The sequence below is a fragment of the Dysidea avara genome, chromosome 6 (assembly GCF_963678975.1).
Source record: "Dysidea avara chromosome 6, odDysAvar1.4, whole genome shotgun sequence".
Lineage (NCBI taxonomy): Eukaryota > Metazoa > Porifera > Demospongiae > Dictyoceratida > Dysideidae > Dysidea > Dysidea avara.
Window position 1 is genome coordinate 18216594 of NC_089277.1, and position 72089 is coordinate 18288682.

The 72089-nt window shown below is 38.6% G+C and overlaps 5 protein-coding genes and 2 non-coding genes across 10 annotated transcripts; 1 reads left to right on the top strand and 6 right to left on the bottom strand.

The window, feature by feature from the left end:
* Window positions 1-1512: 1512 nt before the first annotated feature.
* LOC136257602 (uncharacterized) lies at window positions 1513-15729 on the bottom strand. The gene is made up of 18 exons (XM_066050842.1): window positions 15618-15729; window positions 13359-15199; window positions 10401-10480; window positions 9605-9688; window positions 9506-9548; window positions 6825-7201; window positions 6598-6663; window positions 5863-5940; window positions 4645-4804; window positions 4380-4501; window positions 4236-4322; window positions 3991-4128; window positions 3763-3876; window positions 3309-3416; window positions 2864-3016; window positions 2573-2732; window positions 2240-2397; window positions 1513-2057 (listed from the first exon to the last, which is right to left on the bottom strand). The coding sequence occupies exons 2-18, from the start codon at window positions 15151-15153 to the stop codon at window positions 1686-1688; spliced, it is 4095 nt and encodes a 1364-aa protein (XP_065906914.1). The 5' UTR covers window positions 15154-15199; window positions 15618-15729; the 3' UTR covers window positions 1513-1685.
* Window positions 15730-15927: 198 nt separating this feature from the next.
* LOC136257607 (ADP-ribosylation factor-like protein 13B) lies at window positions 15928-21787 on the bottom strand. Its single transcript, XM_066050856.1, has 13 exons — window positions 21411-21787; window positions 21285-21355; window positions 21047-21180; window positions 20774-20889; window positions 20465-20570; window positions 20349-20409; window positions 20209-20288; window positions 19584-19654; window positions 19426-19525; window positions 18370-18807; window positions 17138-17453; window positions 16187-16230; window positions 15928-16131 (listed from the first exon to the last, which is right to left on the bottom strand). The coding sequence occupies exons 1-13, from the start codon at window positions 21449-21451 to the stop codon at window positions 16102-16104; spliced, it is 1608 nt and encodes a 535-aa protein (XP_065906928.1). The 5' UTR covers window positions 21452-21787; the 3' UTR covers window positions 15928-16101.
* Trnal-uaa (transfer RNA leucine (anticodon UAA)) lies at window positions 21698-21780 on the bottom strand. Its single transcript has one exon. It is a non-coding gene; the product is annotated as a tRNA-Leu (tRNA).
* A 746-nt stretch (window positions 21788-22533) lies between the features above and the next one.
* Window positions 22534-22616, bottom strand: Trnal-uaa (transfer RNA leucine (anticodon UAA)). Its single transcript has one exon. It is a non-coding gene; the product is annotated as a tRNA-Leu (tRNA).
* Window positions 22617-22642: 26 nt separating this feature from the next.
* Window positions 22643-29475, bottom strand: LOC136257608 (germ cell-less protein-like 1). Its single transcript, XM_066050857.1, has 17 exons — window positions 29305-29475; window positions 29174-29259; window positions 29079-29116; window positions 28871-28967; window positions 28449-28546; window positions 28104-28150; window positions 27795-27860; window positions 27662-27727; window positions 27520-27604; window positions 25647-25731; window positions 23887-24027; window positions 23764-23833; window positions 23507-23582; window positions 23323-23396; window positions 23005-23091; window positions 22864-22951; window positions 22643-22810 (listed from the first exon to the last, which is right to left on the bottom strand). The coding sequence occupies exons 1-17, from the start codon at window positions 29421-29423 to the stop codon at window positions 22718-22720; spliced, it is 1416 nt and encodes a 471-aa protein (XP_065906929.1). The 5' UTR covers window positions 29424-29475; the 3' UTR covers window positions 22643-22717.
* A 21-nt stretch (window positions 29476-29496) lies between these two features.
* Window positions 29497-31828, bottom strand: LOC136257609 (O-methyltransferase SfmM3-like). Its single transcript, XM_066050858.1, has 4 exons — window positions 30858-31828; window positions 30728-30811; window positions 30060-30213; window positions 29497-29752 (listed from the first exon to the last, which is right to left on the bottom strand). Exons 1-4 carry the CDS (start codon window positions 31742-31744, stop codon window positions 29576-29578), a joined length of 1302 nt encoding a protein of 433 aa, XP_065906930.1. The 5' UTR covers window positions 31745-31828; the 3' UTR covers window positions 29497-29575.
* Window positions 31829-31844: 16 nt separating this feature from the next.
* LOC136257603 (uncharacterized) lies at window positions 31845-40944 on the top strand. Of its 4 annotated transcripts, none has more exons than XM_066050843.1 (9): window positions 31845-31968; window positions 33335-33471; window positions 33749-34047; window positions 34452-34680; window positions 35031-36067; window positions 36146-36694; window positions 37528-39208; window positions 39263-39308; window positions 40791-40944. In XM_066050843.1, the coding sequence occupies exons 2-9, from the start codon at window positions 33351-33353 to the stop codon at window positions 40846-40848; spliced, it is 4020 nt and encodes a 1339-aa protein (XP_065906915.1). In that variant the 5' UTR covers window positions 31845-31968; window positions 33335-33350; the 3' UTR covers window positions 40849-40944. The 4 variants fall into 4 exon arrangements, with proteins under 4 accessions (XP_065906915.1, XP_065906919.1, XP_065906917.1 ...); XM_066050847.1 differs by lacking the exon at window positions 40791-40944 and adding an exon at window positions 39954-40108; XM_066050845.1 differs by having other exon boundaries at window positions 31846-31968; window positions 33338-33471.
* The last annotated feature ends 31145 nt before the right edge of the window (window positions 40945-72089 follow it).

Consider the following 72089-nt stretch of genomic DNA (forward strand, 5'->3'; position numbering starts at 1 on the left):
GCATAATTTTAGAATTATCGGACGACCATGGGAATATAATAATCGGTGGAATTAGGGGTCGTGTCTCTTCTTGATTATAGAAGAAAGAGTTAAGCTACTACAAATGATAAAGATCGATATACTCTAATAGAACGCTCAAATACTCTAATAGAGCAGTCAGATCGTTTCATGTTAACAATCTGCAGACAGCATCAGGGATTTAACTGCATGATTATCTGCAATTCTGAAACTTGTACATCTTATACCAGTGTATCTTCTTCAAGTCTTTGAGCATTATTATCTACCTAACTTAGAAGCTATAAAGTAGTTACAGCATATTATTATAATATACTAATAATTAAATGCACTTGAATTATTACTGTAGATAGCTATTCTAAGTCTGCTGTAACTATTATGGATAGAAAAATGATGTGTAAGGTGGAATGCTTCATATATGGCTATTAATAATTCGGACAAAACTACTTATAGCAGACAAAACTACTTATAGCAGCATCTTGAAAACTAAGCGACTAGACACAGATATATACTGAATGAGAATAATTATGGAATAATAGGCTGGATACAAGAATAACAAAAAGAGTAATTGGAGAATTTTTTGGGAAATTCTGTAAAGAATAATAGGTAAAATTTTGAGCATAATAGGCTCAGGCCTATAATTGTGCATGTGGAACAAGTGTTACAGACATGTTAAGAAAATATAGTGTGACCACTATTGACACCGATCGGCAAAACTTAGATAAAAAAGAAAAACAAAAATTGCGCTAAAGGAGATCTCCAACCCATGGCTGCTACCTATGGGCTGTAGCCCACCATGTTAACCATCTTGTAAGGACACTGTACATTTAACCCCAATGCAAAGGACAGTTTTAAGGTCCCCAGCTAGATAGATCTCCTTCTGCTACTGCAAATTAACCTCCTTATAACAGTAAAATTTCATCAAAGTCAGTTGGTCCCAAAGTATGTTTAATAGAGGTTTCACTGTAATGTGATTTATGTGCTAGTAGTATAGTGCAGGACAATTATGGCATGCTGAGTATAATATTTTGTAAATTATGTGCCCTTAGGAAATGTTTAGCTCACATGGTTAATCTCTGATGATCTCATAATATGCATTTTCCCATGTGGACAGTGAGATGATAAACAATCACATCTAATAATATGGACTTTTGCAAGTCTCTATAATGGAATTAATTTATCATGAAATGTGATCAGATTTAAGACAATTACTTCTAAAAACTAAGTCAAGAGTTTACTATGACTGGCCAAGGATGTGGAAAATCAATCTTAATACACAGTGACAGAAAATATTAAGCACCTCTAGCTCTTAAATTCATAGATAAATATATAAGCCGCTTTGAAGTACTGACTAGTGGCACAATCTCATGCAAAACATAGAACTAAATTACATTTAAAATTCTTGACATTCACACTAAGAGTATTATCAAGAGTTTATAATGTGTTGTTGTTATGTATTACGATGGGGGAAGGTTAGCCTAATGTTTGTCATTGTCAGTTCCAAGATATTAATATAATAGTAATAATATCAAAGGGAATACTAACTACATACACCATACAACAGACATGTACACTACTGAACAATAAAGAAAAAAATGATATAAAAATCAAAACATGTATATAATAAGAATTATCCACGATAATAATAATATAATAAATATCACAATTCATTAAATGGCTGTTTCAATACTAACTACACTAGCACGTTTATCAACTCCTTCCATTTCTTTGTGCATTTGGAACACCAGTGAATTGTTATCGCTGCTGCTGATGCTTTGTGCATCTGAAGGAGTACCCTGTGATGGTGAGCTGTTCCCTTGTGGAGCAGACTGATCATCTTCACGAGGTGCTCCCATATCCTTTGGTTTCTTTCCTCTTTTCAGTGTCACCATTCCAGACATCTCGCCAGTTAATGAGGCTGATTCTCCCAATCTTTTGTGAGCCAACTTAGGGGAGTCTTCCACTAGGTCATCTTCTAACACAAACAATGGAGCAGCTTTAGTGGAAAATGTTGGCCACTGTTCTTCATCGAAACCACCAACCTGTACAAATAAACAGCAAAATGAAAATTACACCAGATTTGACATTTATTGCTACTACGTACATAGTACTGCTGACCACACACAACAACTACATTTTGTACACTACCACACTACGCTACACTACACACGGAATTCAATAATCAGTGACTGAAAATTCTCTAGTTTACCTACACTTCACTTACTTGAGTAGAAATATTTCCTTGTTTCCAAGCATTCTTGAAGGCCTCCTTTAGTACAGAACGTTGTGGTCTAGCCTGCCTAGCCTTGTTGTTAGTAGTACCAACTGGTCCAGTTATCACTGGCCCCGTGATCACATGACTGTCCGTCTGATCAACACTCGCTACAATAGTTAAATCACAATTGAAAACTTATATTCTATAAACTTTGTATGTTTGTACGTACGTACATTAATAAAAAACTAGGTATTCTGATCTAGATGACCATTTTAACTATTATTAACTAATTAGAAGTTGGTCAGCATTTTGGAAGATAGGTGTTCTTCACAATATACATACCTTGTGAACTTCTTGCCAAGGCAGGTGATCTGCTACCAACTTGTATGTTAACATTACTCTTCTCTTCTCTGCTCCTCTTGGACTGGAATCTCATACTGACTGATCCAAACTTGGACTTGGTCTTGTTCACCTCTGCAACTTTCTGTACTATATCACTTCTCTACAATAGAGCAATGACAGACACTGATGATATACTCTAATACAACAGTCATTACCATGGGAACATATAAAAATACTGAATTTAACTGCCCACATTTTATTAGCAACAAATGTTTTATTGACAGTACTCACCAATGCTTTCAGTTCATCTTCAGTGGCAGCGCTGAGGTCAGTAGGTGACGTTTCTTTCTTAACTTGCTCGTTCGAAAGATCTTCATTCTCCAGTAACATCCATGGACACTTCTCCTTTGTCGTCTCATAGTCAGTAACTAACTGCTTGCCAAACTAAATACAACAAAACACAACATACAAGTAACAACATCACATACTACAGGTTACAGCTGTGTCTCATGAGCAGCAAAAAATAAGAGGTATAATAATTGAAGGCCAAACTTTTCTTGAACTACGCATCGTAAAATGCATGTGATATCTATAAAACATTTCCCAGCAGTATTTGATGTACAGTAAACATTAAAATGTATATTGCAACTTAAAAAGTACAATCAGAAACTGGGACATTAGAGTTTACATCTCCACACCACACACCACACACCACACATTCACAAACACTCAGTACCTTAGCTATTCTTATCCCAGTAGTCCATACATCATAGTCATGTTTAGTACCAGTGGGAAGACAGAAATGTTTGATCTTGTGATACACCTTGTCAATCGGTCCCATAGGCTATGTGGAACAAAAATACAGTGACCATAATATGTGTACATACAAGACTCTCATCTCAGGGTTCAGATACGTGAATGATAATTGAAGACCATTCATCTTCAGATATATGTAGAGCTACATCTGAATGTTCTAATAGAACATACACGTATGCAAACAAAATACTCCTTTGCATACGAAACATTCTCTAATGGAACTTACAGTCATTTTCAATTTTATTGGATAAACAAAGAGTCTTGTGCGTTCGTGTATATGGACATGTATGTGATTGTGTACTTCACATACCACATAAACCGTCAAGATATAGCACAACACTTGCATACATACACACAGACTAGCACACACTTACAACTAAAGAAAAGCAGAAGACACCAGGAGCTTTGTAACGTTTCTTGAAATCCTTTGTACCAGTGAACACATACACCTCCTTCCATGTAGCAACCCTCTGGACATCCTTTGATGACTACATGTATAAATTAACACACATGACAACGAATCCTAAAATTATAATAAAATTGTATACAACTAATATTTCTACATATAATTTTGTAATTGTAAACATTCAAGGGTCTCTCACCATAGTTTTCCCTGACTTGGACATATAGAAGCCAGAAGATCTAATGCCAAACAAGTGCTTCTTCCAGCCGGCCCTTTTGCCATCCTTGAAGTAAAGTTCTCCCTCTACCTTTGGTATGTTGCCATCTTTGAAAATTTCCTTTGCAAAGCAAACAAGAGAGATTGAATAATAAAATTATATTGACTTGTTCATGTACTTGCACATATATGTAATTTCAAATAAGGCAGCTTGCTGAATAGACTTACATTTAAGATCATATTTTTCTTTTTCTCTTCACTAAAATAGGCGGCAGCTTTTGCGGCCGACAATGAATGGGAATCAGGTATCAACATCTACCAACACATCATCATCACATCACGGGTACATGTGGAGATCATGTGCACACATACCTGGGGTCTGGTTAGGAGTAGGTATTTGTTTGGATTGTTCCTGAAATGTGTTGTGTTACGATGTACCTTTGGCCAGTGGGCCAACGCATCTATCACTTTCTCGTGATCCTCAAGAACACGTTCTGCAAACAAAAAAAAGTGACATTATTGTATCAAGACCCAACAGAAACCAGGCCCCAGGCAAGAAAACACCGTCCATATACATGCATCCATAATCCACAAGTACATACGTACATATCTACAAAAATTAAACTACGCTTCTCACCAAGTTCTAAGTCTTCTAATCGTTCTACTAGAGTCCAGTTGGGTCCAAAGTTTTGATGGTTCTTCTCAGCTAGTATTATACAAACATCACGAGCGTCCATCTGTTCATCAACCACTGCCATCTTGGAGGAACCATCTACACTGATAGCCTTCACCACCACCTGTGGGTTATGTCAGACATCATGAAATGTATGTGTGTCTAATTGTATACAACTGTACGTGTGGTGTGTGTGTGTGCGTGTGTGTGTGTGTATTTACATACACATAGTACGAGTGGTCAAATACCTAATTGCTCCTGTTGTTAATCTACACTCAAATATAAGATTTTATTCTTGCTCTTGAATTGTGTGCTAGGAAGGGATTTGGTGCTAAGGGCTGGAACACTAAATAATGTAACAAAATACTCTCAAATTTCTAAGGGTGCTTTCTGCTGTGCTATGTAATTTCTTATTAACTCAAAGGACCTTCTACTTCTGAGCTAAGCACAAGTTGTTATACAACCATATTACACAGCGTTTACAGAGACACACTTCACCCATGTCTAGAAAAAGCCACTTCACAACTACACATCAACAGTCTAACATATAATCCATCTCACATATCAACAGTCTGTAAAAATTTTACACCCATGTGGGTGCAGAATGAGATACCTACACCTACACGAGTTTCGCAAAGCAATCACAAGAAATGAGGTGCAAGCCCACACCTAGACATCAGAACCATATACAAGCAATGAAAATGCCCTAACATAATAAAACTGCAACAGTTTCACGCATATGGTTTGAAAAAAAACAACATATGTGGTAGCATAGAGTACGATAGTATTATGCAGTATGATAGTACTGTATGGTGGGGACGACGAAGGTGTGGGCATGGCTTGTGATAAAATATCACCCTAAAACCTGCCTCAATTTTCCCTCATGACAACATGACAGTATTGGTTGGGTAAAATCTCGCTCAAAAGCTTAGGTGAAATTATTGAACCAAATATGTCCACATTTTAATGTATTGTTAAAGGCATCTTATGGCGGTAAACTTTTTGTCAACATCATTGAATCAGTATTGACATCACTTGTGTCTTACTACACAATGTGATTGTTTGAATTATGATAAAAGTATTGAATGTAGTTTCAACATTACTAGTACACAATTCAACACAACAAATCACAATTGTGATATAAACATGTTATAGGTCAGTGATGATGTCATGGTGTCATACCTTCTTTATCCTGGCTTCTTTCAGTTTGTTCATGGCAATCCTTATCTTCTCAGCTTGTAATTTCCTTTCCTTTTCAGCCTACAAAAACATGTATGTATTCACAGCAGGTTACGTACTATATTTGGTGACTGAAACCTCTGATGGTCATTGGTGCCAAAAATTATACAACAAGGATATTGATTATTAAGGTAGTATATAGTAAAAAGGAAAAAGTTTTACTGGTGCCACAAAGAGTATAAAGGAAACATCGTTGAATGACATACGTACATACAGACTGGGTCTGGGAAAACCGGTCTTATCACCCATGACAGCAAGATTAATTTTTCACTACAAACTCTGTGGTGCTGGATAAAGACCTGTGCTGTTAATTTCATTTTGCCAATTTGAGCCCATGTGCTCCTCTTTTGTTTTGAAAGCAGCTCTTTGCCATCCCTTGGTGAACTTTCCCACCGATACGCAAAACACCTGGGAAACCTAGAAATTTAGCTGTTGGTTACTTGCAGAGTGTGTACTCTGGTAAGGTATAAAACTTGCCTTAACCACTGTAGAGCTACAACTCTTAAAAAGTAGTGTTTCTCAATACTTGATAAGACTGCTTTTCCCAGACAAATTAAAGCAACCTTAACAAAGTACCACATGTGCATACTAGCCACACACTCACTATTCACATGTATTACACACACAAACACACGCGTATGTGAGCACTACATACATGTTACACAGACACACACTTACAGGAGTTAGTGACTCGTCAAGTTCAAGCTGCTGAGCAAACAATTCCAACTGTTGCTGTACTTGCTCCTACAGAAAATGATAACACTGAGAACTAGCCGCAACAAAGTTCTTAAGAATTGCACTGTAAAGACTGTTACATAGAGTACAATAGGTTCTAAGGTAAAAACACCAAGACTAATACCCTTACATAAACTATCTAGGTACATCCATACACAGTTGCCACTTACATGAGAGGGTGAGAGAGGAGTACTGACAGATGGTCGCTGCACATCTAAATGTCCACTGTGTTGTATTGGCGGAGGTCTGTTAGCTTTATCCTTTCGGGTTGTGGCTGTTGTCGTCACTTCTGATTTCAATGATGTCTGACTAGGCTGATTACTTAACTTGACAGTATCATATATAGCCAATGAGATGGGATCATGGATAATGTTCTTGCTCTGTTGTAGACTCTGCATAAAGCTGGCAAACTCTTCTCCAGACATTTGTTCCTCGTTGCCTGTAACTGTGGGTGGTTTGGTATCACTAACAGCTGCAGCAGCTGCTGTTTCTTCTTCAAGTTTGCAAAGATCAGCCAGCAAGCTGTCAAGGTCAGGATCACCAGCCTCTGTTATAGTAAAGAAATACAATTGTAATGAAACACCAAATGCACGCCTGCACGCACACACAAGAACACATAATGCCACTCACAAATGCACAGTGGGTATGCATGTGTACGTACACAAACACACACACACACACACACACACACACACACACACACACACACACACACACACACACACACACACACACACACACACACACACACACACACACACACACCTACAATACAAACTGAATCCCCTTAGACTTCAAGTATACCAAGAGTTCATAATATAAAAAGAGAGGAGAGTGTCCTACTACAGTATAGCCTGTATAAATGCATATCTCAAAGTAATGTAGTAAAACTTTGATTTCTTTAGGATATCATGTCAACACGTAAAGTGTTAAGGAGTGTTGACAATGCCATCAGTGAACTACCTATTGAAGCTGGTTATTGAAACTTAATGCTGAGTGCATGCCTGACCAACTAACACATTGAAAGTGACTATAGGTATTGCATCATAACTTCGAGATACAGTTTATACAGGCTATAGTAGGACACTCTCCTCTCTTTTTATATTATGAACTCTTGGTATAACATATTAATTTTAATGAAATGTGTGTGTACACGAAAAGTTGTACTTTATCACAAAGTTCAAGCACATTTACTTCCAATTTCTTCATCTCTTATGGCTAGGGTCAACGTATATACACTTCTTACCTTGACAAAAATGAAAGTCAGGACTATTACAAGAATATGTCAACTATTATTAGGGAGACTAGATATACCCAACAAGCACATGTAGTGTGTACTTTCAAGTTGAAGAAGGCATCTACACACAATACAACTCCCTTGTAAAGGTCATCAAATGTCTTATAAACATGTCCATTTCTCCTGGGAGACAGTTAACCTACATTCATAGCTTACTACTTGATAGTTCAGTGTTTTGTAAACCATTAATTTCTGTTGTCTGTATCACACATATTTATTGGTGTGACCAAAGGCATGAATAATTTTTGAAATTCAGTAATACTTTCCAATAAACGTGTGTGATAATGTTTCACGATTCCTTACTGTAGTATACCTTCTGTATAATACTCCATGGCAACTGGCAACTTAGTACATACTACTGAACTACAACATGTGTGAGTATGTGTACATGGGTTGTGACACAGACACATGACATGACACTACATACAAAGACACACACATGCACACAGGCAACACTATATATATACACCCACACAACGTTGTCACACATGTTACACACACTACTAGCAGACCAACAGGGCAGTTCGTACACAAAACAACACCCAATAACACTGACTAGCTTAATTACCCTAACACTACAAGAATTGCTCTAATAGGCCAGCCAAATAACCTGTCCACATCTATACAGACATTACAATCACTTTGGGTTCACTACATACAGTATAGAAACCTTTATATATACATATATGTGCAGTAATTTCACCATATATGTACATACATAGTTACAGCAATGTCTACTGTATGTATATAGTCAATATGAAGTGCTAAACCACCAAACTGGTCTCCCTACTATCACATAAAACTAGTTGTGATCAATAAATGTAATGACTCCCTCTGACTCCCACGATGATAGCCCATTAAATGGTCATGTTATTGTGTTACCCACAAACAGGAAACATATTGTAAATAAAGCATAGAGTTTGTAGTGTACAATACTGTGTGCGTGTGTGTGTGTGTGTGTGTGTGTGTGTGTGTGTGAGTGTGTGTGTGTGTGTGTGTGTGTAGTGTGTGCGCATGAGTTCAAGCGAGAATAGTATGTATGCACGTGTGATCGTACATTTCTATACATGTAGAACCTGTCTTTGTGGTCACCTATATAAAAGGCATAAAGGAGTCATACTTACTCATGACCTCCTCACTAACACATGTAGTATTGCCCACATGGTGACAGCTGTGTTGATCAAATTAACTTGTTTGCTAACACTAAACTTGGTAAGTGAGCATGAAGTCAAGAGAGAGCCAAAATGTCTAACTAACACTGTAGTACAGGAATAAAGGATGTTGCCTTACTGCTTTCAGATGCACACTTAGTGGTATACTCACATAAATAGTCTATAGACAAAGGTACACAATTTATACATACCCCCCCCCCCCCCCCCCCCCCCCCCCCCCACACACACACAGAGTCACATACACATACATGTATGCATAGACATGGACACACGTGCACGCACCCACACACACACACACACACACACACACACACACACACACACACACACACACACACACACACACACACACACGTGCATGCAGACACTACAGTATTCATACCTGCAAAAGCAGCAATAGACATTCTCCAACTGGCATACTTGCTCTACAATAAAAGACACAAGATAAAACACCATTAAGAATCATCACAGAATTACTTACCGCAAGTTTGGCGGATGATGATGTTCTTGACCTAATAGAACTAACAGTGCTAACTGTACTTTGTCTCTCACTTCTCAACATTGACTGTAAGGTACAAGAATAAATGGATCACTCAAGCATGTACACCTTCAATGATTCTTTAATTCTACATTTCTACAACTTCAAATTATTAACTAAATGTTTTATTCAACCCAAACAAAACTACAGTTATTACTAAATAGCAAGGTATAGAAATTTTCAAATATGAATCATCAGAAGTGAACGAAATACTTAGCAATTATCAGTCAATGGGTCATAATCACCCATTGAGTCAATAGTATCACCATACTACCAGACCTGTGTGTGTGCTGTGCTACTAAAATTATATCACTGTACTAAATGAAATGTTCTGTTATGACCCAATGGCAGAATACACACACAGATACTTCCGTAATCAGTTTCAGTTATCATTAGGGTGGCTTCGAATAGAGGAAACAGAAGATACAAACATGCAGCCCACTCTGATAGTACATACTTGTAATACACCATTTTTCAAACGTGTATGCAATCGTTTGTATACGTAAAATATGTAGTATTTATCCTTCATTAATTGTCTAAATCTAAAACCAAGGTGTGCTTAGAACACATGCACTTAAACTAGTGAGGCCGTACTGTATTTTGAGGTCATCAGGTCACTATATTATCGAGGCCATATTTTTTTGTCTGAAGATGGCCTAGGTTTCAACAGTGTAATCAACAGATTTCACAACAGCTGGTGTAGTGTGCACACACAAACATTGACAACATAACCACTTACTTGCTGACTGTTAGAACTGGTGATGCTGTTGAGATCGTTCAACCAGTCATCCAGTAAATCATCGTCCCCTTTAGTACCAGCTACACCAACACACCACATCATGATAAGTACTTTGATAACAGACATATAATAATAATATGGGTCTATATGTATTGTGTGTATAATACTGTATGTACAAGTGTTCTGTACGTAGCTACCTATACAACTAACTCTACGAGTAGACATTTACACGCTCACACTGACATGAACACACGTGCACACGCACACACTACACTAAAACAACTACACAACACACATACCATACACATCTGTTTTAACATGACATTTTCAAATTGCAGGCAAACTACATAATTACACAACTAATTCAAAGCTGGATAAACACAATTACTAATCAAATCAACTAGGAATACACACATCTGGCCAAGCACATGCTCCACTAATAATGACAGCCATTAATTACAGTACTAGTGGGGGTGATTCCTTATCATAACCACATCATCATATATAACCCACACACTACGCCACATCAATGTTCTCCACACTGACACACTGCAATTATCATATAACTGATCACAGCTCTGTTATGCACAACAAATGTTCAGGTGACAGTGTAAGCTGACACCAGAGTGGCTCGTAAGGGGGATAAATGCTACCCACACCAAATCTGTACTAGTAATAATAAACACAGTACACATCCACACATACATGAGAAATAGCTTTGTCCCTAGCACAAATGAAGAATTCTTTCACATTCGGTAAAACTTTCAATTAGTGTTTGGTATGTTCATTAACTCTCTCAGTTTGCTATTTATCATTTTAGTCTAACATAACGATCCCTTTACTGAGGGTATTTATTATCAAACCATGAAATGATCCTCAGTTGCTTGAGGCTGCTTTCCCTAAAAATCTCAGCCATGCAAACTTATGAGCTCTCCAAATAAGTGGTTTCTTTTTGCATAAAATGCTCACACAAAAGCAGACATGGTCTGCATGGACACAAACATATACACGCACGTATCCACACACACACAACACACACACAAAGCAAAGCCTATGGCAGTCGTACGAAACACACATTACCGCCCAGTGAACCAGCACTGGGATGCCTGTGCACCATTCAGGTGCTTGAGCATTGGCAGGCAAATCCTCCTGGGGCAAGGCTAGTAACCCGCAGGAGGACTGTACAGGTCTCACAGAGAGAGGTTGCAGAACCAGAAGTTCCACAACAACCCCAACATCACTAAATGAGATGAGGACAGTTGGGCATATGCTTCCTCAGTAAACACCAGGTACCCATTGATGTTACAACTGTTCCCCCAGATGAGCCCACCCAACATCCACACACACACAGACAGACAGACAGACAGAGACACACGTAAAAGTCAATACACATGATCCTGCTGTTGTAAAAAATTCTATTGCTTGAACAAAAAGGTAGGAGTGCAAATGTAAAATTAATATATATGCAATACAACTTTTAACATTTATAATTAGGTTGAATCATTTCTCGGACTAAACAGGATGATTTCTTTAAGTTTGCAAACAATTTAAAAACTAAATTCCACTGTTCACTTCTAGGTATGACCTAAAATCAACCCTAGCCATTGAGCAGTTTTTCAGATGGCTGGTTACTGAACAGTTAGCACAGGATGCTTCACAACACACAACACACATGCTCATGAGCATGAGGAATGTATGTATTGTATCCTTACTTCAGAAACACAAGTATGCACACACAATATTTGCATGAATTTCCTGGTCAAAATTGTCAAGTTGTAGCACCATCATTACGACCAACAGACCATCGTATCATGAATTGCACCTTTTTAGTACTGGCCGTTTCAACATTTAGTTGTTACCAGCTTGTCAAAATCACAAGCTCGCAATGAGAGATCTCACATCTAAAGCATCATCAGTGCTTGTTATCAGATGCCGTATGATAAGCAATTTAAAGCTGATCAGCTGTGGAATGATAATACAAGCCTATTGTAACACAACACCAGCACACTGGCTTATGGGATTTACCTGAGTAGACAGAGTTAACTAGCAGCCATAACAAATCTATTTGAGCCAAACACGTATCAATAACTGTATAGTACATTACTAGACAGAAGATATGACTGTGACTTGTCGGATCAAATAATATTTGTTTAAAATTTGAATACAGCAGTGCCAGCAATTTTTCATTAACTATTTACGTATATTGTCAGTTGCTAAGTATCTACAAGATGCGTAAGCGATCTGACATCAAACTATGAATATTAAAACCTATTCATTAAGCTCACATTTTGACTACAAGCTGGATATTTATATAGTGTATTAAACACCTGAGAGATTTGGACATTTTGACTAGCTGAAATGCTTACTATATATAATATGCAACAAATTTATACCATATACAGGCTTAAAATTATCATACACACCCTCATACGGACACCAATGAATACACAAGAGACTATAGAGTGAACGATGAATGATATTATAAGTGTCTGAGAATGAACAATGGTCACTTGATTACTATAATGGGCTGGTAAATGGCCAGGGAACATGTGAGAGTTACAAGCAATAGTGAAGACAGTGAAATGATTTAGTCTGATGGTCGCATGTAATTGAGTTACAACAAAAATATGTACAACATTGGGTATACAAATGTTGTGAGGCTAAATTTGATAAATTAAAATTCTTGTACAGGGTTTGCTGCATCAGTGATATATATCCCATTAATAGGGCCACCTTTGGGATAAAAAATGGCATTAAAATAAGATGGTCTCATAAAAGAGGTCATTTTAGGACGACTCAACAAGGTCACTATGAATGAGGTAGCCTTATTAAAAGATAGGTGTTCACTGCTTCTACCAATATGCACTAAGCTTGGGCTATTTGTATACTTAATACCATTACGTGGTCTGTGTATTGTACTTGTTATTTATCTATGTAACATGGAGAACACAAATATACCTTCTTCATCATCATCTTCTCCAGATGGCAGGTCCCACTTTCCTTCCTCTGAGCTACTCTTGTCCTCGCTGGCTCCCATGTTACTCAGTACATTATCTAGGGCACTGAATCCATCAAGATCACCTTGTCCTCTGGTAGTGTCTTCCTCTGGAGCGTCATCACCAACAAGTTGCCCGAGTACATCTAGCTCAGGTAACATAGAACTGTCTGTGGTCTCTTGTCCACTTTTACGATCTTTAATAACAATAGTGTCATAGTTAGTACTAGGTACTCTTGGTGCTGGTGGAAGAACATCGTAGTCTTCGTCAGGGGCAGTTGCAGCTGGTTGTGCTGACATCTTGGGTGGTAACACATCATAAATATCACCTTCGTCAGGGGCAGTTGCAGCTGGTTGTGCTGACATCTTGGGTGGTAACACATCATAAATATCACCTTCGTCAGCTGATTCTTTTGGCGGCAGAGAGTCATAAATTTGGTCATCTTCCACAACTGTTTGTGCAACTGGCGGTGGTGGAGGAGGACGTTGTTGAGATGCTGGAGGTTTTGGTGGAAGCAAATCATAATCTTCATCTTCGACTGGGGGTGGGGGTGGCACAGAGGCTACTGGTTTTGGTGGCAACTCATCGTAATCTTGATCAGGCACGAATGACTCAGCTGGAGCCACAGTAGGAGGAGGAGGGGGAGGAGCTGGAGCCACAGGAGGGGGCGGAGCTGGAGACAGCTCATCATAGTCTTGATCAGGAACAAATGTTTGAGTTACCGGTGGAGGGGGTGGAGCTACAGGGGCTGCAACAGGCGGCTGAGGTGCTAACTCATCATAATCCATATCAGCATGATCAACCACTGCTGCTTGTATATATTGTGTTGCTTGTTGAGTTACAGTTTCAGTATCATCATACAATGCCTCCTCGTAGCCGGCTATTGGTGGTGGGGGTGGCGGTTGAGGTACTACTGCAGTTAGTGAGTCATTCTTAACCATTGACTGTCTGTACTGTTGAGCTTGTTGATTTACATTCATTGTATCATCATACACTTCATCAGTTATAGCCATAGTGTCTTCATATACATCATCAATTAGTTCTTGGTCTCCAACACTGGGATGAAAACTTGCCCGTGCTAAATGCTCGTCCTGTTGCAATTCATCACTTATCACAGCAGACACACGCCGGATTGCATCCCTCTCCGCTTTTGTAATTGGTACATCATTACTCTGCACAGACAAAGTACTTGAGGATCGCTTTGGTTTTGGTTTCACAGGCGGTGCAGGGATATAATCATATAGTGATTCTTCTGTTTGGTCGTCACTTTGTTGGTTAAGCGTTGACGGCGGAGGAGGCGGTTGGTACTGCCCTGATGCCACCAGTTCATCCACAGACTCGTATACTACTTCATTTAATGGTGGTGGTGGTGGTGGTGTTGGCACCATGGTTGGTGATGAACCTTCAGTTAAAGGAGGACTCTCAGATAATTGAGTACTTGAACTTCGTTTTGGCAACACAGGTGGCCCTGATGCTGAACTTGATGGACGACTGGAATAAGAATTCACACTTGGTGGTCTATCATCTTGACTGGAGCGACGTCGTTTTGGTTTTGGTGCCGTTTCCGGGCCACTAATCGACCCTCTATTCATCAACTGTGTGCCAGGATCTCGGGAAGGCAGAGAGGGTGGCCCTTTCTTTACTGAACCTTTCTTTGTAGGACCACTACTCTGTTTAACCGGTGTCTTGCTTGGTTGAGCAATGTACTGAGGAATGGGTGGTGGTGGCGGAGGAGGAGGCGGTGGTGGTGGTGGCATTTTGATAAATTATATCAATATTGTATACTTAGTCGGTAGGAAAAACCTGATGAGAACACAACACAAAAATCATACACAAAGAGTTTGGTCTATTGCATATCACAGCCCATTGCATACAACCACAGTGATTTTCCGGTGGTTGAAATACAAATATAAACAATGCTCACTGGCTAAAACTGCTTCTCTTTGCCTGATCAATATTAAAGTGTTGATCAAAGCGACACCACCCCTAACTAAAGGCCCAAGTTATAATCACCTCACCGTGTTAAATTCAATGGACACTTTAAGCGTGTGTAGCTACCTCTAACACACGACTATTCGTTTAATAACAGTAAAACGCTACACGTTAAACACACAAGTCAAACGTTTTGCCACGGTGTTTTCTTAAGTTAATTGTAAATAGCAATCGAAACACACACATAATGCAGACATATTACAGTTTAGTAACTTAACGTATAACTTACTGAAATGCAGAACGATCTCGCCTTGGCGAAGAAACTAATGACACACATATACGCCGTACAATTATATCAAATTGAATTTCCAAATGGCTCCGGAAGGTCTAGCAATGCAACATAACCGGAGAATTACGTAAATCCGCGATAACAAAAACTTATTAACTACCGGTTGAGTTACGTCAAATTACATCCAATAATTGCAAGCACTAGACACGATCAAATACCATATACATAAAACTTGGTATCATTCAACTCCTTATGAATTGCTCTATCCGATTCTAGCCAAACAAAATTCGTAATTGCCATGATAATGGCGTGATGTTTGAAATGTCATTATAAAATTCTCATTTGTTATACAAAAGAATAGATACACCTTGATGAATGTAACTGGTGCTATTTCAACACCAGAAATAAATGCATAATTATGTCTATAAATGTGCATTAAAAATGATGATTAAATCGATTAATATAATTGCCCTGCCCTCGTAGTTCAACTATCGGAAGATTCTTTTGCAAAATCCTACCAAATAACACACGTATTTAACAAACAATAAAAAGGAGTTCAAATTACTCACCTCTGGTAGAAATACTTGCTGGTTTCCAGGTAACATTGGAGAGCCTATTAAAACACAGATAGGATATGATAAAACCATTGATATCACATTATCACCATAATCAAATATGCTACAAGATAAAATCATACAAATTGACTACTTGTGGTTAGACAGGACACAATTTTAGGGGTTATATCACTGATTGATTGAGGAAACATCAAGTGCTCACATGTTAGGAGTTAAATAAGCCAAGTACAGAGACTTGCAACCTGGCTACACTCTGGTATATTGCCTCTGGTTAATTTACAGAAGCTCCACATGAAGGGAACCAATAAGGGCTCCAGCATATGTGAGGTAGCAAGTAGTTTGTAGGATTTACAAGAGGACAAAGTTAATTCTAGCACACAGAGATAAGATACGTATGTATATATCTATGCCTGTCTGATTTAGCAGTCTGTAGCTACATATAAAGTAAGGGTAAAATGCTTAATGTGCGCTGAGTGTGCAAGGATTTTTGATACATTCCAGCATATGTTTGAAAGGCTTCAACATGACATCAGATAACTGTTAACTTATCCTAGCTACCACTAAATGATTCCTGTGAATCGGTGACACAATACTTCATTGTTAAAATGTTCACTGGGAAATCACACACACAAACATACACATAACTTATTAACAGCTGTTACTTTATGCTACTTAGTTCCTCATTGAGTATAATTCTTAAGTATTTCTGCTAGAGCAAGCATGGTCAACTCCATGAATCAAATATCAATACATCTTATTGTGTACGTTGCATGTGTACATTGCATGTGTGTTGTGTGTGTGCATGTGGCACGCATGTATGTAGTGTATATAGCATGCGTAGTGTATTGTACGATTCTGTATGTGTGTAGCATGACTGTGTGTCTACGTATGTACATGTGCATGTATGACCTTCACATAGAGAACTGAAATGATTCAATGTCTTACCATTCATAGGGCTCATAAACAGATTCAATGGCAATCTCGTAGCAGGCACTGATGCAATAGTATTCTTAAAAGCTTCCATACTGTCCTCAGGAGAAACCCAAGAATTTTGTGTCACAGACATTTTACTTTCTGAAGACAACACATCTTCATTTTCTTCCATAATGGGAGCAGTTCTATTATTCCTTTTTAAGAGTGAAGAAACTTTCCATCTCCGATTTGTTCCATCGTTACCCCTGGCTGGCAATGGCTGTAGACGCACACCATAGGGTCTTCTACCCTCTAAATGTCCATTTCCTAAGAAATCTTTGTTGTAAGCCTGTAAAATGACAAAGATACGGACAGTAGTACAAAAGGCAACATGGAAGCTTCTGTCAGTATAAATAGAAGCTACTATATATATATATAAAATAAACAGAAGTGTCTATGTTAGACAGGACAGGTATACACTAAATGTTTACAAACAAATCATATAACCATAAAAAAGACTGCATTGGGAGCAAGAATTCTTACATACGCTGTGATGCCATATGTTAACTACATTAAATAACCTAATCAGAAGCTGCAAATGTGAGTAAACTGTAAGTAATTGAATTTACATGCACATGTGTATACAATCAGAACGAATACCTCGGAACCATTACTTAGTATTCTTTATTTGAGAGGACTTATACTTGATATTATGGCCTGGCTGTTTATTCCTTTCAGAAGGAAGTCTATTCGTTCCATCCTTCAAATACTATTAATAGGCTGTATGGAATTGTACCCCCTGCGACTAAACGGGACCAGGTGTTAATATGGGACTGGCCTTAATTCGAGGCAATGTGGTAACTGCTTAGACCACTGAAATCTATGTACCAACAATGTGGCCATATTTCTTTTTCAGGGTTTCTAGATTGTGCAATGAGCAACGAAGCAGAGTGGAGTATATTACAGACCTATACAAATATGGTACAAGTGGGCATTACTGCACACTACATACAAGGATGAGTGTAATTTACAGACAAGAGTACAGGAGCCAAAAATATGCATTATTCAAACTTTCATGCAGCTTCTGATGTACATAGATAAGAAAGGAAATTTTAGTAACAGCTGGTCAAATATTTAAAGTGATTTCAAGCTACCCATTAGATTACAATAATTACTAGCCAAATATGAACAACACAGTTTGTTATGGTGGACCATATATGTCTGAAGATGTACCCACAATCACACTACAAGTACACACATCTCACCTCTGGGATACCATTTAGTGTAGAGGGTTGGGGATCATTAGGACTTAGTATTGTTTTCCAACTGGGTGGGCATACCCCAGAATCTCGTCTAGGCTTTTTTAGTACTGCTAGTCTTTTATGCTGTGCAATAGTCTGTGGGAGTGGTTCATCTGATCCTTGTTGTTTACCAGGATCACTTGCTTCTAATGTTGGTTCTTGTTCTTGTTGTTGTTGCTGTACATTGTCACTGGTTTCTGTTACAAGTTGATTTTGTAGCTCTTTGTTAATATTTTCTGATCCCGACTGGTTTTGGTGTTCATTATCACTATTTGTTAGTCTCTCTGATGCCTTCTTTGTACTACCATCTACATAGTCTTCTGATGGTGGACGTTCCTTGACTGCGACTATTTCAGGAATGTTGACTTGACCAATATTTCCAACTCTGCTATTTTCCAGGTCCTATAACACACCGATACTATTAACACTAAAACCACGTGCATGCATGTATACTAAAATATAAGTACCTACTTATATTCATGTAGGTTTATGTTCACATGTTCTGTGTGTGTATGTACATATACATATTATATACATGATATTCAAACTTAACATCAAAAGTATGGTAGCTAACTGAAATACAGTGTAAGATAGCTAATGTACATTTTCATAGTAACAAAATTGTAAATGCTAGTAGCATCACAAAAACAGATTATATACAGACTACTCTATTAGAACAACCAGTAAAAAATAGACCAAAAGGTGTTTTTTATGGTTGTAGGTACAAGGTATGGTAGCACAAGAAAGGCTAGAAATGTAGAGAACACAATTTGAATAATAATAATTTATTAGGATCAGTACAGGTGCCCAAGACTGTGTATACATGTATGCGAGAAGTCTAGACAGATGTTATATCAACATTGCCTACAATTGCATCTACCCATTAATTACCACAATGCGTACTTGGGGTAAGGGGGGACACCCCAATATAGTGTGAACCATACACACACACACACGCACACACATAATGTTTCTGTGGTCCCAGTTTTACATACATGCATGTGTGCAGTGGACACTCACCTGTGCTATAGTAGACACAATTCCAGAGTCACTATCATCATTGTCCTGTTCCCCTCCTGCGTCATTATCCTCTGCAGCTACAGCAGCTAGAGCTTCAGCCCTACAGTGTACAACACATATATTAACATATATATATAAATGCGTTAGTATTAACATACCGTTCTCTTTCTTCTCTTATTATTCTTACTCTTTCTGCTCTCTCTCGTCTGTCTTGCGCTTCTGCTTCCCTCTAAAAAATTGTATTACCACACTTTATAAACACGCCCTTACTAGCCCAGCCCATAACACGTATGCATTTAGTATCCTGTACAAGCATGCATGTCTCTCTATTAAAAAAATCAACCTCTTAATGTAAAAACATACACTATTGTAAAATTATGAAGGGATTTAAATTTTACAGAAAACAGTCAACAAGGCTAAATATACCACGACTACTTGAAATATTGTACAGTGCAATTTTTTGAGGGGGGATTTTTTTTTTGCGGATCACCACCATCCAGAGGGGGGCATTTATACTCCTTCAGGGTATTTATAATACTCAACAATGCCATTTTAATCAACCTGAATAAGTAGGTGAAACTTATTGCTACAATCATCAGGAAGAAATTCAACCAAACGTGGGTACATGGAGGGAAGAAACCATCTTCAAAATGCCACAGAAAGCTACACTTAACAATTCTGTAATCATATGTAGCTTCTAAGTATTAGGTCATAATATATTATTTAGTTATTTATAGCAGGTACAGACTATAGTATTACCATAAACCATTATCCTACACGTACCTGTAAGGCAACATCTGCTATAACTTTTTCGTTAATCTCATTGTACTTTTCTCTGATAGAAACCAACAACCAGTTTATACCTATACAACACATATGTATGTAAGCACACATACAATAGTATACATGGTACTGAACTGCACCTCTTCTAATAGCTGGGTCCTTCTTACCATTGTTGGCACTATACAATGCAGTACAAGGCTCCTGTGTGTAATAATTACATAAGTGTTTATGTATAGTGTATATATGAGGAGCTTACAACTCTACAACATTCTTTGCTGTCTCCGAGAGTGTTCTCAATATCAAGGAGGTTGCATACACCGATCTCATCCACAGCATTATCGTAATCTTGTTTGTTGGCAAAACTATAATATATTAATACGTGCTTCATTACACATGCATGTATATCACTATAGCTACTACGCACATACTGTAACAAACCAGCATAATATTCTATGTATGCCTTAAGGATCTGTAGATTTAAAAAGAAAAATTGTACTCTTACTCCACAATTATATACAGTACAAGTAAACAAGTGGGTGTATGTTCTGTGTGTGTCGAGACTTACATCAAAAATGGCTTTGTTTTGATTCTACTGTCTTGTAATACTTTATGTAATTCTTCTTTGCACTCTGCCATTCTTTCATTTGTGGATGAATCGACAACATATATTACACCATGTGACTACAAAAAATAGACAAACAAATACAATGGAGTAAAGAATTAAAAGTGATGGTGCAAGTTTCAACTATGTACAAAGTGCATAGATGAGCTATGTTCAATGTATGTTAGTTAAACATTAAGTAAAGTTGTAATATGTCAAACATAGCTGTATACTTACTTCAGCATAGTAATTACTCCATATTCCTCTAATACGGCTACCACCACCAAGGTCTGAAATTGTGACGTTGCACTTTTTTAGTCGTACTTGAGTACTGCTGTATCCAACCGTTGAAACTACATCCTCCTGGTTACCTGTAGTGAAGCCTCATGACACACACAGACAACAGCAAACAAACAAAACACACTAGTACTTGCTGCAAAAAAAAAACAACAACAACAAAAGAACTACAACTCACTGTTTGTAATTACTGACAAAACGGTACTTTTTCCGGCGTTGTCTAACCCGAGAGTTACCAGTGTTACCTCTCTAGCGGAGTAGAATACTAAAATCTAGCTTAAATATATAGCGCTTATAACCAAACCTCGTGGGCGCTCTATTAAACTTCGTAGAGCAGTTCCCCATAGTTCAAACTCATAGCTTTCTCATGTTTTGACTTAATATACAAACCCGCATCCGTACCTGTAACCCATAACAACACAACATAACACGAAAACAAGTGATTGTGGTTTACAGTTTATTTGAAAGTAAAAAGTTACGCACATTGCTTGTGTGATACAGAAACATCTGACGGACAAGAACAAAAACAGACGAACTGATTTTCGTGATATAAAAGGGTTGACAGCGAAAAAAAAAGGTGTCAGGGTCCCATACCAGGAATGGGGTTCGAACCCATGTGTGCATACGCACATTGGATCTTAAGTCCAACGCCTTAACCACTCGGCCACCCTGGTCACACCGACAAACGATAGACTTTAAGTGTGTTTTAAAGTGTAATTCGTTTTGTAGTACAAAAATGTGAATGATATTAAAACTACAATGATTTATAAACACCAAGTGTTCTGCAGATGCCAAGGCCATATTAATATACAATGGAAATTTAATAGGACTGTCCAACGTCAAATATTGTCTTTTCCTATGCACTTGTCAATTTTATGCCCCACCCTGGGGTGGTGGGGGAATACAGGGGATTTGACAAATCGTGGTGTCAAATTCCCCACTACTGGGGCAAAATCGGCTGTCAAATCCCCACTATGTCCCCACCCCCTAGTAGGGGATTTGACAACACCTCAAGGATAAACTCATATTTCATGCATGCGACTAATAATTAACCTGGTATACACCTGTAGCTAGTAAAATTATAGTGAGTACGATTTAATTGTTTAGAAATGCAACTACCAAAAATCGGTCAGTGAATTTGAGAACTGTCAATTGCCCCAGGGGTGGGGACAAGAAGTAATGTCAAATCCCCACTTGGGGTGTGGGGACGCCCGGGGGTGGGGCATGAAATTGACAAGTGCACTACATAAATACAACATACAAGTAAACAAATGAGAATTGTGGTTTACAGTTTATTTGAAAGTAAAAAGTTGCACACATTGCTTGTGTGATACAGAAACATCTGACAGACAAGAGCAAAAACAGACGAACTGATTTTCGTGATACAAAAGGGTTGACAGCGAAAACAAAAGGTGTTAGGGTCCCCATACCAGGAATGGGGTTCGAACCCATGTGTGCATACGCACATTGGATCTTAAGTCCAACGCCTTAACCACTCGGCCACCCTGGTCACACCGACAAATGATAGACTTTAAGTGTGCTTTAAAGTGTAATTCGTTTTGTAGTACAAAAATGTGAATGATATTAAAACTGCAATGATTTATAAACAGATTACTGCAAGTGTTCTGCAGATACCAAGGCCATATTAACACTTATATACAAAGGAAATTTAATAGGACTGTCCAACGTCAATATTGTCTTTTCCTACATAAATACAACATACAAGTAAACAAATGAGAATTGTTCATCAACAGTACCTCATCTGGGGATAAATAAAGTGACAGCGTGCCAGAATCCCAGGTCTCATCTATTTCACCATAGTCACTAAAAGATACTACACTCATTCTAAAGAGATACAAACAGTTCTAAACTATGGCAAGGCATTGTGAATGTCTTACTTTAACATGGTCAGCCTGACTGGTTGAAAACTAACTGAAGAAATACATGGTTGACTGCGTGTGTTCCTCTTCACTGACATTGTGCTACTATAATGGAGTTTATGGAACTCTACACAATTCAAAATCTCCTTGAGTGTATGTTTACACACAGAGTAACTAAGGAAAGGACTCAATACAAAGCCACCACAATAAGGGTGAAAATTTTGGTCCACACAGAGTAAAAAAGTTCTAAAACATCTGAAACTGGACAACAGGTGCACTAATGCAACTACTGTAGAAACAACATTTCAAACTACAAAGATACAACAAATATAGCACCTTTGGTTATAACCATGAGTGTAATTCACAAGGATATCAATCCCATATGAATATCCAGTCCATCTCCAACAGTACTGTGGCATGAGTTTAACAGTCACAATGTACATACACCATCACATGTACATCAGGCACATGCATATAAATATGACCAAGAGTTATACTCTTGATATGACGTACTACTTACATCACTGACATCTGTTAAAACTCGACCACACCGTAATGACAGGGCATCAAACTGTGCAGGTGACAGGGCTGCTGGCCTGAGGTGAGAAAAGTTCATCTCTAAATATATATCACTCCAGTATGTGTTTGCATATTCCAACAAACGTATTGAACACGCACGTGCCCACACACGTGTGTATGCACACACATACACATATGGCACGTACATGTGCGCACACACACAGACACAGACACAGACACAACACACACACAACCTACCCTTGATCAACACGCTGGTCTACTAGTAACATTTTCACCCACAACTTCTCATACACTGGTGACAACCAGTCTAACAAGCACAAAACACACACTCCATCAACAGTTACACCATGATGATACTACCTTTTGGTATAATTCGGTCAGTGTTCAACACAACGATGGATCCTGGATCAGTGACTACGTGAATCAGCCGTATTTGTTTGAATGCTGGAATATATTGTTGACCATCTTCAGTGTCCAAATAATCAATGTCTGTCTCCTCTCCTACATTAATAGTGCAACCAAGAGTATATAATAACTGCTATAATAATTATACTCTTGGTGCAACGTACAGGATTGTATACATATACAATAACGTATGCTTGGAAGTAGACAAAAAAAGAAAGAAAGAAAGGGAAAAAAAAAAAAGAAAAAAAAGGCACTTTGAGGCATCGAGTAGCATAATAGGTAGATTTTTCCACACTGTAATTATTGTCACATGTGAAAATTGCATGCCATGGAAAAAGATCAACATATACGTAGCTACTCCATTTATAGTCTCGGGAGCCAAAATACTATATACTTTCCTACTATCCCATTTGCATGCAAAAGAAAAGTAGTGTCCTAGCTCACAAGATTACTTATTTAACAAACATTTGGCATTAAAGCATAAAATTGTTAATTTAGGGCTCCAGCAATACGAAGTAGTGAAACAAGAAATATGAACGATGGTAGCTGGTTTATGTGGGCAAATCCTTACATTGGCATGTTACCACCATCTGTTCAATGCCAAAGTAGGGATTTTCCAATATAGACTAGCTACCACCATTCATATGTATGTCTTGTTTAGTACATTTTATCACTAAATTATTTTAAAATGGTTTATTAACTTTTTGTTCTACTGTTACATAGCATAGCTATGACATGTATGGCTGCGACTGCTTTATTAGAGTATTTTGATCTCACTGCTGAGCTGTATTATATGCAATACATTAAAGAGACAGGTTCACTCCAACAGCATACCATACCCACACACCGTACCACATTATTAACTCTTTATTGGGTTGTGCCACCACAAAAGGTTGGCTATTAAACTACCAAAGTGCTGTATCTGCATACCTTCCTACTGATTGCAACTTGGCCGTGAGGGTAGTGGTCACCCAGGTTTAATTAGGGTGTGGCAGTGTGTTCTGATAGTTTAAGGGTGTGGTCCTGTGTGATCGTTTTGTATGTGCAGCTACACATATCTATTTCCCCGTGAGCATTTCAAATAGTTTTGTGATGTCCAACTATTAAGTGTCGATATGGATATGGCTTCCTTGCATGAAGAAGATGACCATGTCATTGAGGAAGAAGGTAGACACTCATCGGGAACAGAAAAAGCACGTTCCACAAGTGAGTTAGTTATTGTAGCACGATATGGTGGCTGTGCACTGCTCTCTAGCCTTGCAACTGTTGTCCGACAAGCAGACTAATATTATTGGTGACTGTCTCTTTAAACTCAATATCTGACTATCTGTAAATGCTGTAATTGATGTAAGAGTACATACTTTTTCTATGATGGTTTGTGTTTTTTAGAGGCAGCAATATGGGTGGCGCCCATCATTTTAGGGGGCTAAATAGCATTACCGTAATGATTGATAACAGCTGCCAAATAAATAATGGCAAACTGAGCCTAACTCCACTCACAAACCAAAAAACTTATTGTTATCTAAATCACGGAATCTACGGCAAAAAGTTTGAGCATAACTATGAGCATAATACATGTACAGGATGTACAGTGTAGGTTGAATTTCAAACACTGAACACATAACAGGTAAAATTAAAAGCATAACAGGTTGTTGTCTAGTAGGGTAGGAAACAACTCAAAAAAGTGCACGCTCTCATGTACATCTACAGCTTACCTAGAAGTTTAAAGTAGTCGTCGGCATTTGCAGATAACTGATGTAAATCACCATCCCATAGTGGATGTAGTTTTAAAAACAACCACTGTAAAGACAAAATATGTTTGCATTGATAAAAATGGCACAGTTGTATGCAAGTACTAGTACTACAGTATGCATGTTACAGTATTACAATAAATGTCAATATGTACATACGTACATACATACACCTTCCTTACTACAAATACACTCCTGTATACATACATAAAACACATACATTATACATGTATATGTGCATAACACTGTATTGCCTTGAATTTCGGCCAGTCATAAACTAGTGTAAAATAATTTAAAAAATTAAAACATGGGAATAGAGATCGCTGAAAAAGTAAAGAAACAAGAGTCAAACAAGCCAGCATGTTAAACACACAGAGATCTCTATTTGGACTCAATGGACATGGTAGAAACTAAGGAAAAAACAGTAGTTTCTCAGGGCAGATGAGTACTGAGAATGCTTCTGTATAAATGTTTGTATGAGTCCAAATAGAGATCTCTGTGTGTTTAACATGCTGGCTTGTTGACTCTTGTTTCTTTACTTTTTTCAACAATTTCTATTCAAAATTATTTTTACACTAGCTTGTACTTTTTATAAATTCATTTATGGATAGCTAACATGATAATAAGAGATGCTGGTGGTGCTTGATATTACACAGTACTAAACATGTATATCAAAGTCAGTCATCATGTACAGTAGCTGTAAAGTAGTCAGTTAAAATTATCAGAGTTAGCAAACACCATGCAGTGTATTGTTTCCTTACTACTGAATGTACTTTGAACTATACACCTTCGACATATCCAGCTATAGGCAGTGTATAGCATGCTGTGGTCAACAATAGTAAGGCTTCTCATTTATCATATAGGCATGCACACTTGTGATCACAGTAAGTCAAGTACACAGTGCTACACAACAACACTGTTGCTCTGGTATGAACTTAAATATACTGTGGTTAAATATAGGTAATGATATAAGGATTCCAAATGAACCTGTTAACATGAATAGATTGGATACTTATTAACACGATTAACATGTTGGTCACCCTTGCAGAAACTAAGTCAGAAGATCAATGGCAAAGTGAACCTACAAGAAGCAAATTTACTTGAGAGTGTGTTATCATTGTAATAGGCATTTAAAAATAAGTCATGGATGTGAAGAAAGACATAGGAAGGAAAGTTATGTAGTTTTTATCCCCAAAAAGTACTCACATTTTGCTCTAGCTCTGTGGAAAAAAATAATAAGATGAACAAAATGGCATATTCCAGTTATTAAAAAAACAAAACACTTTTACTGGTGCCTTTTGACTTCATATTTTCCAGTGGGCCTATACTTCTTCCAAATTAACTTCTAAGGCTTCTTTTGTGGTTGGGGGAGTTTCCTAAGGTGGTGTTTAGGTGTGTGTTCTATTAGGATTTTGGCAAAAACCATAGGTTCAAAAAAAACATCTCTATTATGAACCATTACCGTGGTTCATGATTCCTGGTCCGATGGGGGTATAGAGCCTTACAGCAGAAATAAACGTTGCGTCAATTATGAATAAATGCTGGGCCACCTAGTGCAGCAATAATTTTTACCAACTCTGTGCATTATATATAGTTAAAGCACTGTCGCACGTGTGTATGGAAATACAGCACCCAGGGTGTGTCAAGAGGCTAATACAGCATGGGGCAAAGCTGAGTGCTGTATAAGCCTTGAGACACCTACCTAGGTCCTGTATTTACAGGTCATACATACATACATACATACATACATACATACATACATACATACATACATACATACATACATACATACATACATACATACGTACGTACATACATGAACTATATGTGTACTGACTTTCTTTGCTAGAGAATATGCATCCATTTCCACCTGCATCATAAACAGGTCTGGTGATCCCAGCAATTCAGCAAACAAATCGCAACTGTATGCACACAGAAGATCATAAACTATTGTTCATAAATGTGATTTCGAAAAGAACCTCAAATCCTTTAACAATGTCGTGGTAGCTGATACTAATAGATTCATCTTCAACCACTGGTTACAACTACGTACATGTGAACATTATAAAAAAAACTATATGTATCCTTGTACATAAGCACAAAACAACTGACCGACTGAAAATCTCCACCATTCCATACATGGAGGATGTTATACGAAAGTGCACAACTGAGTCAGCGCTGTGTAGGAAGCAAAAGTAGGATAAGCTTGCTAAGTCTTTTATCACCATTGATCAGTGCAAGCTAATTGTGTACACTGTGTATCTACAATAGATATTTCTATGGATTAAAGTTTTTATGTAAATGCTTTTGTGGTAATATGTAATCACTTGAAATAAAACTCCTATTAATGGCAATGGGTTCTCTTGTGAAAGTGTATCCATGCATGTATACTCCAAAGTTTCAAATATGTACTTAACGTACCACAGGTTCTCCTTCATGTACACTACACAATGCTGCATCAGACCATCCTAGAGCGAAGTGATTTCTGTTAGAAAAGCTACTGCATGTACATTACATACACAAATAATCCTATTAGCAAATTCCATATCATGGTGTTTATCACATTATAAAAGTATACAGATGGACACATGAATTAGTTGAAGCATGTTACATGGCAAAAACAGTATGAGGAGTACGAACCAAGTTAGCACTGTACTACGTAAGCCGTCTTGCATATTATTTCTAAATGTTACAAATACAGTACAGACATGTAATTGTACCTTATATATACTCCATACATACAGCTAGTGCACACACTACACTTACCAGTTGTAGCATGGTAGCTGCAGCTACTGTAGGACATATTCTATCCATGGTGACAGGGACAATGTCTCGATACATGGAACTGAACGCCAGATCCAGTGCTGTAATATTACAGTGTATTGTATGTAACCCACAAAATGCGTACAACGGAGCTAGTGTAGTATGGACACAATCAAAAGTGTTGTCTGGGAGTTTTTGGTGGTGCTAACTTTTGAAGCAATATCTAAAATGCTTTAGCAGAAAATTTCAAAGCATTGGAGATGTGTGGTAGATGTTTGAGTTCGTCATTGCTCAGGAGGTTAGAAACTACAAAAAAAATCCCTATACACCCTACAATCAATCAGAGTTACAGCTGCAGTAGTCTGTTCAACAGTAGGGAATCTACTATACAGTGTCATACGTGTCATAGTAATCCATACATGTACCTTCTATGTCAATGTTTGGATCTGGGATCTCTAGACTGATCACATTCTCTGATGACTCCTTCCACTGTCCACTAAACATGCTGGAAAAATACTCCGACTGAAATGCAAAAAGTAACCATAGCAACAAATATTCAACAGCAGTGTCTACAATGTTGAAAGCTTAGAGTTCACATCATCCATTATTTTTACACATCACACACAAACACACCTGTGCTAGGTACGTCTTGTGTAGTTTCCATTCTTTGTCTAAATATCATATAGCAAAAAAATCCCATCTCCTTAAAACACCATTTCACCCCTTACCTAGGGCGTGTATAACAACGTCTGAATGAGTCCCTTGTTCAAAGAATGTTTCATAAATGTAGGCTGAAGTCGTTTTAATCTTCTTTCTATGGAAAATGTTTTAAAAAAAGTGGGCGTATCGGAGACTGTACCTTCGCGGTGAAATCTCTTCTACCTCGTCTTCTAAATCTTTTTCATCTTCGTCATTATTTTCGATTACTTCTGGCTCCTCGCGAGGTCTTTTTATACTAGTACTACCCACCAAACCCATAATTCATTTCAAACCAATGGGGAATTACCCGTGAGACTGTAAACATAAAAAAGTCTACCGACGACCCACAATATTTTTGCATTGAAAGGCGGCGGAAAAATACATGTATTTGAGAAACTACAACATTATACACACACACACACGTATTATATTCATGTTTGCTTCTTGTCAGGAAAACTTTCTATGATTGAGTAGCCAGCTCTAGTGGGGTAAGTCTGTGGCTCCACAAATCCACTCTGTTCTAACAGAAAATACATTTCCTCTTCAGTACGTAGTCGTGAATGTGATGGGTTGAATGCCATCATGGTAAGGTCCATCTGTGTCTTGAACTAGTGGGATAGAAAAAGAGCATAATATATGTGCACACTGCATGATCACAGAAGTACACACATGCACACTGCATGGCCTTGCTGCTGCATGCTTGGGAAACAAGGATTTAACCTCACCAACTACACTATTTTTTCTTATAACATCTATATACCTCCTTCAGCTCAAATAACAACCACATGTGTTTGTATGCAAATTAACACTAGACACAATTCACGGCCCATAATACAGTACACACAATTGCAAAGCACTCATCCATGCAACAAGTTGGACAAACGATGACACGTGTAGACACAATCAGACACAAACCGTTTCCTCAGCAGCTCCACCAGTGTGAAGTACTCGCTCTATGATTAGTACACGATTCCCCCTGGCCACTGCAGCAAACAGATTGTTTAAGATAACGTTGGATGCCTCGTCAGACCAGTTGTTGAGGATGTCTTTCAGGATGTAGCAGTCACAGCTGATATAAAAGGATGAACACATCGGAATACATAAAGAGTGATTTAGACAACCACCTCATTATAGTGACCATGTCAAGTAGTAGGTCCCAAACATATCTAAGGTGTACTTGCATGACCTCATTAATTAGACCACCTCATTATAGTGACCATGTCAAGTAGCTATATTGCTAAAATGTACTCATAATTTAGCAATATATGCTCCCTCCCAAAAAGATCCTTTACCATAAGACATTGCCAGCTTCATGATGTACCAAAATGAAACAGCCAGACAATAGCTAGAATTACGTAGCTATGCATGTACTCTAAAAATCATCAGTTAAGTTATGCTTTCTATCAATTAAACACATTACATTGCTAGAAATTGTCATAGGACAAACAGTACATTGCTTTAAGGAATGTCAAATACCCTTGCAGCCTATGTATATACTAACTATGGGTACATCCTTGACAAAATGTATACAAAATCTCTAGAGTACTATTATAGTGCACACATCATGCCACGTAACAGCTTACCCAAACTCAGGAATGTTTTTAAAGAAATCTCCAGTGTGCAACGATATCTTCTCATGTGTGACAGATTTCTCCTCCAAAAACTTTCTAGAACACAACCGCATACAGTAAACCAACGAAAACAAAAACTAACTTGGCACCATCGATCACATCTGTCAGATCAAACACAGTTCCCTTGATGCCATAGACATAATATTCCAGCACTGAATATAGGAAGGAGCCCACTCCTCCACCAATATCACAAATGTGTTTGCATGAACCAAAAGACGGATAATCTGCAATAATCGCTGGGGCTACCAGTCTTGCATTATCTGCCATCCCTCGGTCAAAGATTTCTTGAAACGATAGATCAGACTTTAAGTGCTCCAATAATTCTTCTCTATACGTCTCCTTAAATCCTGAATTACCTGTAAATATACTTCTTGACAGTGCTGTAGCTATAATAAATGCTTCATCCCCAGCTATCATTTGAACATAGCCATTTAGACTTTTTGGGTGGGATTTCACCAGGTATTTCCCTAGTTCTGATAATTCGTATTTGTGCTCCTCAGCTTCCACAAGGAAATCAAAATGCGAAGCAGCATGAAGCACCCTGCATAAATATGGTAGGTTAACTGGTTCCACATTTCCTTCATCAATCAATGTCTTCAGCTCCTCACAAGACAGTGGCTTCCCAGCATTATGCAGATGGTCTGGTACATCCATGTAAGTTATTAAGAACAGCACACGAGACTCAAAGTGCTGTGAAGCTGATGTTAAGACTCTGAGATGATATGGCTTAACGTGCTTGCCAAATCTTTCCAATGACTGCCATATCCTAGTATTGATTCTGTATAGTGGCCAGTTGGGTAAATCCGTCGGCGGAGCAACGCAAATATACGCTAGGAATATTGAAGCGATTACAAATATCACAGCTAGGTGTAACGTCGTTATCTTGGAAGCAAGCTTCTTCGCTGTTGCTAATACAGTAGCCATGGAAAATGACTTTTTGGCAGCTGCCTTCCTTTCGTTTCCTATCATTTTAACTCTTGTCTGGTACAGAAACAATTGAATTCCTGCCTGCTTTTGTTTCTGCACTAAACAATAAAAGCATACATCACGTGATCCAGTGTAAAGGACATCACGTGATCAGCACCTTACATCATCAGTAATTTCCCTTCTGGTCGCCATTTGCCTTTCCCGTCAAGTGCGCTCCTTTCTCGCTTCTTCCTTCGTGTTCAAGAAGATCCAGATTGATAAAACAGGTTTGAAACATTGTGTTTGCAGCAAGGGTAAATTTTTAGATAGATTAAAAGTTTGCGTATGGCCAGTTCTTGGTGCATTGCTTGCACACGCAATTGTTCAGGATAAGATAGTCTTTACTTTGTGTTTACAGCGGAAAGAAATTTTAGTGATGATAATTTTGTGTACTTTTTTTTGCCACTGTGGCTAAAAACGTTGTCTTTGTGTGTGGTTTACAGAACAGGTTAGATTCAGTCAAATTGGAAAGAAACCTGGCAAAATTCTTCATAAATTCTGCAAAATGTGCGTGCTAACCTTAAGAGTACTCAGTGCAGTGTCTGGGGACACTTGTGTTTGTAAAATACTTGTGTGTACATTCAAGGGTACACCCTGTATATGTACAAACAAAATTGCTATGTTGTAAGAATAGTATGTGTGTCGTTGTATTCATGAACATGACTGCCCACAGAGCAAGTTTACAAAGTACTAGGGTGGTCAGAATACAAAATATGCTATCTTTATTCTTGGAAAAACTAAGTGCCAAGTTTCTTTTCATTTTGGCTAAACTAGTGTGGTATGGACACATCTCTGAAGGAACCACAGTGTAAAAATAAGAACATAATATATTATTTTAATTACTTGCTTACCACAAAGGTGTTTCCCCCTGGTAAGGGAAACTTTCAGTGTTACTCTCCAGATTACATTATAGTTTAAGTGCTCATTCCTTCCCTGCCAGAATTCTTTGTCAGGTCCTATATATATCATTCCTATGCGTTCACCAAATGTTGCTTTGTGTACATTGATACACATGCATAGAATAGTAACATCAGTTATTATTGCAGCTAGAGTCACCAGTCTAGAGGGACAGACAGCATGTTCACAGTTATATCCATGCACTGCTTTAAAGTAGTGACTTCTATTGATAACCAGTATTGCATGCATTTTTTCTTGAACTTGCATGGGCTAATGGTTTTATTTACATGTGCTTAAAAAGTGATTGTGATGACATTCACTGGTAGCATGCATTCAATAGACTGTTGGTTAACACATAGAATGTTTGTACACTGTACGTCCTCTTCCCATTAATGGTACTCTAAAATATACTCAGTGGTTGTTGGTCCCATATCCTTCTTTATTACTGCTTTGTACTGTATATTGACTTGGAACAAAAGGTGGAATCTGTACAGATGTGCTGTGGACAAATTACCCAACAAATTGTTACCTACAAATATCAGAAGGTGGTCTAATATATCAAATATTTACACCAGAAGGTACAAGAAACTAGGCCAGATCAACCTGAGGGGGCTAGACTTATTTGTATAACACATACTATATGATGTGTTGGTATAAGATGTATTATTAGTGTTAGTTTTATTGTTATGGATGCAGCAGACATTGGTGAGAGATGGCAGCAGCCCCTTCGGACGATGACATGCCTCAATGTCCCCTCTGCCACATGACACTCGGGTCTAAAAATGAGTTACAACTTCATTACCTGCAGTCCTGTTCTGGCTATGATAACCCAGGTGAGTCCTACATGTAGCTACCATTTGCATACGTAGGGAGTGTCACAGAGGACTACTGCAGGCTATTTAAATTTGAATTCATCATTGAAGTACTTATAAAATTAAGACATATTATATTTTTGGAGTATGTATTGTGGGTACTATAGCCCCGTACTATATGAGGAGGTTGGTCCCACTGCTTCCATTTTCAAAATTTAGTTTTGCATCTTTTTTTAGAATATCAATTCATCTACTGTGTACATGTGTGATTGTCAACTAACTATTTCCTCAATCACAGAGGCTAGTGGCCCAATGAATGTTGGCGTCCGACAAGCAGCTGGTCCACCTGTTGGCATGAGACAGAACTATGGTGGTGGTGGTGGTGGTGGTGGTGGTGGTGGTTATGATGGGAGTTCAGACAGGAGACCTGTGCCATCTAGCAGCGACGATAGATTTGATCGTAGTAGCAGGGCAGCTGTCAGTGGTGGCGATGAACCTTTTAGTGGCCTAAGTCAACATCTGGTGCGATTTGTGTGGTTCCCAAGTGATCCCTTTAAAATTAAGGAAAACAAAGTGACTCTCCTGTCTTCCTTCACTGTGAGTTGTACATTTGTACATATCATACTCTGTGTGTGTGTGTGTGTGTGTGTGTGTGTGTGTGTGTGTGTGTGTGTGTGTGTGTGTGTGTGTGTGTGTGTATGTGTGTATGTATTCCAGCGATGCAACATCTTTACAAATATAGTTCTCGATGTATATAATATTATTTGTCAGCATTTTTGGTTTTTACATTAAAGCTTTGTTTATTAAAATAAAGTTTGAGTTGAAGTTCCATAAAATCAGGAGCTTAAATATAAGCAAGCTCTTGACGAAATGTACGTATGCCTCAACTACACATGTATGTGGTGTGCATGACAGAAGTAGAGGACGGTGACTATGATTCTGACTTCACTAGAAATGGTACTTGTTCAGAGGATATTATAACATGAAATTTGTGTTTACAGGCTGGTGGAGGTACTGTGGAGCTGTTTAAAAGCAATGGCAATGATGTGAGCTCCTTTGCTTCATCCAATGTGTCGGTCAGGTTGGGGACATTCAGTGATGGTCAGATTGTGTGTGGAGATGATATTTTACAAATTGAGCAATTTGAGGTGTCTGCAGACAGTGAGGAAGTGTACCTCATCACAAAAGATAATGGCCAACCTGGCCCACCACCAGCTGCTCCCACAACAGGTATTATATAAGTGCATTAGATTTGTAGATGGTATGCATTTATTGGAGATATGGGTCAAATCCTGGGCTATTATATTTATGTATGATAGCTCTTCAGGCAAGCTTGCATCTTGGAATTTTTGAATTTTAGCCTTTCAATTTTTGTAATAGGCGTGGTCATCCATTTTAGGCTCAGCGTCATGAGACTTGATGACAAGTGGTTCATAACCTGGCGTGTTGTACACTATCTAATGCATTAATGTTTCTTCACAGTAGGACTTATTGCACTACAGTTAGTCAACATTTATACATATTTATGTATTGCTACATATGTACTTATGTGCTGTACATACTATTTCCGATGTACGTAGGAGGTGTACCCCCAACTCATGGTGATCGTAATTTTGGTGTTAACCAGTTTGGTGCTCCACCCAAGCAACCTCAATATACACCGTCACATGGTGACTACCATGGTGGCGACCATTTCTCTCCACCAATTCCCCAACAGTTTGGACGCCCAGGAGACAGAACTGCTGTAGCTGGAGCAGACACAGGAGGGTACAATTACAAACCACAATATGGCGGACGTAATGCATCCAGCTTTACTGAGGACACTGGAGCATCTGGAATACTTCAGAACTTTGACAACACACATCAGTTTAGGCAACCAGCAGCCAGCCAAATGCCAACTTCTCCACCAGTGCCCAATCTGTATAGTTCACCATCAGGGCATAGCCAGTATGTACCTCAGAGTAGTCCTGGAGTAAGTCAACGTCTTCCTGTTACCAGTGAGCCTACTATACCACCTAGTGGGGATGTCCATACATTGATGAACATGAAGAAGAGTAGTGGTTTACCATCAAGTGGTAGGAATTCTGATGAAATGGTTTTGCAGCCGGCTGTTGTTTCACAGGACTATTATCCCTCTCAGCACTCTGGTAGCTCCATAGAGCAAGTGGTCGTCCCTAGTACCACATCTCCAACATTTTCTCGTAATAATTTTGATAGATCCACACCATATTCTGGCAAGGAGACAGCTCATCCTATTTTAGATACTACTCCTTATGGGAGAGATCGTCATGTTGCAGCTGCTGCTTCTCACCAAGATGTTGGGCAAAGTTCTTCTGATGCTTATGGTGGAGCTAATGTGATAACATTTATGGGGAAGGAACGTAATATAGGAACAGCTCAAAAGCCTGGTATTGATCTGCAAAAGTTGCATGGTGTAGAAGACACTGCAACACAGGGTAAAATAAGAGAATTAGAGGAACAGCTACAAAGTAAACAGCAAGAAAAAAATGAAGTTAAACGGACTATGGAGCGTGCCAATGCAGTGTTGAATAACCGGATAAGACGTCTTGAAGATCAGCTTAAGACTATGCCTAGTTCTACTGGTGGCAGTAATGAAGTGAGTTTATTTCATTAGTACACTCATGCTTATGCACATACACTAATCTAATGCAATGTGTTTTCTTATACCCTCTAGGCTGCTATGGTTGAAGAGATACGCAAGCTAAACATGAAGATAGCTGAACTGGAGAGTGCTGAACACATGATGAAGGAGTCAACTGCTGGACAGGATGAATTAGAGAGACACCATCAACAACAGATCCAAGAACTGGAGCGGAGAAATAATGAGCTTAAACTACAAGTTGCTAACTTGGAAGAAATATGCAGAATGCAACAAGGAGAGGCCCTTGAAGATTCTAAAAAGGAAATTGAGCATAACAAGGCTGTGATTGCTCAACTTCAGAGTCAGATGCAAGAGAATGATATTCGTTACAAGCAAGTCGCTTCAAGCCTTGAAGATGCCCACCAGAAGCAAACTGATTTGCTAGAGGAGAGTAGGGCGGCCATGACAAAGTCCATGGAACTGACCGAAGAGAATGCTAAACTACATGAGCAAAATTTCAACTTGTCAGAAGATTTGAAATCACTCACTGCCAAGTTACAGCAGCAAGGAGGAGGAGGTGCCATGGCCAATGATGAGGAGGTTGCTACCTTGAAAAAAGAAAGTGCCAGGCTGAAAATACAGGTATGTAAATGATAGCTATACTGTCATATAGTATTTGTACATTTGACATATACAGGTCCGTACCCATGCATAATTCATGTTCATGCATTGGTTTACATATATGTTTACATAGTTACATACATTTATGTGACCGGATCTGCGAAAACCCGACATAATGGTGCATTTTTCAAATTCTTTGTTATTGAATATTTATAATCTACTTAGCCGAGTGTATGCTCTGGCCACGTTTCAGCCTTGTATGCCAACAACTTTTGGAATTACAGCCCTACAAAGTAGCAGCAACAGAAAGATCAATTTGTACAAGTATTGGGAAAATAAGTTACAGGTGCTTACAAAAATGACTGTAACTTACAAACGCAATGCAGTACAGAGTTGCAACTTGCACCATCTTGTTCGCCATGAATAGGGGAGTCCATGACATGGTAGGTTTTTTCTCCTACCACCTTTCTTCACTACATACAGAGACGAAATCAGTGAAGAAAAATCAGTCGTGTACGATTGCTTCGACATGACATAAACAAATGCCCATAACTCACGTGTCCTTTAGGCTACTGCGACAAAACAAAGATTTCGAACTCCTCTTGAGTAGGCAAATAAGATGATATCCATTTTTTAATCATTACTCCCTTTCTTCACAAAGAACAAAACATTAAAAAAAATTATGATTTTTTTTTTCATTTATGCAAATATTTTACCCATTGCAATCAATAGCCTATAGCAAAAATTTAGGCTTGCACCATTATGTCGGGTTTTCACCACATGTACTTGTATATTGGACACTGTTCATACTTACACATTTTGCCATTGTAAGGCATTTGTTCTGTTGTGTGTAGGCTGAAAATGCTGAAAGAGAGCAGCAGATGCTTGAGCAGAAGAACTATGCATTAGCTGCAGAATTACAACGATTGCGTGAAGTGCAAGAGTCTGGAGCAGCCACAGAAACTAATACCCAAGAGACAGAGATCCTCAGAGCTGAGAATGCCAAGTTAAACACCACTGTACAGACACTACAAATGCAACAGACTTCCTATCAAGCTACCCACCAGGAAATGACACAGAAGATTTCCTCAATTGAGGCAGAGAACTTGTCACTGCAACAGCAAGTGACTGGACTAAAGACTTCACAGTACCGTCTACAACAACAAGTAAACTCCACAGAACAGGAGAAGAAAACGTTAAACGAGCAACTAAGACAACTGCAGCTAACTGCCGGATCTGGGGCTACAAGTTCAGAAGTATCTTCTCTGCAGCAGCAACTACAACAGATCACTCAAGAAAGGGATAGTGCTAAGAGACAGATGCAAAGCATGGAGCACTTTAAGACATTACTTGAGGATGAGAACATGCGACAGAAGGAGACCATATCTAAACTGCAGTCCCAAGTGTCTACTGATAAAGGCTCAACCAGTGAAGAAACTACCATGTTACAAGTAAAACTAGCAAGTGCTGAAGAAGCATTGCAGAATGCTCTTAACCAATCTTCAACTAAGGACACCACCATTAATGATTTACATGCCAATATGTTGGAAATAAAGAACACTCGAGCTCAGCTGGAGAATGAGGTAGCTGCCATGAGGGAAGAGAAGGAAAAGTTACACATGGAGAATGCCCAACTAAGGGAAATGGCTACCCAACCTACTAAATATCAGAAAGCTATGGAGGAGAACAAACAGTTAACACGAGATAATCAAGAATTAGGAACTGCACTAGAAAGAGCACAAAAGGAGTTGCAGTTATTTAAAGAGAATAGTATGGCACTGACCGAGCAGTTGGACAAGGCCACAGATCAAGCTACATTAGATGCTATCACAGGTAAGATGACCAAATACAAGGGCGAGAGAGATGATGCTAGGGCTCAGGTGCAACAACTGCAGGAGCAGCTCCGTACACAAGGTGGAGGAGGAGGAGAATTGGCCAGTAAAGCAGCTCGCTATCGTCAAGAGAGGAATGTGTTACAGGAAGAAGTTGCCAAGTTGAACACCATCATTGCCCAGATGGCTAGTGCTAAAGCATCTCAACCTACTTTTGGTAATTACACTAGGCAGTTCAGCACTGATGATCCATCATCCCCAACTGGAGATGTTCTTGCTTCTTTATCTGATCATTCTGTTACATCTGAAGTGTCTCAATATTCTGCTACTAGCTATTCTGACATGGAAAAGGTTTCACACATTGTACCAGCTCCAACAAACCAGAACTATCAATCTCCATCTAAACTACCTAAAGGACCACAGGGACCACGGAAAATTCCAACTGCATCTTCTAGTCATACTGCATCTCCCAGTTCAGTCAAGAAGCCTACTAAACGATCTAGTAAGTCAATCATTAAGCAGGCTACTACTAGCACAAGTGGGGAAAAGACACCAGTTTGTTGTGAACCAGTCACTTCAGTTAGTAAAGGACAGAGAGTAGTGGTTGGACGATCTGGAGGTGATGAATGTGGCACTGTGAGAGTTGTAAATGTTACAATTGGCGCAAAGACAGGCTTTGTTGGAATAGAGATGGATCTTCCAAGTATGTGTGCTTATTCTATATGTATAGTCTGATTGTATGGGTATATTCTTGTAGGTGGTAGCTCAGACGGTGAAGTGAAAGGTGTGCGTCATTTTACATGGTAAGTAACCATCTGTCATATCTGAAGCTTGTACTGTTATACTGTATAGTCTGGTTGTTATTTCCAAATGTAAGCAAAATCACCTTTTGCGTTCGTGAAATACAGGCCCTCAAAAGTAAGGCTTAATTTCTTTGTTTTTTCCAGAGTCCTACTTTTTCTCCTTTTTGCACACTTTACAAAAAAACTGGATAAAACACGAAGTGAAATTTAGTATACATTAAGAACGTATTGAGGTAAATTTATGCACCAAGTCTGGGGTTAATCTGATAAATATTCATGGACTTGTGTGGACGATTTTTTTTTTTGCATAAAAGGACTGACTTTTGTCATGCCTACAAGGCAATCCACCTAAGGGAATGATTTGAAAATTGGTCTGTGTGTAGGTAACTATCACAGCTCAAATCTTTTGTGGTTTAAAGATGTTGCAGTGACAGTTATAGAGTTACAAGGAAAAAACCCAACATACCGTATTTACTCGATTTGTGCCCCAGGAGTACTATTATTTTTTTGTCTAAAAATGAGAATAAAACCCTTTGAATAGTGCCGCACTGTGGTATTATTCGAGTGTGCGCTAAACCTGCCACTGCTATCAATATGGTTTTATAAAACAATCAAAACACGTTACTACTTACTTTTTCTACACAGGACCTTTCTTTCACTCAAGTCCTTGTAGCACAACCATGTCACGCCTCATCCTATGTGGTCAATTTACTAACTAATATCCGGAATTTCGATTATGTGACAGCCGTTTAAGTTTTACCAGGACAATGTGGGATGGTGAGATTAGTACTAAAGGTATGAGAGCACTAGTAAAAGAGTAATTACAAAAGTATAATGTGGTACTATTCGAGGGTATGGTACAATTAAAATTATTTTCAGAAACCAGGATAAACACCTTCAAATAGCATCACATTGCGGTACTGTTCAAGGGTGCGGCACAAATCGAGTAAATATGGTAATGTAAAATTGCAAAATACTCTAATAGAACAGACACTGAGCAACAAAGAAAAGTGCACAACAAGTATTGACGAAAACTTGTCCAAAGCTTGAACTGATGAACTACATACCTACCTCCCAAACTCTTAACCGTTGAACCACTGTCATCAGCTGCCCAGCTCACTTCATTTTTGCCTTATAAATACAAATTCTAGTTCAAGTTAAATCTGCAGTACAATACGTATATTGTAACTTCTATCTTCTGTAACATTGTGCCTGAAGAAATTTGGTAAAAAAGAATCCCAACACCAGTTGAGTTTGTAGTACAGTATTTAAAATACAATAAGCTGGAGCTTCGTGTTCACCCACACATGCGTTTGTCAACTATACAAGAACAAGTTTGCATTTTACAAATAGTATAATGGGTGCTTAATATGCACGTGCACTTAACAACCACACTCTGCAGTATACGTTTGAAAATTTTACTAGTATCAATTACCATGCTGACTTTACTGTTCATATATATGCTAATATTTCTGGTTGCAGCAAACCAAAACACGCAGTGTTTGTTCCAGTAAAGAATCTTCACAAGATTGTGGAATAAGACACGCACTTAGGTGTAGTTCATATTTCGAGTATATGTATGAATGTGTTGTAATATGCATGTTGCATTACAAGAATTCCATTTATTTTTCTTGTATTACTGGTTGAATGTTTCACAACACCCACCCACACACACAACACACACACAGACATATTTACAGTAAGCATCAAATCTTGTTTTTTAAAAATATATGATATGCATTACCAGGAGCTTATAAGCGCCGGCGCTTATAAGCTCCTGGCATTACGTATTAATGTTAACATTGTATGGAGGAAAGTATGTACTACACATGTACGCGTGATGTGTATGTGCCATGTACTATTTAACTGTGGCATGCGAAGGATTTTTTAAAGACCCAGTTTGTTATACAGACAGCTCAAATAATCAATTGCAATACAATGACACTCTTCAATGGACACCTCAAAATCAAAAGCTTGGTTTTAAGTTATTATTTACTGCTATGCAGATGTATGTTTTCATCTTTTTGCAGGTAATAATGTATGGAGGTAGGACATGGTGTCATAACTTATACAATTTTGCATAATTAAATTGAATTGTTAAATGATGAAAAACTAACGTACCAGCTTCTTGCATCATCATCATAGATACCGAAGTTGACTGCATTTACTATTAATGCTAAAAATACAGTGAACGATAACAGGCACCTGAAAATAGAATCAGAATTTATTCTAAATAATGCTCTTTTGTAAAGTTCACCGTATTATTGCTGGAGCTCAGTAGATGAACAATTGTGAATTACTATATCTGACAGCATTAAACTTCATGATTTACTACTAGGACTGCATCCCTGTGGCAAAAATGCACATCACACAAATAATATTGTGACATCATGTCCTACCTACCCCCGACTTGTTGGTACACTAGGTACCAAAATGTTGGCAAGTTTTCAAAAAGGTTACAATTCATTGCCGGAATACTTTATCCTCACATTGTTGATCTTTGTAAAAGCAATCTGTTGAGTTGGTACTGCTGTATACCAGAAAACACAAAATTTATATTGTAATTATAATTTTAAGCTTTTATGACTTAATATCTCCATGCAAAAAGGGTCTCACATTATAGATGTATTTAGAATGTCAATCTACATAGTCTTATTATTTACCTTGAGTGGTTCACTGAAAATATAAATTTATGTGGACGACTGATCTCACAAAAATTCAAAGGATTAATTCACAAAATTAATATATAACTGGTACTATATAGAACAACTTATTATAGTATAAGTAATTTTCACTGTCCACCCGCTATGTGTTTACTCAGTAAGGCCCCTATAGCTAGTTACAAGAATTAATAAATCAAATAATATTTCTATATTGGGGGCCAAAGAGTGAGAGTGGCCAATTAACTCTGACAATGAAAGTTACACAGTGGAGTTGAACCATACAACAAATTATAGATGCCATTCATGGGGCTTCCCCCAGGAAGGAAATTTAACTAACAGTACAGGCATGGCAAGGAAGCTATAAAAGTAAAGTAAATCACAAAAGAAGACAAGTCAGACACAAAGTGTTCCAATCAGCACTATCATATGCCAAAAAATTTGTTGAGAACAACTGATGGCTTTATGAGCAGCATTATAATACTGTTTGTAGGGCCCTATGGAGTCTGACAGATAATAACCCAAGTAACTGACTTTGATAGTAGAGCAGAACCTAGGTCCTAGATGATCTAACTCTGAGATTAATAGTTGATATTCATACAGTCTTGCTGGACTTGCTGATTCATGAGCAGCATGGAGATGTTCTACAGATCAGAATTAAATGGACCAGCATATATAAGTTCCAGAAATCAGATCTATAATGCCCTTGTTCACTGTAGATTACTCAGGGCGATAAGAGGTGGCCAAGATAGATGGTGGAATGGTTGCCAGAGGAGAAACACTAGCTCTGTAATCATAAATAAAAGTGTGGGGTGGGGAATGGCCCCTGTTTCTGTCACCCATTTGTGTGTTGATTTCAGATCTTTTACTCAGCTCTACTAAAAGTGGGGACCAAATAAAATGAACATACAACTTTCCTAGGTAGAAGGTGGATTGGATAGATCATTGCAAGGAGAGACTTTTTTGACATTGCCAGAATTGACTTTGTTCTGCATGAAAGATTTCCAAATTAATAAACAAAGCCTATGGCGTGCAAGTTGGGAAAATTATGGCTTTTTTTTTTGTCAGACTGGAAACAGCAAGTATAAAATTAATGGACCATATGCTCAAGATATTCTTTAATTATAATAGCTTCCGGCTTGCAACAGCTTGGCCAACACAAAGATGAAAATCATACTCACATGTTGGTGACTAATAAGTATACATAAATCATACATCATAGATTCATGAACTTTATAGTGTCAAATTGACCGCATGTATTAGTTGTTAGCCCATGCGTATCCAGGGGGTTTCAGTTGGATTTTACACACTATAAACAGGTTATCTTTTATGTTGATGGAAATATTATGGTCATTAATTAGTCTGTGCGTTAGGCAACAGGCACGCCCCTTGCTATTCTACACCCTTATGTTTAAAATAGAACTAGTCTGTCATTTTTCACCCAAAAGGCATGAAAAGTTTGGTAATTTTGCTAAAAAGAGAACGCTTGTGGTTTTTTGATAGCAGCTTCGGGTGACAAATAGCATGGAAGTGCATGAAAAGAAAGATTGGTGGCAGTGTCAAACCGGAAGTTGGAGTATCTGATGATTGAGAAAAAATAAAAATGCACAATAATTTGTACTGTTTTGTATAGTGTATCATGAAAGTATCAAGGCTCTAGTGTGTAAACTGTAAGACTGGTTCTAGTTTAAAGGGAAATATTACAACTCGCGTTCTATAGCAAATTAGCAGTTGGGTTTGGACTAAAGTGTGCTCTAGTGTTAGCTTATATCCAGTAAGAAAGTACGGTATATTTGCCCAAACCATTTGTGAGTTAATTATAGTAATTTCATGGGAGCCGTACATGAACTGTACAGAGCACCCTTAAAACATTAAGAAATTGAAACTTTAGGTTTCAAACTCTGGGAAACCCCTGTTCAATATTCTTGCATACGTCCCTGGGCCATGGACACACCACTCTAGTATAGGAGTGTACTAGATAGCTAGTGAGGGAAAGAAAAGTCAATTGATTAATAACTATACATCAAGCATATTGCTGATATGAAATGTCAAAATCATTCCAAGTAAAGTATATGCTTCCAAGGCTAATATAATTCAACTATTGTAGCTACAAGGAGTATTCAAATATCCTGTACATCTCCATGTAGAAACTTGTGTGTATATACCAAGTTTCAGGTTCATACAGCAGCATGCATTATGCAAAAATTGGCCCAACTATTGGAAAAATATCTATTTATGGACAGCTGATTGTTGATCACACTTGAACCCAATCAACATTCCCCTTCAGATTATAGGGTCACTCATCTACTTTCTAACTTTTCAATAACATGATATATACAGATAATGTCAGATATACAGATCAAAGAAAACAGGCTTTTACTGCAATAATAGTTAGTGGACTAGGCAATTTATTATGTGGCTTGCATACATGTGATAACTGTGCACTGCAAGTTGTCAAATTATTGTTCCAGCAAATCCAGCACCTGCCATGCTAAAATATCGCAGAGTACAAATAGAACAGTCACGTAAACACTCTAATATAACAGTCTTTTGCTGTCTCTTTTATAGTAAAATTTTAGACTATGCTCTCGATGATCCTGCAGTACTTCTAATCTGCCAGGTGCTGGAACAGTAATGCGATAATTTCCTGTGGAAATTGGTTACTAATAATGTCATACTTAGATAAAATCCCCTATAATTGTTGCTCCAGTGACAGCCTGTTTTCTTTGATTTTTAAATCACTGAAAAGATGTAACTTTAAATAATTATTTAGAAAGAACACAGATAAGTGATCTTATATTGATCTGAGGAGATGGAACTATTCATTGGATGGAAAGTGTGTGGTCTGTAAACAGAGGCTGTCCACAAACAGATCATATATTCATGTCAATTTTTGGAAGGCGACAAAGGAGCGAAAGGACCTAAGTCTGAAACTCGGTACACAATTTTGCAACATTACTGAATAATACCGACATGGAATGTGTAGGATATTAATTTGCTTGGAGTTTGAGAAAATCATGCCTGGTATTGCTTATCATCCAATAATAGGCCTGTACTCTAGATCTGATCTTCGTCTTTGGTAAAACTTGAAAAATAAGACTTGACTCTTGATTTATACTAAAAATTGTGCTTGAATCTTGACTGAATATTCATTCTGAAAGTATGCAATCGTGATAAAGTCATAAATTTGCAAACCGCGCTTGCCTTCCTTCACAGAGTACAGCTAGGATGTGTAAAGGATCTATGATACATTCCCATACCACCCATGTTGATACATGGTTAATTGGATCAACCGTTTTCACTGAAGATATGACCACTAGTAGCACATCATACCAAGAAATGATCAATTTTCAGTTTCCACTGTGTTCAGAGTTTCCACTGTGTTCAGTTTTCAAGTCCAAAGATCTATAGTGACTACCAAAATCCAAGCTTAAGGGGCAGTCACTACAAAGATAACCTTGTAGAACCATCTGTGACCAGGATCAAGATTTTTGATCTAAAGCATCAGTGAGCATGGCTTGATTACACCTGAAAAAGGGATGACATTATTACAGTGTTGTAGCAAAAAATGCAAAATTCTCTTTTTGGCTAAGAAGTTCAGCAATTTCCGATTCTTCAAAAAGTACTCGATACCAAAGTATCGGACATTCTGGTATCGGTATCAATATTTTATTCAGAGTGTCTATTATACCGGTGGATGAAAGACCCACCTATCAGCTATTGACACCAATGTGGTATGTCCCAAGCATTCGACTTTAGAGCACGCGTCTAGTAGTACCCCGAGCATTCGACTTTAGGGGACCCGTCTAGTAGTTGCCCCGAGCATTCGGCTTTAGTAGATGCGAAAAGTAGTGTCAACGTTAGGGTCGGGTTCAGCTTTGGTTCCTTCTTCTTTAATATAGTACACCTTTGTGGTTTGCTACTAGTTGCATTTATAATGTAGAAAACAAAGAAAATCGGTAGCTGGCAGCGGTGGCTCAGTGGTAGGCACCGTGACCCAAGAGTGAACAACTTTGGCTCTGAACAATTTGTCAGTTCACCAACTCGACAAAGCAATACATTTGATCTTGTCTTCTCGACTTACCAAAATATTGTAGATTTTATTGTCACTCCAGGAATGTCGGATCATGGAGCTATAACACTCTGCATCAATACAGCTTGCAAATTTACACAGAATAAAACAGAGCACAAATCACCCTTGTACCATAAGGCAAACATCTTAAACATTAAAAGTGATCTAATGGAATTTCAAAACACCTTTATAACGAGTGACAATCAAGATCTGTCGAGCAGAACTGGTTGAGGTTTAATTAAAGCTACAATCAGTGAGACAGTTTCTAAACATGTACCACACAAAACTGTATGGTCACGTAATCACTTACCCTGGATAAACAGCAAATTAAGAAGGATATGAACATGAAAGTTCACAAGCGTTTATATAAAAAAGCCAAAAGAACTAATTCTAACACTGACCGGAATACCTATCGGCAAATGAAAAATCTCATCAATAATAAACTAAAAGTAGCACACAGTAACTATTTTAGTAGAATATTTGATGCATCCTTTGGTGGTAACCGTCACCAATTTTGGAAATATATCAGAGCAAAGTGCAAAGACAACAATGAAATTTCTACCTTAACAGTGAATGGTCAATGTATATCGGATGCTAAAAGTAAAGCCACTGCCCTGAATAACTACTTCAAATCAGTTTTTACCAAAGAAAACCTGACGCATATTCCTCCTATGGTCAACTCTGGAAGTTCATTACCATGTATTCTTAATATTACATTTACAGTTTCTGGTATGCAACATCTGCTGTCTACACTTGATACCAACAAAGCCAGTGGCCTGGACCATATATCTCCATATATATTAAAGCATTGTGCAGAAGAAATATCACCAGTTTTACAAATCATTTATTCTCAATCTTTTGACTTTGGATTTCTACCAACTGATTGGTTAGCTGCCAATGTATGTCCAATCCACAAAAAAGAAGTCGCACAGAGCCTTCAAACTACTGGCCTATTTCTCTAACCTCTGTCTGTTCCAAAGTAATGGAGCACATAATATATCACGCCATCATAGAACATCTAAATTCAAACAACATCTTAATTAATAATCAACACGGTTTTAGATCCCAACATTCTTCAGTTAATTGACTTGGTGGAGGACCTATCTTATGCTATGGACCATCAGAGGCAGGTTGATGTTATCCTGCTAGTCTTTTCCAAGGCATTTGACAGTGTGCCTCACCAAAGACTTCTCAAGAAACTTAAACATTATGGAATAAGCAACAACATTTGTAATTGGATAGAAACATGGCTTACTAGAAGATCTCAATGTGTAGTCCTGAATGGTATTTCCTCACATCCAGTTCCAGTTCAATCTGGTGTACCACAGGGAACTGTACTTGGTTCTTTAATGTTTCTTCTGTACATAAATGATATATATCTCCAAGAATATTCACTCACAATTACGTCTTTTTACTGATGACTGTCTTCTCTATAGAGTAATAAATACTGAACAGGATACCCTTCAACTACAACAAGACCTTGACCTATTATCCAATTGGATGGCAACTGAAATTCAACATAAACAAATGTATTATCATGATAATGCGTTTCAGTAGGTCTACATCACCACTCACATTTAATTATCAACTCAACAATCAAGTCTTATCCACTGCAGATCAACATCTTTATCTTGGTGCCGGTACTACTGGACAAGAAATTATCATGGTCACCACATATATCTTGCACTGCTCTAAACTTTCTAAAACGTATACACCTGCTCTATAGATGTAAAAGCTGCAGCTTACCTTTCAATGGCCCTTCCCTCAATGGAATATGCAGCAACGGTCTGGGATCCCCACCATACTGGGGATATCCAACATTTAGAGAAGGTACAACGTAGAGCTGCAAGATGGGCACTCAATGATATAGTTCAGTTACATCTATGTTGGAACATTTAGGATGGGACACTCTTAAAAAAAGACGCATGATAGCAAGACTACAAACACTATTTAAAATATTACACAATGACTATGCACTCGAAATCCCACATCACTATCTCCACCAAACAAGACACACCAGACAGTATCACCCCCAACACTTCATTATTCCAATTTCATCTACTGTAATGTATCAACAGAGCTTTTACTCAAGAGCAATTAGTGAATGGAACGACTTACCCACTGTAATAATTGATCATGATGATTTAAACTTATTTACTAATAACTTACTAGCATTACTATATACTCTTAAATCATTGTAGCTAGCTAATACTGAATTGTAAATCTTTGTAAATTCTTTTTTTTCCTGGGCACATCAGCAGATTGAGCTGCCTGTGCCCAGTCAGTAATACCGAATAAATATATAAATAAGTGTAGAGGGTCTGGGGGTCAGGGATTCGCTTTAACCCCAATTTTTTTGTCTTCGTTTTACAGTACTTTTTTTTGTCTAAGTTTTTTTGGTTCACTGGTGGCCTATTTTATGGCAATGGCCAATGGCCTATTTTATTACTTGTATTGCCCACCCTGACCCCTAGATCTTGTGTAGTCTCGTGTCCAGACCCCACCGACTGCGTTGTTCTCGTTGTTGAGTAGGACCATAGCCGATCCATCCCTCCTGGAGGAAGACTGAGTGTGGCCCCGACTAGACATTGGGTGACCTGCAGTTCGAATCCTGGGGTTGGAGGGATTTTTTTCCTTACTTTGGCCCCTTTTCTGTTACACCTTTCCAGCTATAAGGTAAGTCATTATTTTCCTTGCCATGCCCACTGCTGTCCACTGTTGGTCAGACATGTGGTCGCATGTTGCCCGAGGACACATAATATATAATTTGTTTGTAATCATGCATGTTTTCTCATCAATTATTAATGATGGTTCTCTCTCTAGTCTACTAAAGTCCTTGCATTAGGTTAGGTAATCCTAAGGCTGCAGCACATGTTGCTGTAGACCTTCAGTGCTGGTCACTGTAAAGTGTTAATAATAATAATAATATTCTACCCACTGATGGGTAGAATATCTATGGTAGGACTCAACGCACTGGGTGGGGTCTGGGCACGAGACTAATCCTATGTGGTTTTAATAAATTCACGCAGTAAAAACCATCTAGAGAAAGGGAAAATTTGCTCGGAGCAAATCAATCTTGGGATATTACAACTCTAACAGAGATCTGTATTTTCAATTGTGAGTTTATTGTGGCGTTATTGTAGTCTCGCGCGCCCAAGATTGGAAGCCGTTTAAGATCCGAGATCGTATTAAAGTCACCAATGAGATTCGAATTCTTCATTTGCGCCGCCATAGGTATATTATCTATCATGTGTGTCTATATAATCTATGGAAAAATGTCATAGTATATATCGCGTACACTAGCCAATCTTACAAGCGCTTTTCCTAATCCTACGAGTGCTTCTCCTAATGCACCTATCAATGTCACGCCCCACCTACCCCAGGTCGGGCAGCAGGTGGGGATTTGTCACCCAAGCTCGTCCCCAGGGTAGGGGCATTTGCAACACGAATATCCGTACTTTTCCATGCTGTTGTGATTCCCGGGATAATTAGTAGGGGATTCGTAACTCAAAGCTGTCCCCAAGGGTGGGGAATTTGTATTCTCGCATTTGCAAATCCCCACCTCTGCCCGACCTGGGGTAGGTGGGGCTTGACATTGTTAGGTGCATAATATTAGGTAGGTGCTGTATATTCCAACTGATCCAGCCATTAAGTACAGTATGTTACCATTTCGTTTTTCAAAGTGGATATAGTACCGGCATTGGTTATGAACGTGAACGGCTATTTTACCGGCACAAGTCCATCATTTACTGGACTATCAAACACACCAGTTGTATCTAGGCGAGCTAGGGTACGTCCAGTATGCCCCGAGCATTCGACTTTAGGGCACGCATCTAGTAGGTTGCCCCGAGCATTCAACTTTAGCCTACGGGAGACACATATAGTAGGTTGTCTCGAGCATTCAACTTTAGGGGACGTGAAAAGTAGTTTTAGCGTTAGGGTTAAGGTTGGGTTCAGCTTTGGTTTCTTCTTCACTCATATATATATATATATATATATTTATAAGGTAGAAACTAAGGGAGGTGGGTAGCTGTAGCACTGTTGGTAAAGTGGTTATGAGTATGGACTATGGGTACACGGACCCACGGGTTTGAACCCCAGCTCAGTAATCTTTTTTTTTTTCGCTTTCTTATGTTTTTTGTCTAAGTTTTCTTTAATGCACGTGACTGCCGGAACTATATAACCTGCCTTCGCTTTTTATTGTAATTTTGGAATTAGGAGCACTGCCTCCAGGATTAAGAACACCGCCCTCTAGGTTTAGGGTATGGATTAGATACAATATATATAGTATAGTATTTTACATTTGTAACATTTAAATACAGAAATTAACAAGAACTGGCAACTAGCACTGGTGGTACAGTGGTTAGAAATGCTCTGATGTTGGAGGTCCCTGTTTGAATTCCGCTGTTGATTTTATACCTTTTGGAGACATTTTTATAAGTTATATGGTAACATACTGTACCTAACGATACTCATGCAGGTACACCTCCACAGTGGCGTAGTCAGGAAGGAGGTTCGGATTTGAAGTGCATGAATGTCTTTGGGAAAGGCCTGGGTGCTTCCCCTGAACAATGTGCCCTTGTGCAGTTATAACATTAGGTGCTGTTTGTGCATCTTATAGAAACTACAAACCGGTTGTAATACTAACTAATGTTCACTTCCAGACAAGCCAACTTCACTGATCTTAGCACACAGGAGCCCTCCACATTTTAAAGCAATACTTCCTTCCGGCCATGCATTATTCTCGGTTGGTCCTTTTGTTGATGGTCAGACTTGGCTTGCACTCCAATATATCCGAGACAACATGTGCCTACAACATGTGACAAACCAAACATTCAGAGGAGGGCGGACAGGTTGTAAGTGCTATGTAAAACTATTGCTTTAATTGCATAATTCCATCTGGTATTTCATGTGAGCCTCAATAGATCCAATACAAATCTAGCGAATGGTGGGGTTTACTGGATAATTGAATTGTGGTTTTTTAAAAACCCTAATAGTTTACGGCAACATTAACAATGTCATGTATATCGTGCACAATTACCTCTGCCCTTTGCATGCCATATGAAGCAGCAATAAACATTGCACTGTAACTCCTGCCGTAAGCTTAGTGTTCTTCAGCATGTTATACTTGACGTTATAAATGAACCTTTTGTATAATATATTTTAGCAGCACTTAAATCGTGTCCACCCTCTTCTGCCAAACATTCATCAGGTAATACGGCAACTATTCACAGTTTGTGCTAACCTGACACATGTATAACACAACCTCTCAAGTGTATCACAGCTGCTGCCTTGTAATTTGTCTCAACCAGCAGTTCTAGTTTCATGCCCAGACCACTTTTTGTTTGTGTGTATATGTGTGTGTGTATGTGTGTGTTGGGTGGAGTGGAGAAAAAGGTCTGGTGAATCTCCAATAGACTTTTTGTGTAGCCAGATCTACAACTTTTGGGGATCGTTGATTAGTGGTGATGAATAGCAGAGTTAACGAAGTGATAATGGGAAATAGGCACCTGTGCCCTTGGATGTACTTGTCAAGCAAACACGTGCTGTTTTTTCCATTATTGTTTCATTAACAGGCCTTTACTATTCATCACCACTAATCAATGACCCCCCTAAAGTTATAGATCTGGCTGCAAAAAAATTTTTATTGGCAATCCCTATTTTTCCGCACCCACACAAAAACAAAAAAGCAGTCTGGACACAAGGCTACAGTCCTTCACCATTTTCACCATGCATCACATGCACAATTGATCACATGATGCAATACTTGATTCATATACCTTATTTTCTAATATATCTATGATTCATCGATGATTTAGATGTGACCCTCAGAGTAGTACAGAGCCGTGTCAGTGTGCAAGTAGCTACCAGAAAGCTCCAGGGCTATAAGATTTGGTGTAATTTTTACTTTTAAAAATTCTGCTTTTAAAAGAGGGGTTCTTCCGAACCATCTGAATCCCCCTGGCTATGCCGTTGCTCCAGAGTGCCATGAATAGTTTCATTCACTGCAGCATGCTGTGGAATATCCATAAAGTTGCATATAGTTGATAAGCATAGATAGTAGTTGTTTGTTTGTTTGTTTCTTTACCAGTTAAGCACTGGAAGCAAAGCCTGTACGAGGTGCTTACCACGAGCCAAGGAACCATCGTTGACAAACTGGGAAAATAGTGAAGCAATACAAAGCATAATGCTAAAAACAAAGTAAAGGATGTATACTCGGCATTATTGAGAGATGCTTTCTGTATATGGTTACGAGGATGGTTAACATTGTTGTGGCTTGTCATAATTTCATTACTTTTGTATCCACAAGTAATTTCCTGTACAAACAGTCTCGAAAGGTTAGAATAATGTATGGCCTCAGTTTGAGCACATACATTACATTATGAAAGGGGCCATTCATCTGGTTCTGTATGTATTAAAAAATACTTAAATAAAACAGTTGGCAAACCTTCCAGGGTTTGAACCTGGGTCACCAGTGAGAAACGCCAACCTGTGCTACTGCTGCTAACTCCCCATCTACCTTACTTTTCTATCTTATAAATGTGATACAATAAGTATCTAAGGAGACCGGGTGAAGAAGAAACCAAAGCTGAACCTGACCTTAAGTTTGCCTGTGAAGCATAATGCAAGCTAGGGTTGGCCCTCCAACCCTAGCTCGCCTCAAACTCACCAAAAACTTACCTTCATACAACTAGTGTGCTTGATACTAGAGCTATGATGAGTGAGTGATGGATGATTAGCCTGTATAAGTTGACATCTGGAACCGGACGAATAGCCACTATGCTACATTACAGTTACAGTAACTAAACTATGTCCTACATGATTGCTACTATGATGTTAATTTGCTGAGATAATTAGTGATGTAAACTGCTGTTTACAGATGGATAGTGATCATGGTTGTTGGATAAGTTCTAGAGGTAGCTACAGTAGCTCCATAGTCTGATTGTTCTTGGAAAATAGGAATTGCTGTGTTGGATTGTTTGAACATAAATGTGGTATTACTTTTGATTGTAACCTCTGATAAATAAGTTAACAGGAATATGGTCAGTAGGATGAGGGACTTCAATGAAGTTGTTAACAAACTTATAGAATAGGATGGTACTAGAAACTTCTACATTCAAGAGTTAAGATCCGAAAGCATGTTAGTTACACTACTGAAGTGGGAATAATCACCTGTTATAAATCTTGCACACTGTTTTTGCACTTGTTCAAGTTGTTTGATATCTTTACGGGTATGAGGTGACCAGACTGGGTTGGTGTACTCTACTATTGGACATAGGGCCGATTTACCATGGTGTTATAACAATTTAGCTTGAGATGAGATGGACAGGATTTCAGATTTCTTTGTAAAATGCTTTCGCTGATTGAGCTTTGGAAACAATGCTGGTACTCCATGATAAGTCATTTGATATAGGTACTTGGCTTTATATTGAGTGATATATACTGGGTTGGGTGCTTGAGACTACGTTTATTGTTTACTGTTGACCATTGGCGCGAAGATAAGGGTGGCATGGTCTGGCACTGTGTCAGACACTTGTGCACAAATCACAGTATTGATAAGGTTTCTCTGTATTCACTGTGGCTTCTTACCCACTCTTGGTAACAGTTTCTAGTTGCCAAGCGCATTAGTGCTAGGCAGCAGCAGGGCTACCCAGAGAAATTAAGGGGCCCAGGGCAAAGAGCTTAAGTGGGCCCCTGGGGACAAGGAGAGTTTCCACTCTGATCACAACTTCAGCCTAGCTGTAAGTCAAAGACCAAAAAAAAGGTCATTACATGCCAACAATGACAATAATTACCCCTCACCAACTATATCTCCCTACTTATATAGCTTGCTACACTGCTCCTATAAAGAATACGGTGACTGCTGTATTAGAGTATCTAGATCTTGACTGCTCTATTAGAGTACATCGATCTTTTTAACAGGTAGTCAAGGGGCCCTTGATGAGCCTACTGGGGACCCTTTCAGGCTGGGACCCGGGGAAAAATGCCCCACTTGCCCCCCTCCCCCCCCCCCCCCCCCCCCCTTCTGTGCATGGCCTTGGGAAGCAGTTTGAACTTTCTGTATACTGTATTTGTTTGTAGCTACAATGGAGTGGATGATGGTGTAGCTACTGTGATAAAGATTGTTGTGTAATCCAATACCTGAAAGATCTCTGGAGCCATGAATACTGTGTGCGAATAACTCAGTACAATGGCAGTGTTATTTGTTGTTACGTAATTTGTATTTGTGGTACCAAACTTCAAACAGACTGTGGGGTGTCAAAACCAGCCTACTTGTGCTTGTCAGCTATAAAAATGCTAACTATTTTGTAACCATGTTCAGTGGTGGATTTAGGGGGATTTCAAGATTTCCACGGAAACGGAAATCCCCTTTGAATAATGAATATGCAACAGTTGAGTATTTTAATTAATTATTACGGTGTGCGCCTGTACTAAGTGATGTGCATTTATTTTACAGATAATTTCACACTAAAATTGTTGCCAAATGCAGTCCCAGAGCATCTAAACTTCAAAAATTAATGCCCCCAACCCCCCCAGCACATAATGAGTATATGAAGCACACTCACCATGTCAGTGTATGTGTCCACCTTCTAAAATTGGAAACCTCCTTTATAAATTCCTAGATCCACCACTGATGTTTACCAGTGTTTCCTTTGACTTGTGGGACGCATGAAGCTTCATAGCTTTAATAGCGCTTCCCTAGTGCCCCTACCTAATCATGAAGGTCTATGGTACAGAAATGAAGTTATTTAGAGAACCGTGAGATTGTGTGGCTAGGGTGTGCTTCGTAAAGAAATAATCACGCCAAACATTGGGTATTCAGGCTTTTGCCTGATACGTATGTATGCCCTCAACCTTCGACCTACAGCCTCAGATTGTTGGGCATGCATATCAGGCAAAGCCTTCATGTCCATGTTACAACAATTAAGTTTATTCACTTTCTAACATCAAAAACTCCAGTTAATTCATGGCAAACAGCATCAGCTGTCAACAGCAAATATGTAACACTTCTGATCTGCAGCAGGCTAATAGCCTGCACCATCACCCAAGCCAATATGAGTGCAACCACTAGTGGATATCTTATATATACTGTACATGTCTAAAAGATTCAAGTTTGGGTCAGCCGTCTGGCTACGTTTGATGTGGAAGCTAATAAATGGCTGCAATTAATATTATTGCAATGGTAATACTTTTAATAATGAAACATTGCCTTAAAATTATCGCCACTATAGCTGCTATATTTTCTTATAGTAGTAAAGCACCACAAATGAAGAACAGTATGAGAATTCGAAGCAATTAATCCAGTCACTATGGAATTCAAGGGATCAGTCACTCAGAAAATGCTCAATGATATTTCAAATTTGGCCATCAAATATAATTTACATTTCAACCTAAGTTTCAGAAAAATAATCCAAATTTCAGTGGTGAAATTTCTGGAAAATCTGCTTTAAATCTTTGTATTTTACTGAGGAAGCCATGGAAGATGTTGCTAATCACATGATGGCAGAAAATATATATTAAAGTTTTACGATTTCAAACTTTAACACTTTGATCAAGAATATTTCACAGAGTGACTGACCCCTCAATGGAATTGCAAATAGTTCTCATGAAAATTTACGAAAAGCTGTTGATGTGCTACCTGGCCAGTGAGTCAACATCTACATAGTAGTGGAGAAAGAAATGGGAGGATGAAGGTATGATGTACACACTGTAGCTGGTGTGGTAGGTGAAGCACATCTCAGGCCTAAGTGATGTGAACAGTGAAAAGGTGAAAAGTGGTGGACTTGTAGTATGTACAAGTTGAGCTGGATCCTGAAAAACATCTAAAAAATAAAAATGGATTTTTTATCAAGAGAGTTAACATTTCAGCCAACCAGATGATTAGTGGTAACAGCAAAGGTGTTAATAACAGACACGTACAGTTTGGCTCCATCACAAGTTCTGGAAAGGGATGTAATTGACACTGTACTTTCATGGCTTCCCCATAGTAAATGTATGGTGAATTTTTGATTGGCTATGTCAGACATTTGAATGAAAGGATTTTGAATTATTTTTAGCGTTTTAAGCAGTACTACAATGAGCCAAATTTCAAGATCTTGTGTAATTGCATCCATGAGTTATTAAATGTTTTTGAGGATTCAGCTCTATGTGTACTATAGTAAAGTTATCCTTGGCTGAAGGCTTCAGTCATTTACTAGTCAGTAGAATTTAAAACTTGGTTAATTGTATAAATCTTTAAAAATCCCATAGAATCTTTTTGAAAGCATCTTGGGCTGCTCTGAAGGGATTTTTGGTTTGAAACAATGTGCTACTTGAATAAAAAGTGAAGCTAGTGTTTTGGGTAATACGTTTTGTCAGGAGGCATAAGTCTTTGTGATCCTGTGACCATACTGTGTTATACAGTAATGTTTGTGTTGTGTTGTGTGTGTGTGAGTGAGGCAGCAGCACTGGTCTGGTAATTGAAAGGTTCCGCGTTTGATTGTTGTTGCTGTTTCCTTGACTTTACTCACATTACTTCATCTACCCAAATCTCTCCATGTTACTTGGACAATCCCTGCAGGTTACTAGTTACTAGTTCTGCTCCAAGATTTGCCTGCACAGACTCGAGTTCCTGAGTGGTACACAGGCATCCCAGTGCTGGCTTGCTGGGAAGCAATGGTTGTGTTTTGTATGGCTGCTGGAGGCTTTGCTTTGCTGTGTACATGTGTGTGTAGTGAGTGTACATCTGTGTGCAAGGTAAACATTTCACTTGGAGATGTAGCATATTCCTGTGTGTAATCTCTAGCTATTTGTGGAATAGTAAATGTAACAAAAATGCCTATCTAGTGTGACTGTCTACTGTGCATTCGGGCCAGGGTGTACATGTATGTATGTATAGTTTGTAAGATTTATTAATTCCCAATTTATTTTTGCACATGTAGCAGACATTAGTGAGAAATGGCAGCAGCCCCTTCGGATGATGACATGCCTCAATGTCCCCTCTGCCACATGACACTCGAGTCTAAAGATGAGTTACAACTTCATTACCTGTGGTCCTGTCGTGGCTATGATAATACAGGTATCATACATATGCACATTCATGGCTATGTACTGTATGTACTTGCACATATGTAAGTACATATATATGTACTATTATATTTAAAAATAAATTAATTTAGAAATGAAGTAGGGATCCAAGCAATAAAAAGTAGTGAAACAGGAGATGAATGATGGTATTACAGCATAGTTCTGTGGCTACATTGGCATATTTTGTCAATTGTTTTGTTCATTGCCAAAGTAGGGATTTTTACTGAGCTGTGCTGTAATACCATCTAGTTTGACAGTGCTTAAGCTCTACACCTAGCTTTTTGTTTTATCCTCTGGTTGTTGTTTTCTTCATAGAACAAAACCATATCAAGGCATTAAATTGTATTTGACAGTTTCCTTCAGGAGACATCACAAAATCATTTGAAGTGCTTATGCTGCTAATTACAAGACATTGGACACTTGTAGCTGTATGATAGGCTTGACCTCGCCTCTTAACGTTCTAGCTGGACTAATAACTATCAAGAACGTAAACAGCACTGTTTAATGGCTGAATTGCTCATACATGGTGACCACACCCTTTAATGATCTTATAATGATTGATCACAGTGGCCACACCCCTCATTGGGATAGCTGTACTTATGGTGGCGTGGCACACACCCCTTTCACTTGTGATATGTACTTTAATGAAGCTGTCACCATAATACAACAGCCATGTTCTATAAACATGTGTATATCATAGCTAATCTCAATAACAAAAATTTAACTAAAGCTAGTGTGTATCATACAGTATGATAGTACTGTATAATAGGGATCACAAAGGTGTGGGCATGGCCCATGAACCGAGAAACTGCCTCACTTTTCCCTGATGACGATGAAGCAGTATTGGTTAGGTACAACGAAGCCCAAACAAGCCTTTAGATCGACCCGGAATGCTTTCAACAAGTTGCTATGAAATTTTTAGAAAGCATTATTCAACGGAATTTTCTAGTGACTGACTGACTGAGTAACTGACTGAGTAACTGACTGATGCCTTCAGATAAGCGTAACTCGATAACGACTGAGGTGATGGGCTTGATTTTTTCACTGTTTGATTTTGTTTCAGCTGGACACGTGCCTTTTGGCATACCACAGTATGTACAATGCATTCTTCATGGACTTACCAGTATCCTCCTTTGTGTTCCATTCATCTTTGCTGACAATGAAAGGTGTCGATCTTGCGGTAGAGCGTGTGATGGCTTCCCTTCATAATGGAAATTGTCTGTATTTTTCATAGTGGCTACTTTGATTGCAGAGATTTGTAATGCTGTGTAACGGGTTGAACATAGCTGACAACGAAGCGTAATAGATACTTCACTTTTCAGACGATAATTGATAACTGGGGCGCATGGGACCATTTCTTTCTTTTAATGCAGTATACGTGGGTTTACCAGTCAATAATTTTGTTCTACAAAAAATATAACAAACAAGCACACAAAATATTTGGAAGTTTCAACTAGAGTAGGGGCCATAGCATATTGATAACAAGTTGATGTTGTGCTACTTCCAAAAACCAGGCGCTAGATATATAGCTGGTAATAATGCAATATTATGCATAGTTTTGTAATTTCAGATTTTGTAATTGGTGAATTATTTTGTAATTCTCTAATTACGTTGCTATGCATTGCTAAAGAAGCGATTTTTGAACAAACCGCTTTCAACGCACAGAAGTATTTTCTCAACCATTTTATAGTTTATCTATAGTATTTTTTCCTGCAAATTCTCTCTACAAAACCTCAAGGCTACCCTTCATTTTTGTACGCATACGTAGGGACATGCCCCTTTTCGAGTCGAAGAGATATGCATTTCCTAGTAGCCTAAGAGGCCTGCTATGGAGTTTTTTGGTCGTTAATTACATGAAGAGCCCAATGGAAAGGTAGTTCACAAAGTTTGTAGAGAGTTGCTACACCTGTATTTCAAACTGGCGAAAAAAAACATGAACCGCCTCAGTGCAAATACAGGCTTCGTTTAGTGTTTGATTTTCATAGACTGACTGCTTTTACCACTAAAAGGATTTGCTCACGTGGGTGCGTACGGACAAACATAGATAGGTAGATAGGTACACACACACGTTTTTACGAAAACAATCTCAGTAAACCAAGCGTACACCTCAGCACCCACGGCCAGCTGTGGGCGTGCGCCTGGTTTAAAAAATACTGAAACAAGCTTGAGTAGTGCATGATATTAAACCACAGTAAAACAATAAGAAGTGTTATATCCCTACTGTGCGTTTCCGTTGTGGTATCTTGAGCACAGTAGGGATTTAACACTTCTTTTTGCTTTACTGTGATTTAATATTTCATGCACTACTCCAGCTTGTTTCAGTACTTTTATCGATGTGCTATGGCCCCTACTCTAGTTGAAAATTCCAAATTTTTTTGTGTAATTGTTAATTTAAAATGTCAGTAGGGACCCAAGAGATAAAAAGTAGTGAAACAAGAATGATGGTGTTACAACACGGCTTGGTGGTAAAATTGTGGAACAGTTATAACATACCAATGTATGTTGTAACTGTAAAGATACGATTAAAGAGGTATCAATGGATCCAAAATCATTACAACATAACGTCCATATGCGAGTGTTACATAATTAGAATCATCCATGAGCATGCGTGCTCTTACAACTAATAAGTAGGGCTGGGATGAAGCTTCGAATGCTTCGTTGGTTCGAAGGTTAAGTAAACTTCGAATTATAAAGTATCCTTCGAAGCTTCGTAATGCACTCATAGTCTATGAAAGAATTACAAATAAATGTCGTTGTCTTTATTGCAGCTGCTTATTCTCTTGCGTGATCAATGTTCGTCTCTTCGCAATCGATCTTCGTGTGCCACGCCCACATCCCAGTTCAGCTTGCTACCATAGTTGCAGCCTTAAAACACCCTATAAAGTGATAGATAATGCATGGAAAGCATACTTTTAGCCATTACTTGGTGTTTACCTGTGCATGATTGCAGTATAGCGTATACACAACCATTTGCAATCGATCGATCGCGTCATTCAGTACTGCTACTATGCACTTTCCAAATGCTTACAAACTTTTTAGAAAGGTAAAACTTAAGAAGGATGTGCATAAATGCAAGAAAATCTGTAACTTGAAAGCAAACACCGAAGTTTTGAATGTTCAAACATTTTATTAACGAATATTCGAAGGTAAATTTCAATATTCGTCCCAGCCCTACTAATAAGGTATTATGTGTAACTACAACTACAACTACGTGCAACTACATTAACCTTAGCCATACTACTACATCTCCCCATCACAGTCACAAATTAAGTTTATCAGGTGGTTTCGAAATCTGTCCACTTCTGGTTTGACATGTATCTGAATGTAAACGCTTTAGATGCCTATCTTCTGTTTGTTCATCATTGTCATTGTAAACATTTACAGGGGTCTGTAGTGTATTGTCTGGTAAAGGTAATAAATGTCTGCGGTTACGTTGATAAGTGCCACCAGAGGTCTTTACGACATACGTATGAACGAGGGGATGACTCTTTCACCACTGTACCATCTGCTTTCTTATCAGGAATGTACACTTTCTCTCCTGGCTTTAGAGGTTTCAATGTTTTCACTCTGGTGACTATTGTAGTTCTGACGCTGACTTTCCTTGATCATCTCTTCTTTCTCTTTCAAAAGGACTTTGTCAGGTAAGCATGGTGTAAGCTTCTTAGAGATGACTGGGATGGTAGTTCGTAGTTTTCTGCACATGAGGAGCTCTGCGGGACTGTACCCATTTGTAAGAGGTGTTGAACAGTATACCAATAATGCTACATATGGATCATTACACTTCTCCAGTAAGTCTTTAATGGTTCTCACTCCACTTTCAGCTGCACCATTTCCTTGAGGAAATCGCGGACTACTAGTACGGTGAACAAACCCATATTCAGTGGCAAAGGTGTGGAATAGCTCTGTGGGCCATTGTCCGAGGTGACTGATTCTGGTATGCCATGTCTGGCAAACATACTCTTCAAATGGCTAATGACATCACTAGAAGTGGCAGTAGACAATCTAGCAATTTCTATATACCGAGAATAGTAATCAATCACTAGTAGGTATTTCTGCTTCTCACATTCAAAAATATCTGATGCAACTCTTTGCCACGGATAGTCAGGGAAGGGGGACGGAAGCAAAGGTTCTGCGGCTGGAAGCGAGTCTTGCAACAAATTGAACAACGTTGAACAGCTTCGTCAATGTGTTTACTAATTCCTGGCCACCATACTGCTTGTGAGGCTCTCTGTCTGCACTTGGTAATACCTTGGTGGCCTGTGTGCAGCTTCTTCAAGACATCATCCTGTAGGGATGTAGGAATAACTAACCGACTGTTTCGCAGAAGAAGGTTGTTACAGACAGAAAGTTCATCTTTTACTGAAACATACTTCTTAATAGGGCCTTCGATTTGAGATGGGTGGGGCCAACCATGTCTACAATACTCCATGACCTGTGAACAGATATGGTCTGCCAGTTGAGCCTCCCTGATCTGCTGAAGCCGTGTCTCTGTAGCTGGTAAGGTTTGTACTAGCAGATTCACGTAAGCACCCACTTCTGCTTCAAACTGATTATCACCTACAGTAACAGATGAAAATGGTGACCTAGATAGAGTATCAGCAATATAAAATTCTTTACCTGGCACATGTGAAATTGTGAAGCCAAAGCGCATCATGCGCAGACGAAAATGTTGCACTCTGATAGGAAGCAGTTCCAGTGGTTTCGTTGAAAACAGAGGAACAAGTGACTTGTGGTCCGTTTGTATGTGAAATTGGATACCAAGCAAGTAGGTTTGTAACCGTTCACAAGCCCATGTGACTGCAAGGGCTTCTTTTTCAATTTGAGCATAACGTTGCTCTGTGGTGGTTAGTGTTCTTGAAATATATGCAACTGGTCTAAAAACATCACTGTCTGGCTGTTGTTGGGTGAGAACGGTTCCAAGACCATATGATGAAGCATCTGCAGAGACTATGGTTGGTAGCAAAGGATTGTATTGTGCCAAAATTTCACTAGAAACAAGAGCTGCTTTGATAGCATGAAAAGTTGACTTGTGTCCCAAATCCATTGGTTTCGACTACTGAGAAGATCTTGTAATGGCTTTAGCTTATCTGCAAGGTGGGGGGAGAATTTTTTTAGTTGATTGACCATGCCCAAGAAGCTTCTTAACTCAGACACACTCTTTGGCTGAGGCATGTTACTGATACGTAGCACTAACTTTCTCTGGGTCTACACGGATACCCTCAGGGTCGACGAGTTGGCCCAGGAATCTAATAGATGGCTTACTAAACTCACATTTGTCTGGGTTCAATGTTAAGCCTGATTTCTGTATCCATTTAAGGGCTGCTGGTAAATTTCTGTCATGTTCTGCTTGAGTCCTGCCATAGATCAGCACATCATCTATCATGCAGACCACCCCTTCCAATCCATTCAAGATATCATTTATCCCTTTTTGGAAGAATTCTGGAGCCAGTGTAATTCCAAATGGCAATCTCCGGAAACAAAATCTCCCAAAGGGAATGATGAAAGTAGTGAGCAACCTGGAGTCCTCAGAAAGTCCTACTTGCCAAAATCCGGAATTAGCTTCAAGTTTGGTAAAAACTTTTGCTCCCCCAATCTGTGCCAATGTCTGCTCAACGGATGGCAAAACATGCCTCTCTCTATACACACTCTTGTTCAATTTTGTCAGATCCACACATATCCTAAATTTGCCATTAGCTTTGGGTACCACAACCATACCTGAGCACCACTCTGTTGCTTGATCTACTTTTTCAATAACACCAAGTTCCTGCATTCTAGCTTAATTCGGCTTTTACCTTAGGAAGGAGTGGTATAGCAACTCTACAGGGGGTACAGAGGGAAAAAGGCTGTGCATCACTGCGCAATGAAATTGTGTAGGGGTGTCCATGTAGCTTGCCTAAATCCTGGAATAATTTAGGGGAAATTCTGAACAACAGGGTGTACTTGAGCTGTGATTGGAGTAGCAACCCTGACAGGCTCAACCATCGAAACCATCTGTAAAGCATCAATAGCTGGACGACCCAGTAGCGGCTTAGCTAGGCCTTGGACAACAAAAATATCTTGATAAATTTCTTTGTCCTGATATAGCAGACATCCTCTAAATTGTCCTTCAACTTGTAATGTGTGTTGACCTGCTCCCATGAGTTTTCTTGTCAAGGGCTGCAACTGTCCATCATGCTGAACACTGTAGTTTGTTGATGGGATCACAGTAACATTGGCACCTGTGTCTACTTTGAAGGTAAGATAGCGTTTGTTCAACGTTAAAGTTTTCTGCCATTTAGAATTGAAAGAATCTACAGCAGATACATCATCACTTGCATAGATCGCCCCTAAGAAGTTGTCGTCATCATCTGTAGTCTCAGTGGTAGGAAGTCTTTTACCACTCTCAACCAAGTGTAGTGCTCTAGGTCTGCTCCTGCACATCAGTTTAAAATGCCCTGTTTTTCCACAGTTATGACAGACAACATCTTTAGCAGAGCACTGTAAGTAACTATGGTGACCCAGTTGTCCACATCTACTGCAACATGATTTGTCAGATCGTATTGGCTGTGTAACACTGTTCTTAGAAGTTCCTTGTCTAAGCATGTTTCTGCTAGGTCCTGTGATAGCATCAACCAGGGTTTCTTGGGGCATTTCTCCCCGCACCGTTGCCTGTTGGCTTTTAACTGACTCACTTTGGCGGGCCATAGTAATAGCTTTCTCCAGCGTAAAATTTGCATCCATCTACATTTTTTCAGATAGTTTAGCATCTCTAATACCAACGACAATCCGATCGCGCATCATTTGGTCATGTAATTCTCCGTATTCGCAGTACTTTGCAAGTGTATACAAGTTTGTTATAAAATCATCCACTGGTTCCATGTCATCTTGTTTTCTTGAGTTGAACTTTGCTCTTTCGAAGATTGGATTCCTCCGCTTAACGAAATAGGTTTCAAATTTTGTTTTCACGACTTCGTATTTCATCTCGTCTTCCGCTGACAATCGAAATTACTGCAATATATCGTTGGCCTTGGCCACCATGGTATATATTAACGTATTTACTTGTTTGTCTTCTGCTTTGTTTGTGATCCCCGAAGCTTGACAAAAACGTTCGAATCGTCTTATCCATTGTGGCCATTCTTCAGGTTGAGTGAAATTGAACTGTTCCATTGTTGGAATTTGGTAAGATGCCATCGTTCATCCCACTCCTGTCACCATGTAAAGATACGATTAAAGAGGTATCAATGGATCCAAAATCATTACAACATAACGTCCATACACGAGTGTTACATAATTAGAATCATTCATGCGCATGCGTGCTCTTACAACTAATAAGGTACTATGTGTAACTACAATGACGTGTGACTACATCTACGTGCAACTACATTAACATTAGCCATACTACTACAGTAACTGTCATCCAATTGTTTCATTGCAATGCATTGCGTGGATCCCACTTCCTTTTTAAATTAATAATTTTGATATACAATATAGGTAAATATTTATATGGTGATTGTACAATGTGTTTAAGGGAGTGTTGTTTATAATATAAATAGAGGCTAGTAGCCTGATGAATGTTGGCGTGAGACATTATGGTGATGGTGGCGGTGGTTATGATAGGAGTTCAGACAGGAGACATTTGCCATCTAGCAATGACAACAGATCTGATCGTAGCAGCAGGGCAGCTGTCAGTGGTGGCAGTGAATCTTTTAGTGACCTAAGTCAACATCAAGTGCGATTTTTGTGGTTCCCAAGTGACCCTAAAATCCAAGTAAACAAAGTGACTCTCCTGTCCTCCTTCACTGTGAGTTATGGTATGAAATTATGGACAGTTAAACATGTGTGATTGCTGTAGCATTTAACGATCACTATAAGACGGTTTAGTACAGTGTACCGGTTTATTTATTTATTTAATGCTGTGTAGAAACTCTAAACATAGTATGTCCCATTTAGTTGATTGCTTTAACAGTAAATTGATTTCACCTTTTCCTTTTAAGTAATACATTTAGCTATATAAGTTTTGGTTGTGGTGATTCACAAATGAATGTAATAATTTTTCAGTTCACCTTTTCCTTGTAAGTAATGCACATACATGTAACTATTGAATTGTATTAGTGATTTTGAAATGATGAATAAAATTATAAATGTAATCAGTATCCTGTAATTCTATTTTCACCATTCAGCTTATTTGAATCCATTCACAACAATGCTTGGGTTGTACTTATGCATAGAATCAATGCATGCTGCACTAAGAGGCTTAAGAACACTCAACCTTAAATTTACAACATTTTTGTCCATGAAGTTGAGAGCAGACTTCTCTGAATTGGCCACGTAAAAAAATCTTTTGCTTCCATGTTTACACTTAAATATAAAGGCTGTAACCTGTCTGTACAGTTGGGTGCAATCATCACAACATTGATCTTCTTTGCATCAAGCAAAATTAGCTAGAAACAATGAAGTACATTGAGCTAAATTCAATAAAAATAAAGCTGGCTGTTCACTGCCAAGTTTCAGTGCCCTTCTCTTTCCATTCAAAATTATCTCAGTAAAATACTCTTTAATTGTATGCTCATTTGACCAATGCATTGTTGTTGTAGTAATATGCCGTGATGAATGTGGAAGGCTCTTTTCTTAGTAGATGAGCGTGCAACCAGTAGTTTGCTTTGGGTCTTGTACTTTAGGGCACACGACAAGTAGTTCGCAGGCAAACCTAAGGTTAGGGTAGGGGTCGGGTTCAGCTTTGGTTTCTTCTTCACCTTTGTCTTTAATATATAGAAGTTACTCCACTCAGACACATATAAGGTAGAAACTAAGGGAGCCACATAACACAGTGGCTATGACTCTGGGTTCACACACTGGAGGTCCCTGGTTTGATTCCCAGTCGAAGATTTTGTTTTTTTTGTCTATTTGAGGACCCTTTTTTGTTCAAGTTTTCTTTATTTGTGTGACTGCCAGAGCAATAGGAACATCCTAATAAAAAAGTATTACCAAGTTACACAACTAGGTGTAAAAAGTGTGTGATCGAGATGCTCTAATAGTGCAGTCACCCTAATAGAACATTCAACTATGTAAAAAGTCTATTAGTCTAAGAACATTCAGCTACAATCAATTCACCCTGTAGAGAGTTCAGTTACAATCAAGTTACCCTGTAGAAAGTTCAGTTACAAACAAGTTACCCTGTAGAGAGTTCACTACAAACAAGTCACCCTAAAGAGAGTTCAGCTGCAAACAAATCACCCTGTGGAGAGTTCAACTATGAAAAGTCATCCTGTAGAGAGTCCAGCCACAAAAAAATTACCCTGTGGAGAGTTCAGCCACAAATAAGTCACCCTGTAGAGAATTCAACTACAAACAAGTCTCCCTGTGGGGAAGTCAGCTACAAACAAGTCACTTGTAGAGTTCAGCTATAAAAGTTACCCTTCAGCTACAAACGAGTCACCATGTAGAGAGTTCAACTACAAACAAATCACCCTGTAAAGAGTTTAGTTATAAACAAGTCACAATGTAGAAATTTCAGCTACAAACAAATCACCCTGTGGAGAGTTGAACCAACAACAAGTCACCCTGTAGAGTGTTCAGCTACAAACAAATCGCCCTGTGAAGAGATCAGGTACAAACAAATCACCCTGTAGAGAGTTCAGCTACAAACATTTCACCCTGCAGTCACAAACAAGTCACCCTATATAGAAACAAATCACCAGAGAGTTCAGCTACAAAAAGTTTCCTGGTAGTGAGACAAGTTACCCAGTAGAGAGTTTGGCTGCAAAAAAGTAACCTTGTAGAGAGCTCTGCTGCAAACAAGGCACCCAGTAGAGAAGCAAACAAATCACCCTGTGGAGTGTTCAGCCACAAACAAGTCACCTGTAGAGTTTAGCTACAATGATTCCCCCAGTGGAGAGTTCAGCTACAAACAAATCACCCTGCGGATAGTTCTAAAATAAACAAGTCACTGTGTAGCTATAAAAAGCCACCCAATACTAGTAGAGTGTTCAGTTACAAACAAGTAACTGTATAGAGAGTTCAGCTACAAAAGTCACCCTGTACCACCTTCAGTTACAAACAAGTCACTGTGTAGAGAGTTCAGCTTAGAGAGTTCAGCTACAAAAAAAAGTTACCCTGTATGGATTTCAGCTACAAGCAAATCACCTTGTGGAAAGTTCAGCCACAAACAAGTCATCCTGTAGAGAGTCCAGCTACAAATATATCAACCTGTGGAGAGTTCAGTATTAAACAAGTCACCCTGTAGAGAGTTTAGCTACAAACAAGTCACCTGTAGAATTCAGCTACAAAATACCACCCAGCAGAACATTCAGCTACAAATAAGTCCCCTGTAGAGAGACTCAGCCTGTGGAGTGTTCAGCTACAAACAAGTCACCTTGTAGATAGTTCAGCTACAACAATTCATTCTGAAGAGAGTCCAGCTTCATTGGGAGTCACTCTGCAGCAGGTTCAGTTACAAACAAATTACCTTGTAGAGATTTCTGCTACAAGCTATATAGTCTACCTGTAGGAGAGAGGACATGTGATAATTTTCATACAGTATTGATTTTGTAAAGAATGCATTGTTATAAAAGTATCCAGAGAATTCAGCTCTTGATGTCTTCCTCCTTTCTGCAGTAAAGACAAAGACAAATAAAAGAAACCAAAGCTGGCCACAGGCTGGCTTTGGAGTATACAAATACAGATACCTATACAAAAACAGCCAAACTGTGAAAAAAGGGTGCGGCCCAGGGTGAAAAAAAGTGAAATCAAAAGTGGCAGCCAAGAAATAACTGATGGTAGGTTGATGGCAAAAAATTTAATAACAATAATTCAGGTGAATTTGGTGTGGTGAAACTTGGAGAAGGCAACACAAATTCACCTGAATTATCATTATTAAAATTTTTATCATCGACCTATCATCACAGTCATTTCTTGACCGCCGCCTTTGATTTCACATCTTTTCACTCTGGCTTTTTGGGGGCCACACCTTTTTCACAGCCTGGCTGTTTTTGTATAGATTAATTTCATCTAAGACCCTGAAACCTCCCGGCCTATAATCAAAGAAATACAGTATATAAGTGCTATATGACTGTTCTATTAGAGTATGTCAATCTATTGGCTAATAGTTACCGCACAAAAACAGCCAAGCTGTGAACAAAAGGTGTGGCCTTAAAAACCCTGGGTGAAAAACTAGAGTTGTGTAATCATAGGTGGCAGCCAACAAATGGCCGCAATAATGTTAATGCCAATAAATTTTAACAATACATACAAGTGAGGTGAGCAATTGACAGCAGTGGCAGAGTTGTAAACAGCTTGGGTATATAGGTGTGGAAGGTCCCTGGTTCGAAACCTGGAGAATTTTTTTCTGGCATTTTTTGTACACGTTTTTTTTAAAATCTCAGTGACTGTTCTATTGGAGTATCTCAATCATGTGTTTGATTTTGCTTTAGCTAGTACTCTCAGTACTTTCAATCCACAAAAGGTTCTCACTATGATAGTAACTTTGTGAACAGACCAATTTTCAAGTTATTCCGTCAAGCAGATTACCCTGTAGGTGTGACAACATATCACTTTTGCAATTTTCACAATCACACATGATTCTGTTGATCTCAGTTCGATCTGTACAAAAATTGGGCTGTAAATGTGCTGCATTTTGCTCTTGCTTCCCTCCAAATTTGAAGCCAGTTAACTAAAACACACACAAGTTATTGCAATTTTTCTAAGTGTGTAAAAGAAAAAGAATTGAGAACTTACGTAAGAAGATTAAGAAGAAAAAGAAAATAAAATGAACTTTTGAGGGCACATATTTCAGTGATGACTGAGCAAGATTCAACTCAAATTTGGAATAGGAGGTGTCCTACCCCAAGGGAGTTTCCACAGCAAAACTGGTTAATTTCCGTTCAGGCACTACTAAACTACAAATTCGTGGAAACAGCGTTTGCTGGTTCCTGTAAAATACACACTTGTCTATCGCGTGTCCGCACTAGCTGTACTTGGCTGCTTCTAATTTGCTCTGTTTCAGGAAATAATTGGAAATTTAGAGCACAATGTACTAAAGCCTACTGCCAGTCTTACAAGAAACATAACTTTGCAGTGAATGGTTACAATGCAAAATTAGTAGAGTGAGATTATGATAAATTGGTTTGATTTTAGCTCTTCTCTGTAAACCAGTGTAAGGTTATTATAGACTTTTGGTAACCATTAATATGCCATTTTAGAGCGAAAGCATTAATTTTTGCATATGGATTTTGAATCATGTATAATGAGAAAGAGAAAAATGACAATTTTGGTATAAAATTGGTTATAAAGGTCACCAAGAGTCGAATATGGGATAGCCACTATCCCTATACCTTTATGATACACATGTATACTATGTGCCAAGGTTCACGCTTTATCCGAACATCAGTCTTAGAACCCTTTCTGTGTACGTGTGCATGCATGATACATATGTATGTACACATACATTAATATATGCATGCTAAACACACCACATGGTATACAAAGTTTTTGAATTTTTATGAACAGGCTGGTGGAGGTACTGCGGAGCTGTTTAAAAGCAATGACAATGATTTGTGCTTCTTTGCTTCATCCAATGTGTCAGTCAGGTTGGGGGAGTACAGTGATGGTCAGATTGTGTGTGGAGATGAGATTTTACGAACTGAACTATTTGAGGTGTCTGCAGACAGTGAGGAAGTGTACCTCATCATAAGAGATTATGGCCAACCTGGCCCACCACCAGCTGTTTCCACAACAGGTACAGTACGTGTTTCCAGATGAGCATACTTTTGTTGTACAACTAGCATTGGTACCTGCCCTATGTGCAGGACCATCTCCACATTAATTATTTTAATGCCTGACCAAGCATTAAACACCAGCACTGCTCATGTAGCTACAGTGTATGTAGTGTAGTGTGCATGATGATGTCACTTTTAAAGAGCATGTATGAGGTTTCTTTATGCCATCCTGCTGAAAGTAATGATGCAAAACACCAAAGTTGTTTGTTTGTGGTTTGACAGGAATGTAGTTCAATTATTTAGTGAGTCTTCCCTACCAGTGACTTCAATGTGCTTTATAGAACTTTGCGTGGGCAAGATCAAAGGAAAAATTGTACTTTACATTTCATAAAGTACACTTTATGCTGGCAAACAGTGCTTTATTGCACTGCAAAGAGTGCTTATTTGTACAATAAAGCACTCTTTGTGGGCAATAAAGCATAGTTGCCCATGTGCTTTAGTGAACGCTAACGCCAGTACGACTAATCACCCAAGCCGGTGAAGGCTGATAGCCTTAACCGTGCTGAGTGATCAATCACCCCAACCAATATGAGTTCTACCACTGGACTGCTTTTGTAGGCATACCTAAATGCTTCAATGATGGATGGGAGAAGGTAATGTTGCTGTTATGTTTGTTAATGTAAATGGACAAGTCCTGGAGATATCATGGAAATACTTCACCTTGTGTCACAATAGAATCGATTGTGGGTTGTGATCAAAACCTGCCAAAATACGCAATGAACGTCTACTATGCCAAACTATGGTGAACTACGCATGAGTTACTTTGTTAATCATTTAAAGCATTGCCTTGCTCGTGCTATATGAAAAATAAAGCACTTGGTGCTTGGCCTCAATGCTAATAAAGCACTCGGCTTCACCTCATGCTTTATTAGCATCTTGGCCATGCGCCTCGTACTTTATTTTTCATATAGCACTCGCGGCAATGCATTAACATATATGTAAAGCACAAACAAAAGCATTGGTACCTGGTTTACCGTATAGTAAAAAACTTTGGTGGTAAAAAAGTGTGACGAAACTCCTCTGTTGAAAAAATTGGCGGAAAAACTTTGGCGATTGAATAATATTCGCCAAAGTTTTTATTGTATGGTACGTGTAAGGATATTGCGACAAGGTGTTGCGACAAGGTGTCAGCTCATCAGTGAAGTAGTGTAGTAAGTGTATAGGTAGCTAGCGTTGTTGTTGTAGCAGTACTTTTGTAGCTACTGATCTAACGACATGCTAGCTAAGGCGTGCTTCGCTATCTCCTGCGATGCCGAGAGCGCTGGACCGTATTTACTTTTTCAGTGAACTCCAGTAGCAGAGGTTATCACGTATATCAAAGTATTTGGCCAATTCCATTGCGAGACAATGAACTAGCTGACGTGTGAACAGGAAGCCGGTTGGAAATGCTATCCCAAGGAGTGCTTACAACTGTGGGACACATTCCTAGGAAGATCTCCAAAGTCAGCTCGATCTTTATTGCATGGTGGTACGAGCTGACCTTCATCTATATAGTTACTCAATGTGCTCGTGTGATCATCTAAAATAATTGGCAAAAAAAACTTTGGCGAATTGAATGCTATTTGCCAAATTCGCCAAAAATTTTTACCGCCAAAGTTTTTTACTATATGGTACATCAGGAGTACATAATAATAAAAAATAAAAGAGTGTCCTACTGGAATAGACTCCCAAAAGGCACTGAGTCAAGTGATGGTGCAACAAGCCAACGTGCTAAATGCTTTGATCTACAACATGAAGGTCTCAACTCAAAGAGGCAAACTATATTTAAAAGAAGGTACTGATGATGTGCAGTCCTATTGACACCAATCAACAAACTTTTCACTTGACTGTAAGTGTTAAAATAAGACAAAAATATCCTAAAGTTTACTGACAACTTAACTCAGTACATTTGTAAGGGCTATATAAGGGTCATTCCATGTCAAATCACCGAGAAATTGTAGGGTCACCTCTTTCTTTTGAAGAAACTTGGTGTGTTTGTAGTACCTATGGTGCTCATCACCCATACCAATTTTTAGCCTCATACACCACATAGTTTCTGATTTATGTCTACAAATATTTTGAATATTTCATGAAAAATTGGTCCGTCTTGAGTTACAAAATCAATTGTAGCTCACAATTGTGTTAATATTTTAAAATACAATTTTCAGCGATTAAAGACTGTTAATTGAACATTCAAGTATTCCATAAACTATGGGATATCAATTTAATTAAGGTTCAAAAGGGCTCTACT

Excerpts from the sequence above, each read along its gene's own strand:
- LOC136257602 (XM_066050842.1), bottom strand. The coding sequence starts at position 15,153 with ATGCCACCACCACCACCGCCTCCTCCTCCGCCACCACCACCCATTCCT. Across the intron at positions 3,417-3,762 it reads TCTTCTGCTTTTCTTTAGTT|CCTATGGGACCGATTGACAA; the intron begins GTAAGTGTGTGC and ends TGTTCCACATAG. Across the intron at positions 2,058-2,239 it reads AAGGAAATATTTCTACTCAA|GTTGGTGGTTTCGATGAAGA; the intron begins GTAAGTGAAGTG and ends TTATTTGTACAG.
- LOC136257607 (XM_066050856.1), bottom strand. The coding sequence starts at position 21,451 with ATGGGGAACTGCTCTACGAAGTTTAATAGAGCGCCCACGAG. Across the intron at positions 20,571-20,773 it reads AAAACAAAGCCATTTTTGAT|TTTTGCCAACAAACAAGATT; the intron begins GTAAGTCTCGAC and ends AATATATTATAG. Across the intron at positions 16,231-17,137 it reads GTTTATGAGCCCTATGAATG|GCTCTCCAATGTTACCTGGA; the intron begins GTAAGACATTGA and ends GTGTTTTAATAG.
- LOC136257603 (XM_066050843.1), top strand. The coding sequence starts at position 33,351 with ATGGCAGCAGCCCCTTCGGACGATGACATGCCTCAATGTCCCCTCTGC. Across the intron at positions 33,472-33,748 it reads TTCTGGCTATGATAACCCAG|AGGCTAGTGGCCCAATGAAT; the intron begins GTGAGTCCTACA and ends CCTCAATCACAG. Across the intron at positions 39,309-40,790 it reads GGTGTGCGTCATTTTACATG|CAAACCAAAACACGCAGTGT; the intron begins GTAAGTAACCAT and ends TTCTGGTTGCAG.
- LOC136257608 (XM_066050857.1), bottom strand. The coding sequence starts at position 29,423 with ATGGGTTTGGTGGGTAGTACTAGTATAAAAAGACCTCGCGAGGAGCCA. Across the intron at positions 28,547-28,870 it reads TCCAAACATTGACATAGAAG|CACTGGATCTGGCGTTCAGT; the intron begins GTACATGTATGG and ends GTAATATTACAG. Across the intron at positions 27,861-28,103 it reads TACATGAAGGAGAACCTGTG|CGCTGACTCAGTTGTGCACT; the intron begins GTACGTTAAGTA and ends CTTCCTACACAG.
- LOC136257609 (XM_066050858.1), bottom strand. The coding sequence starts at position 31,744 with ATGATAGGAAACGAAAGGAAGGCAGCTGCCAAAAAGTCATTTTCCATG. Across the intron at positions 30,812-30,857 it reads GATGTGATCGATGGTGCCAA|AAAGTTTTTGGAGGAGAAAT; the intron begins GTTAGTTTTTGT and ends GTTGTGTTCTAG. Across the intron at positions 30,214-30,727 it reads AAAAACATTCCTGAGTTTGG|CTGTGACTGCTACATCCTGA; the intron begins GTAAGCTGTTAC and ends CTTTTATATCAG.